At 40.4% G+C, this 72089-nt stretch overlaps 2 protein-coding genes across 14 annotated transcripts; one reads left to right on the top strand and one right to left on the bottom strand.

Moving 5' to 3' along the window:
- The first annotated feature begins 19515 nt into the window (after positions 1-19515).
- On the top strand, positions 19516-33993 carry rnf146 (ring finger protein 146). Of its 10 annotated transcripts, XM_080192494.1 has the most exons (5): positions 19626-19673; positions 24662-24732; positions 26624-26727; positions 26830-26918; positions 32198-33993. In XM_080192494.1, exon 5 carries the CDS (start codon positions 32199-32201, stop codon positions 33285-33287), a length of 1089 nt encoding a protein of 362 aa, XP_080048620.1. In that variant the 5' UTR covers positions 19626-19673; positions 24662-24732; positions 26624-26727; positions 26830-26918; position 32198; the 3' UTR covers positions 33288-33993. The 10 variants fall into 10 exon arrangements, with proteins under 10 accessions (XP_080048627.1, XP_080048623.1, XP_080048624.1 ...); XM_080192497.1 differs by lacking the exons at positions 19626-19673; positions 24662-24732 and adding an exon at positions 19517-19598; XM_080192498.1 differs by lacking the exons at positions 19626-19673; positions 24662-24732 and adding an exon at positions 19549-19587.
- Positions 33994-43849: 9856 nt separating this feature from the next.
- Positions 43850-62115, bottom strand: echdc1 (enoyl CoA hydratase domain containing 1). 4 transcript variants are annotated; one of them, XM_080192489.1, is made up of 6 exons: positions 61976-62112; positions 59742-59980; positions 57911-58053; positions 56475-56527; positions 52876-52956; positions 43850-44673 (listed from the first exon to the last, which is right to left on the bottom strand). In XM_080192489.1, the coding sequence occupies exons 2-6, from the start codon at positions 59962-59964 to the stop codon at positions 44268-44270; spliced, it is 906 nt and encodes a 301-aa protein (XP_080048615.1). In that variant the 5' UTR covers positions 59965-59980; positions 61976-62112; the 3' UTR covers positions 43850-44267. The 4 variants fall into 4 exon arrangements, with proteins under 4 accessions (XP_080048615.1, XP_080048616.1, XP_080048617.1 ...); XM_080192490.1 differs by having other exon boundaries at positions 61980-62111; XM_080192491.1 differs by lacking the exon at positions 61976-62112 and adding an exon at positions 61618-61677.
- Positions 62116-72089: the final 9974 nt, after the last annotated feature.

Here is a 72089-nt window from a genome sequence, read left to right as displayed (position 1 = left end):
TGGTGTTTTACTCAGGTTATAATGACACCCCAATCTCTGTGCAGCCAGATTCTGCCAGTATGTTGAGGCCTCCCTCGCAGTCTGATGGCATGAAACACGCTCCATTGATTTTTTTTTGGCAGAGTGTCATAAGATCTGGAGAGAAATCCTACCAGTTTCTCAGGAAAGAAATACACCACTTTTCTCTTGGGGAAACAGCACTGCCATATTTTGGTAAGATTCCTCTCAAAGAATTTGAATGAAGAGTCAGTCATTTCTGGAGGGACCAATTTTGATAAAAACTAAAAATGCAACCATTAATTGGCCCATTTGTTTATAGTCCTGCTTCCTATTTGAATGTTGACTGTCCCAAAGGTGACTGGCTCCCAGACCAGCCTATGGCCACTTCATCAACTACTTATCATAGTTTTTTATTTCAGATTTAATCAATTAAATTTAAATGTCCCAGCTGTCTTGTGGAAGTAGAACTCCTGCCTTTGGATCTTAAACACAATTCTACCAATATTTGTAGGCTTTGCCAGTAGTCAGCATTGTAATTTCCTAAATGAACAACTAAAATCGATCATAAAATTTTAAAAAATGAAAATGCTTAAAACAGTCAATCTAGCAGCTTCTGTGGACAGAAAATAGAATTACCGTTTCACTAAATCACCTTTTATTACTATTGAAAGAAGTTTAAAATTTAACAGTTCAGGAGTAAATGGGGAGCCATAGAAACGGATGACAGTTTTGAGAAGTGGGAACTGAGGTGCAGAATAGAACAAATGGAAAGGTCTGTGAGAAGATGGAAGGCAGAAGTAATTAAGCAATAAAAAGGAATCATGATTCAGAGCAAATGGTAATGGTAATGGGACAATAAAACAAAAGATGGATTCTGAGGAAGGCAACAGCGGAGTCATTATAAGAATTTGCTGTTTCCTGCTGCTCACCAACCCCTCCACTTGTAGCCCCTCTCAGTCTCTCCCTCTTGCCATCCCTCTGCCAAGCTCTCATTAGCGGCTAGGGCTTGACAGAGGAAAGCTGCAAGCAAAAGAGTCAGTGAGGCAAGCAATGAGCGAGAAGGATGGCACACAAAACAAGCAGCAAGTTGATGGGTTAGTGGGGAGTAGGTAAGTAAATACTTAGTGAGACACAAAAATAATGCATGAAGAAAGGTGCGGATTTGTTGGCAAGTCAACTAATTTCCATGGCAACACCTCAGCCGGAATCAACTTGCCAACAAATCAACACCCACTTTTGTCATAGTTTAAATTGAAACTTGGCATTCTTACATCTGTCGGGATAAATGCAACATGAAAAACTTCAGCAGCATCTCTTTTTCAGTAATAATTAATAAGCTGGTAGACACAATAGTTGTACACACGGCATAGTGTAGTTACTACTCATTTTGTTTTTTTATAATTGTCAGAGTTTGTGTTTTATTGTTGTTTGTGATCATGGTGTTCAAATGTGTAAGGTTATTGCTTCCTCATCACAAGTGGTTTGTTCCAATTTAGATAATCTTAGCAGCAAGTCCTCTGTGAATTTAAATGGTTATTGTAGTGACAATACATTACCATACACTTGCTCCAGAAGTTCAACATGACATCTCACATTCACTACCACTCACATAAAGATACAGATTAAGAAAAAGTAATATAATTACAATAGTTATTTTGGTCTCCTTCATTGTAAGGGTGCAGTTTCTTAGATGAATTAATACTTTGGCTGGAGCAAGGTTCTTGTAGACGATTCTCATTAAGCTGTGAAGCTTCATGTAGTTGAACGGCCAGGTAAACTTGAAGTCAGAACAGGTTGGATAAGAGTTCTTCTCCTGCTTTTACGGTATGGTTGTCTTATCGTGATGGTATGGCTGTGTTGAAGCTGGCTCAACAGCTTTTCAGATGGTATCTGTCATGGTCTCTAAGCAGGAAAGTTCCTTCTGTTATCTTTAACAAGAACTAACATGGCTGTCTGACCTACGAGTTCAAAGTCCTTCTTCTAAAAAAGATGATGGGTTGGGTTGATACACATCATATGTTGTAGCCATTCATACTTTGAGAGATTTGAGACAGCTAGGGTTTATGCAACTGAATGAACCATTCCATTTATTCTCCTGAATGTCTTTCAGAAAACGCTGAGTCTAGGTAACTCCATGATCCAGGGTGAAGGAGATATGGGATCATCTTGTTCTGTTGACCATTCATCCCCAAAAGGACTTGTGAATTTCATAAGTGGCTGTGATTGTCCATAATTTAATTAACAATTTGTTTTTTTCAGGTCTGTCTGGAGTGGATATTATCCAAATCACAGGATGTGTTGCCCACCCACTTCAAAGGTGTTGCATTCATCTTAAAATACTGTTTAAAAACTGTAATGTTTTCACACCTGTACTATATAACAATTTATGCTTTACATACCAAGATTTTTTTGAAGAAATAAAATGCAATGAATCTACAAGTATTTCCTAAATTCAACTTGCAGTTGAATTAAAATTTTCCATTATGTTCTCACTATTTTTCTAAGAAATATCAAGTCTGAAAAAAGGAGCTGAACCTTAAAGTTACACTGAGTTTCATGAGAACGTGAGGACAGAGGGAATAAAAATCCATTTTTCTTTCTATATTAATAGTATAGTAATAATGCTTCCTATTAACAAAATCTTATAAAGAATTTGCAATATGTTATTATAACATATTTTAGGTTTTCTAAAATGTAGACCCAACTTGCACTAATGTTTTAATTTCCTATACAATTATTTTTCAAAACTGATTGTGCCTTCCAAAGATCAAAAGACATAGGAGCAGAGGTAGGCTAAGCAGCCCATCGAGTCTATTCTGCTATTCACTGATACCATGACTGATCTGATAATCCATAATGCCAATTTCTTGCCTTATCTCTTTAACCTTTGATTCCCTTACTGATTAAAGAGGACTTATAGCATTTTAATTCTTTCCCATGGAGGGAAGTTATAAACCTATGAGCTAAGAGTTGGACAATAGTGTATGGCACCAGGTTAAATTAAAATTTCAATGTGGATAGGCGTATGTGGACATTGCTGGCTGGTTGCAAGACTGGGCCTGGCTATCCTGTTCTCATGGGAATGTACCTTGTTGGTACACACTGTTTAAATTCGCATGTGAAAAATAGCCACAAATGAGTAAAATATCAAAGAGTTGTCAGCTTCCTGGATTCCCTCCCCTGTAAGAGACTGCAGCTTAAAAACAAGACAACAAAGATGAAACCATTTTCAACTGGCTGATGCTGAGCACTGTGACTCACTAATAACACTGAGATAACTCAGTCCTTTTGCTGCAAACTCAGAATCACGTGCATCACTCTGGTTTTAAAGTATTAATTCTATATTGCTTCAGTATTTTCTTGAATAGCACTTAGGCCAATAGCCGCTTATTGTTGATGGAAAGAACCAAAAAATCTCGATGTATGTTAATGTGTAAAATAGCAAAACCCTAATTACTTATTTACCATAACTACTTTTTTGAGTTAAAATTCCACAGTCCCAGCTCATTGAATAGTTACTGATATGTAATCATGTGGGTTTTGCCAGTAATTAAATATATTTCCATCAACTTCTGAAAATAACACATTGTCAACAGTTTTATCTAATGCAAGTTCATTGTTATTGCTATTTTTACACATATTGCGTAAAGTGCCATTATGAACATATCTAGCATTCAGAAAAATGTAATTTAAACATAATACCACAGTTATTCAGTGCTGCAGTTATTTTGCAAACCTACTATTAAGTTATCATTTTAATAATAGGACACCATCAACTATCTGACCCTAAGTGAGCTGATTTCATGGAAACTGAAACCAATTTATTCCCAGAAAACTAGTGATTATATAGTTATTGTATTCTTGGCTTATCAGATCTTTGCTGACTACTTTCATATGAAATGTGGAGCAATTTATTTTGAAAGATATATTAAGTTGTATTATGAAAAATATGAATTCTATGTTGCTTTTGTGTTTTCTTGGTGGAGGCAGAAGGAATGTTACAAATTACTGTTAACTACCAAGTAATATAATTTAATCACATACAAGAATATAGTTCATATGAAACCTACTATCTTAGCCCAAGATGAAATGACATGAACAATATAGTGCTTTCATTATATTGTGATAAAGGAGGGATGTCCCCTTTCTTAAAAAAAAAGTTGATTTAAATAATAGGATGATTAGTGTCATCTGTTCCAGTTTGGTCATTTGCTGCCCGTATTTATTTTTAAAGGTCCAGATGTTAAAATAATTTGAAAGAATTGAACCAAAAATTAATAAACCTAAGATGTATTATTCTAAGAATATTGGAATTACATAGATCTATTTCTCATCCTTTTCTCTAACAATTTTTTTCATTCCCCTTTGCTGAAAGCATTGACTCTTTGCTGAGATAGGTTCCACAGATTGAAATGCAATCTTATTTCCCTTAAATTCCAATCAGGCCCTTGACTGAACTGGAATAAATCAATCAGGATGCACCAAAAACCTCATCAAAATCCAGTTCCCTTGGTATTGTGCTCAGCCTTTTAAGATCCATGAATGGATCTTCTTGCAACAAAGGAGTTCTTAGCCTTCATCAGGAATCCTGCCCTTGAGCTCTTCTTGTCCCTCAACGGATATCAGTGTTGATATATGAATGCTGTTATGGTCTCTAAACAGATGCAAAGCTAAATCTTTTCCAGGGAATGATGATCACACCTGGAGAGAACGTATTTCTATCCAATCTGATCAGGCTTCTTCTTCACTATCAGACCGGCATGATGCCAGTCTGACATTTCATCAACTATTCAAAATGTCCACCGCTGATGTCTCCCTGCAAGTGTGAGAAACTCACTCTGAGCATTATAGAGGCCTTGTTGCTGACATCTAGGAAGGGTCTGGAGCCAAGGGGTAAGGTCAGTGGAAAGTTCTCACATCACAGCATGAAAACAATCAGCTCCATAGTTTCTGCCTTCAGTCTCAGCTCAGAGTGTACTCTCATCTCTGTGGAGAGGTTCTGGGTTTAACTAAGATACTACAGTGCAGTACTAAGGGAGAACTGCACCATCAGAGGTGTCATCTTCTCGATGTACATTAAATGAATATAGGCAAATATAAACAGATCCCATTGGACTTTTCATCCTTTATTTATTCTTTAACCACCACCAACCTCAGCAAAATAGACAAGGTGGTCATTCTTGTTTGTGAGAGCTGGTGCAAACTGACTGCTATTTTTTCATAAATCACTAAAGGTAGCTAAGCAAGTTGATAAGAGCGGAAAAAAAAACAAGCACTTGGGTTCATTTCTGGAAAGATCAAATTGAAAAAGAGAGAGACTATGCTAAAATGATAATCAAACTGTACTGATCACCTTCACAATACTGCATGCAGTTCTTTCATTATTCATCCATGGCTTGCATACTAGGCTGGCAAGGTGAATATTTGCTTGCGAGCTTCTTGCATCTCTACAGTCTATGTGGTGTTGATATTCCCAAAGTGCTATAATGTAAGGAGCTTCAGAATTCTAAGCCACCAACCTGTTGATCCAGCAAGATATAGTAAAACAGATTTGGCTTGAGAGATCAATCATGACACACTGGAAACAAGGAGAAGCACAGTGGAAAGAAAAGCGACTAATACTGACTTTCATAATGTTTTTGTGAAAGTTGTCATGCATGCAGATCCTGGTCCAGATATTCTGCTTCTTTGCCCCCTACACCGCGATTTTCCACCCTTTCATTTTGATAGGCTAAGCAATGCAAACTGGGGTACTCAAGTGGAAAAGCTTCCAAAATTTGAAATTGACTTTGATGAGATGTGATTGGGAGCTGAGTTACGAACATAGCCATATGCCTGCAGATTATGATATTTATATGACAAAGAGAAAAATTGTACACAGACTATTCATGTAGTTGCCAGATGTGGTGCCAAAAATCATCACTCAGATTGGCAAGTCTCTTTATGCTGGCAACTTGGGATCTTCCATTCCCACTTCAATCTATTATTGTGAATGAGGCTGAACACAATGGACTAACAGCCCCATTTGATCTATAATAGATCAAAAGTCAATGAAGGTAGTTAAGCTGAAGATGCTTCTGAGGAATTCCAAAAGCAATGGCCTGCCTCTCTCAACCGTTTCACACTTAACGGTGCGTAGGTCAGACTTGTCTGTTTCTGGAGCGAATTACTCCTGGTACAGGTCACTAGTCTCGTCACCAGGGAATTGCAGCTCAAGGAATGCCGCATCAAACACAGCCTCACTCACACACACTGTCCTGGGATTGCATTAATAAACTTCTAACATCAACAATCACTTTAATGTCTTCAGCCACTGGAGGATAGCAACAATAGCAACCAAATGGAAACTTCACCACAATCTTGTAATTGTTACTTGATGATATGATGCAACTGTTTTGATTGGGTTATCTGAAACAGACATATTCAAAATGCCGACTGAGGTCAAGCAAGGCTGCATGATAGTCCCATATTATTTGCACACCACTGGATAGTGGTTATTCACCTCAGAGATCAACTGCCCTCTGGTGTCCATATTAAACACCACTTAGATAGAAAACTGACTTCAATTATCTTTGTGTCAAAACTAAACAGATCACAATAGATCACAGTTTGCAGATGACTATTGTATATTTATTTACTCTGCATCAGGTTTGCAAGCCATTCAATCTCTTTGGGTGAAATTTAGTGTTGTGGCGGCTGGATTCTGGGGCTTGTTTCCCACTTTGCATGGAGGAAAATCACACCCATTTTTCTGCTCAGAAACTCATCAAGTTTCACACCAAATTACTGCTGGGTTGGAAACTGATTTGTCCACCTTGTTGTTACTTATTGGGCCCAAAAGTCCGAGTGCTATACCTAAATGCCAAACTCACTCTCTCCAGCTCAGCTTTCATATTAAAATAGCTGCATCAAAGAAGAGAGCTGCTCTGAAGTCTAACAGTGATCCTCAGAGGTGCTCATCAATGAGGTGCGGCCACACCAGGAAATGCTTTACCCCAGTGGTGTCTTCAGGGAGTGCACCACGCTAACCTCACTGGTCTGGAAAGCCATTGTGAGGGCAGTCAGCTGCCTTCCAATGTAAGAATGATCTCATCTGCTACAGCAGGGTAAATCAACCTTCAACTCACTCCAATTTCACTTTTTCATAATAGCATCATGCACTCCAGGGTTACACTGCTCAGTGATCTCGCACAATATTAGCAAGGGGCACTTCATCACTGATTGTATCAACAACACTCTATCACCAGCATCACATCTCTCATGCTGCATAAACTCCCAGTCCTTATTGTGGAGGGCTCAGCACACACAGGAGGCATGTATGTTTTCCAAGCTCCCCTCCATCTCTTCTCATCACATTCCATCCACTTGTCTTCATTCAGGCCAAGCTTGCCCACAACAAGGAGGAGAGATCCCAGACCGCAGAAGGGAGACTGACATTGTGGAGCTAACCAGATTTGAGGAGGATGCCACTGAGTTGGTAGGGGAGGGCAGGGACCACTCCTGTGGGAAAGATGAGATTGGTCTCCCCCAGGAAGCCAGCATAGATAAGCTTGCCATGTTCAACACATTTTGATATTTTCAGTGAGTGCACGCAATGTTGTATCCAATCTGTTCCTGAACCAAATCTATCTGTTCTTTCTTACAGGCACCAGCAGGTGCAAACACGCCTATAGACCTAACATAAGCCCCAAACCCCAGGTCATTTCATTTCCATTATAAGACCAATCAATGCATTCACTTCACCCTCCACTGTCAGTCCCTTGAAACTGAGGATGACGGACATCATCACTGTCAAAGTGTCTTCATAAATTCATGACATAGGAGCAGAATTAGGCTATTAGGCCCATCGAGTCTGCTCCGTCATTCAATTATGGCTGATATGCTCCTTATCCCCATTTTCTTGCCTTCTACCTATAACCAATTAAAAATCTGTCTAACGCCTTCTTAAATTTCCCTACTGTTTCAGCATCCACTGCATTTTGGGGTAGGCAAATTCCATTGACTTGCAACCCTTTGGGAGAAGTAGCTTCTCCTCAATTCGGTTTTAAATTTCCTATCCCTTACCCCTTTAAGACTATGGCCTCTTATCCTAGAATGCCCACAAGACGAAGCATCCACTCCATGTCTACTTTATCCATAACTTTTATCATCTTGTATACCTCAATTTGAACTCTCCTCATTCTTCCAAATTCTAGAGAATATGGCCTAAACTGTACAATCTCTCTTCATATGGCTAACCTCTCATCTATGGAATCAATCTAGTAAACCTCCTCTGAATTACCTCTAATGCCACTACATTTTCCGCAAATAAGGGAACCAAAACTGTGCACCAATACTCCAGCTACAGCCTCATCAGTGCCTTGCATAATTGCAACAATACTTCCTTACCTTTAGCTATGAATGCCAATATTCCATTCTCTTTCTCTATTATCTGCTGTACCTGCATGCTAGTTTTCTGTGACTCATGAACATGAAAAAGTGACTCGGGAATCCAATTCTGGAGATACAAGTCCTTCTGTAGTGGGGTATGTTATTGCATGAGAGAGTGGAATTTGGAGCCCTGAGTTGGCCTCCCTCTCCTTTGCCACCATTCTGCCTCACTGTCAAGTCACTTAGCCTCGAAGTAGCTTGCACATGGATGGATTAGGTGGAGCCATGGTCTGCAGCCTTCTCCTCCCAGTCAGTGGTATTAATACCTCCATGCTTTGGGGCAGCCTTAACTGTATCCTTTTCTTTTGGCTGTCCTTAAATGTTGGCTAAGAGCTGGGAGAAGAGAACTTGTCCAGGGGAGTGGTTTCCTGGCATCTGGATGTAATGGCTCATCCATCACAGTTGATTTCACAGGAGCAGGGCTTCAATGCTGGTAGATGCAACTTCATGGAGGAAGCTTTCATTGGTCCAACTGTCCTCCCATTTCATCCAAGAACCACTGATGGAAGCTCTCAAGGTTCTTGATGTGACATTGATAGACTATCCAACTTTTGCTAGAGGAGGGTAAACAATGGCTTTATAAACCAGGACTATTGAATTCCAAACATCCTTGTTGGCAAAGACGTATTGGCACAACTTGAAAGCAGCAGCGCTAGCACAGCTGCATCAATACTGAACTTTCTCATTGATGAAAGTCCCTTGGGAAGTGCTGCACAAACTTCAGAGCCACTGTATCTGCATGGGTGGTGTGGGGATGTTCATCAGAACTCGGGAAGGTTGGTAAAGGACCTTTGTCTTGGTGATGTTTAAAGATAGGCCAAGTCTAAACAGGTTGAGTGTCCTTTGCATGTCCTGTACAGAGCAAATCACCTCAAAGCAATCATCCACAAACTGGACATCATGAATGTCCATGGTGGTCAATTTTGTTTTTCCTCCAGAAGTGACCAAAGATGCTGGATGTGAAATCATCTTGGATGAGGTGGATGATGACAGTCAGGTAAATGGTGAACAAGATAGTGGTGATCACACAACCTTGCTTAACCCAAGTCTGGATATGAAGGCTGTCAGTTTCAGATCCTCCACGCAGGATGGTGGTGGTCATACCACAAATCTCAGGATAGTGACAAACTTCAAAGTGTTGGATAACGATCCAAAAGGCTTCACAATTTAAAGAATCAAAATGCCTTGGTCAGGTCGACGGAGGAGAGAGGAACAATTCTTGGTTTTGATTTGGCCTTTTTCCTGGATCTGCGTAGCCACAAAGCACTCGCTTCTTCAGCACACTAAGGTGGTTGGAAGCCACATTGGGTTTCCAGGAGGATCTTCTCAGCAACAGGATGAAGGAGTTCAGGAGGCTGCGGGCCAGGATCTTATTTGGAATGGACAGGAGAGATCCATGTGCAGTTTTCACAATTAGATTTATCTCTCTTGTGAATAATAATAGTCATGTTCTTGAGATCTGAGGGGTAGTCCTCTTTGTCCTGGAGGTGGAGAATAAACTGGTGGAGTCATGAGGTAAGCTGATAGCCACCAGTATGGTAAATGTAGAAATTAGGAGGAGGCCATTCAGCCCTCCAAGCTTACTCCACGATTAATATGAGCATGGCTGATCCTCTATCTCAATACTATACTCCTAATTTCTCCCCATACCCCTTGATGCCATTAAAATCTCAAAATAAAATCAATCTCTGACTTGGTTTCCACAGCGTTTTGTAGAGAGTTCCAAATTCACTATCCTGAGTGAAAAACTTTTTCTTCAGTCTACGTCTCCTGAGACTGTATCCTGTCCCCAGTTCTAGATTCCTTAACCAGGGAAACATCCTGTTTGCATCCAGTCTATTGAATCTTGTTAAAATGTTGTATGTTTCAATCAGAACTCCTTAATCATGCTAAACTCTAGTGAATACAGGCCCAGTCAAAAAAATTTGTCCTCATAGGACAGTCCCACCAATCCTGGTATCAGTCTAGTGAACCTCTGCTGCACTCCCACTAAGGATATATGCTCCATTCTTAGGTAAGGAGACCAAACCTGCATACAATACTCCAGGTGTAGTCTCACCAAGGCCCTGTTTAACTGCAGTAAGATACCTCTACTTCTGAATTTAAATCCTCTTTCAATGAAGGCCATCATATCATTTGCACTCCTAATTGTTTTCTGCACCTGCCTTGCTACTTCATTAACTGGTATACAAGGACACTCAGATTCCTTTGTATATCCACACTTGCTAATATATCCCCATTTAGATAACACTCTTTCTTTCTATTTTTCCACACCAAAGTGGATAACTTCACAATAGACCTCTGTGGTTACAATGTCCAGCCCACACAGCTTTGTTGGATGACCTGCTTAAGCTCATCGAGGATTGCTGCATCATCAAGGCAATCCTCCACAGAGTGTTGTTGGATGGCTTGGATAGTCTCCTCCAATACGGTGGACTCTGGTTGAGAAGTAGTTTGAAGTGGTCCTTCCACTGCTGACAGATGGTATTGTTGTTCTTGAGAAGTCAGGCTTCCATGATCAGAGAGCATTTTGTCCAGTCGAGCAGGGACTGTAGACTGACTTAGTGGCCTGGAGGAAGTTGCACTTGTCACACTGGCTGGTATGGGCCTGAATCTCATGCGCCTTTTCTACCCATTAATTGTTCTTCATCTTGCAAATGCAACACTGGTCTTGAGCCTTCAGTTGGTGGTACACTGCTGTCTTTTGCCCAGTACATGGATGATAGTCTGTGCATACATGTCCGGGACTGCAAACTGGAGTTGCTCCCAGTACATCTGGATGGAGGGCATCAGTGCTGGGCACTTGCTCCAATGCACTGTGCAACTTGGCCTGGAACTCCTCACTATCACAGGTTCTTCAGTGCCACTAAATTCAGCTTTCTCCAGGCAGCTTTTTAGGTCTTCTGGTGTCTTGACACCTGGTAGATGTTCTTCACCGAATGTACAAATTGATGGTCCATCCAGCAATCAGACCCATTCATGGCCTTTATGACGAGCATATCCCTCAGGTCTATGCCCCAGACAAAGATGTGGTCCAGAAGGTGCTCTGACCTCAGGTGCCTCCAGGGTTGCTTCTTCTTGCTGAAAATTTTATTTGTCACAATCGGTTAGGGGAGATATAGCCTAGTGGGTTTACCGCTAGACTATTAATCCATGAACCATTGTCAATTATTGGAAAAACCTGTCCGGTTCACTAATGTCCTTTAGAGAAGGAAATATGCCATCCTTTCCTGGTCTGGCCTACATATGACTCCACAGCCACAACACGTGGTTGACTCTCAACTGATCTCTAAAATGGCCTAGCAAACAACTCAATTGTCAGCACCACCTTCTCAAGGGTAACTAGGGATGGGCAATAAATGCTGGCTAGCCAGCGGCACCCATGTCCCACAAATAAAAATGCATGCACCTGGTCAGGAATAGAATGCTACTGATATTTGCTTTCAGCACACTATTCTCGCCATTAGTTTCACTCCAGATTTTGTGGTCATGTCCAATCTGGGCACTAAAAAAAATCACCTTGGAAGATACTCTTATCAGTCCTGGGGATGGAAGCAAGGACGCCATTGAGATCAGAGTAGAACTCCTCCTTGACTTCACGATTAGAATCTAAAGGCACTGATGACAATGCGCATTGGTTATGGTTGAGATATAGGTGTAGGGTCATCAACCTCTCATTGACATACAAGGGGAGTTCAGACAGCAGCCATCTTGTTCTGACTAGTCTCCACTAGCCTCCCTCAGCTGTCCATCCCCAGTGAGCTGGGTTTCACTAAGAGCAGCAATATCAATGTTATAGCTTGTCGGCTCCCAAGTCATAATGGCAGTTCATCCCTCAGGGTGATCACTCTGTGTTGTCAATGAGCATTCTCACATTCCAGAATCCAAAGTTAAGCTTCTTGTTTTGACTGCAAGGATGGTGATCCCGCTGGATGCAATTTCCTCCTCCCTGTTTGGGATAAGCAGCGGGACATCCTGGTGAGGGCTGCTCCTGGGCCACAATGGCAGATGCTAATCAAAGGCGGCACCGGAGCGAGGCAACTTCTTGCGAGCAGCCCCCAGCATACCCTCTAATTTCATCTTTTACTCCCTATCTGTGCTTTTAAAACTAAACTCTGACTCTTCTAAACTTTCTAATAATGCTTTTTTGAAGTCTCTTACAGATTTGGCAATCCTCCAGACTCTGATAACTCATGTCCTGAAAGTGATGTGGAACAGCTGACCACGTGGGCCCGATGGCTGGCGCAGCAGTGGAACCAGAGCCTTCATCTCACTGAACTCCCACATGCCCAATCCACAGCATTATGACTTCCTCCACTCCCACATTTTACAATTGCCCCAAACTCTTAAAGCTCAATTCCCACTCTTTAACAATCACCAATACTGCTCTTTAAATCTACTTACAAGCCTAGAGACCTCTGGCAGAGAGCTGGAAAACCTGAACAGATTGATCTGGACATTGGCTCATCCGTAACATCAGAGACTCCATTCATTGACTGGCCTCTGATCCATTCACACTGGAGTATGGTCTGGACACCCTCTGACCTTGGAAGATGAGCCACAGCTCAAAAGCAACCTGGAAAGCCTAACTGTGCAGATCTGGCTGCTAACGCAAGATCCACAACCACGGCAACAAATTCTTTACCCACACACCGACCAAAGTGCAGACACCCATTGGATGCACCTATACTGTTGATATTGTAAATTACTCACAGGCAGCCACACATCCGGGAAATGTGCAAGATTGAAATAATGTGGTACCAAGGACCACCCTCCTGCGCCCCCTCCCCCCTGCCCCTCACCCATTCCCCTCCCTTCCTTAGTTTACTCCTGGCAAATATATCAATTTCTTGAAAACAAGCTGGATGAACTTAAAGCCAGTTTTAATTTTTCAAAGGGAATCGAGAGACTGCTGTGTGCTCTATTTTACAGAGAAGTTGCTCATTCCCACTTCATCAGACAGTACCCTACAACCGGGGGGTTTCTCAATTTACCGAATGGACTGCATAGCAGTCTCAGGCAAGGCAAGGGGTGGTGGGGTCTGTCTCCTAATCTTGGTGGCAATACTGGCAAGTTTCTGCTCCCTGCACCCAGAGTACCTGATGCTGCCCCTATTACCTGCTACGAGAGTTCACCTTTGTTATGCTGACAGCAGTTTACATCCTACCCTATGCAGACGTGGAGAATGCGCTTAAAGAAATATATACCACCACAGATAGCACTGAGATGAAATATCCCGAGGCCTTGTGTATCATGGCCAGTGACTTCAACTAGGCCAACTCAAGAATGTCTTACCAGGAGACCATCAACACATCTCCTATTCTAGAGACACAAACATCTTTGACCATTGCTACACACATCAAACATACCTACCGCTCTATGCCTTGTCCACAGTTTGGCAAATAAGTGTACTCATGAAGTTTCATCAGTAATGCTGCCATCTTCCAGATTCTGTGGGAAGAACATTGAACCAACATTCATGTCCTTCTTGAAGCCAACTCCATAAGCATTCAGGCAAAACTCCTGCAAAATCAACTTTGACAGGCGCGCCACTGTGACCAAATAACTGAAAACTGTACTCCCTCTCAAGTCCTGTTCTCTCAATTCTCAAATGGTCACCGTTCACATGAAGACAAAAGAAATACTAAAAAGACATTCTGAAACACTCCTGTTTTTCCTCCCTCTGGCAGGTGTTTGAGGTCTTCAAGCTTCTGGCCCCAGGTCTCTGATATCTGGGCCGCTCTCCCCCTAAGTAGCAGTTCTAGCTCCTGCGATTCATGCAAAAGTCTCCAGCAGTAGTAAAAAAAATGCTCTAAATACCAAAGCAGACATTATAATGATAGTAGAAAGCAGCTTCAGGAGCAGCAGTAACCAGCTCCCACAGCAAACTGTAGCAATTTGCAAGTGTGTCCATGGGGAGGTCTATTGATGATTCTCTGTCTCCTTCACAACAATCATGACATCCTTCCTCCCCCTTAGATCAGTTTCTTCCTCAAGACCCCCAGTGCAAAAAGGACTTTCCACAGCTTATCAGTTGTTCTGAGGTCTGTTGGAGGGGGGGCTGGATCAGGTGATATATATCAAATGGGGGACTTATGTATGAGTGCAGCATCGCAGGGAATTCTGATGAAGGGTCATCCTTATCCAAAACATTGGCTCTAACCTCTCTCCACAGATGCTGCTAGGTCTGCTTACATATTCCAGCTATTCATGTTGTTAAAACTCTGTTTCCTCATAAAGGATTTTAACTTCTCACTTTTGAACATGTAGTCTGGACTCTAAATTCCCCCAAAAGCCGCTCTGACTCAGACTGCTCACCTCCCCATGATTCAATCCCTTTTCCTGAGACTCCTTTTCATGGGATTCATAAAGCTGCATCCTGCTTCTAATTACTGAAACAATTCCAACTCTTTTGCAAATTACCAGCTTCACTCGTCAGACTCTGTTCCTGCGTTTCTTCAAACTCATCACCCAGGTGCATAAAGATAATAATGATTCTCAGAGATTCATCTGATTCCTAAATGGCTCCAGTGCAGAACCGGTGAGCTTCCACTATCTTCTCAGCTCCCCAGGACCTCACCTGAGCCCTGACTCCATCAAACAGCTCCAGGGCTTCTCTGTGAGCTGCAAACTATACAAGGTCCAAATTAAAACTCTCAGCTGGACCAAGTGGCTCCCAAGACTACTCAGAGCTCTAAACGCCTGATATCTGCTAAAAAATAGCACCTTTTTGGTATACTGGCTGCTCCAGACCACTCCTCTCCTAGCCAGCACATTGATAAATTTAAATCAGAGAACTTCCTTAAGCTCCACCCATCTTCACAATGATGCAGCCTTTCCAGGTTGATATGAATTCATTTAAACTAACTTAGCTCTAACTCTCCAAAGAAAACATCTCTCTGGACTGCACTTCTTTGCAACCACTGTAAACATCATATCTCCAGTTCTCCAGCTAAGTAAGCCCATCTGCTGTTTCATGACTCCATCTCTTCTGTTCCGACTCTATTGTACAAACATGGGTAAGCTTCTGAACTGCCATTTTCTTTTACATATTCTGGCAATCTCTAGAGTCCAGCATTTTAGTCACCTCACCTTCAGAATGATAGTCTTCCCAGAACTAAACATGACCACTAATATATTAACACGAAGCATGACTTTGTCAGACTACAAAGTCCACAGTGCAGGAGAGATTGATAACTAATAAAATTGTGTTACCATGTGCAACGTTTTTTGAGTTAGATCTATGATGATCCCAGTTGGTGTTACTACTGGGCAAGAAGATCCCAGAATGGAATCCTGGCTCAGAAGGCCATAACTCTTGCAAAACTACATTCTGCACTCTCTCCTTTCCTTCTTTACATACGATATGCTTTGTCTGTATAGCGCAAGAAAAATACTTTTCACTGCATACTAATACATGTGACAATAATAAATCAAATCATTTTACTTTTTTGTAGAAAATGTGGAGGAGTTGTTACAGGACTGCCAATTTAGCACTTACCAACCGGAAAAAAACATTTATTAAACATGAAAAATTTGACTATAATACACTATTGCTTCACTTCCCCCTTAACTTCACAAACGTACACAGATTTCAAGGAAAGCACAGTTTACGTAATATATCTTATGCTATTATGTTCCTGGAAAATACACAGTTCTTATAACCCAACAGAATAACTGATTAAATAACACTCAAGCTGAAACCAAATGGCAGATGCCATTCAATTGATTTTCTGTGGATTTATTCTCAAATTCCTTCTAAATGATTGTCACACAAGTGTTTCCAAACTCTCCTCTCAAAAAGGCATGCTTCCTTCAAATAAGGCTTTTCCTCAGCTGTTTTCATCAAGGATTCACCTTCAGGTTTTGCAATTCTTCTTCCAGTATTCCTTCATCTTCAATTGCCACAGACACCCAAACTTCCAAACAAATTCTCAGTTGCACAGTCTCAAAAGAATACCACTGTTTCAAACTGGAAATAAAGTCACTAAACCTTATGGCTGCATTGGATATGTGACTTCTCTCTAGCCAATCTCATGAGCCTTCCTGCTCCCAAATCCAAATTTAGCTTCAATGTCTTTGTCCCAATAGCAGTTCCTCCTTGTTCCTTCTTTACTTCAATCTTCCTGGAAACTTCTCTTCATTCATTAGTTTTTAGAACTAACTGTCCTTTAGTTTCTTTGGGGTTGCTTTCTTGCCATTACTACAGCAGCCCTGATTCTAACAGAACCGAGGCTGTTCACTCCCTAGCTTCCTAGCTCCAACTGCCTTCAGTTAAACACATAGAAAGCTATTTTCTTAAAAGGTGAACCTTGGTTGCTAGGCAACTGCTTCTTTCTCCAACCTTGCACTTACTTTTCTCATCGTAAATGCTCTCTCAGCACAACAGAAACACAGTTTGAACTGAAACAAAAACCCCCATACATGTAAACACCTTTGACTAACATGAATCTAATTAGAGTTGTACCCATTCTTACCTAAAAACACGAAATTAAACTTACTTACGATACCTTATTTTTAATATCCAACAATACATAGTTTACTTACAAGTGTGTCTGCTTCCTGACAGATCACACTGTTTTGGCTTTAAACAAGCATACCGAACAGTCCCCATTGGGCAATAGTGTCCTTAATCCTCCTTTGTGACAAGGAATTTTGGTAAAGCCAGATGATTGGAAGTATGTTGACTTGCTAAAACAAAAGTTTAGGATTTTTTCCAACATTCAGAGAAGGCAGGGAAAAAAGCCATGTTCCCCTTAAAAACAATATTTCTAACAGGACTCACTGCTTAAAAAGTCAGTCATGTTCACTAAACCTCTGATAGAATCACAGACTGGTTACAGTGCAGAAGGAGCGTGTTCTGCCCACTGCACCATGTTGGTCCTCTGGAGGAGGAATTCATCTTGTGCCACTCCCCCACCTCCTCTCCATATACCCCTGAGCATTCTTCCCCTTCAGAGAATAATCCAATTCCCTCATGAACAGGACAGGGAGTGTCTTAGGCCCAACCATCTCAGCTGCTTCATCAATGACCTTCCTTCAGAAGGTTGGAATTGTGAATGTTTCATGATGCTTTCACAATATTCAGCACCATTTTTGACTCCTCAGTGCTGAAGCAGTCTGTGTCCATATGGAGCTAACCTTGGACAATATTCAGGCTTGGACTGAGAAGTGGCAAATAACACTACACAAGTGCCAGGCAAGGATCATGTCTGAAAAGAGAGAATCTAACCATCTCCCCATGATATTTAATGGCATTACCATTGCTGAATTGCCCCCCCCACCTCCCCACGCACCCCCCCCCCCCCCCCCACCTCAGCAATATTAATTTGGGTTAATATTGACCAGAAGCTAAACTAGACTAAACATAATAATACAAGAGCAGGTCAGAAACTGGGAATTTTGCAGCAAATAACTAATCTCCTGGACCAAAGCCAGTCCACCATCAACAATGCACAAGTTAGGTGTGTGATTAAATGCTTTCCACTTGACTGGATGAATACAGCTCCAACTGCACTCAAGAAGCTCAACACCATCCAGGACAAAGCAGTCCAATTGAATGGCACCACATTAAACATTCAGTCCTTCCACCACCGACGCACAGTGGCAACTGTTTAGACCTTCTACAAAGTGTACTGCAGCAACTCACCAAGGATTCTTCAACAGCACCTTTCAAATCCATGGCCTTTGCCGCCTAGAACAATAAGGGTAGTGATCCCAAGTTCTCCTCTTAAGTCCCACATCATCTTGACCTAGAACTATATTGCCATTCCTTCATTGTTGCTAGATCAAAATTTTGGAACTTCCTCCCTAATGCACTCCTTATGCACCTGTACTACATGGCCTGCAGTTCAAGGCACCACACCAGCACTTTATCAAAGGGCAATTAAAGATGGGTGATACATGCTGGTCAAAGAAAAGCAAGTAATGCATACAATGCATGAATGAATAATATTTTTTAAAATGTCTCGATTTAACTTGCCACCAACACTCTGACAACGTATTCCAGATCCTAATTGCTTGTTGTATGAAAAAAAAGTTTCCACATATTACCATTTGTAATATAATTTGCCATTTTCTGCTCATTCCACCAAACTGTGTATATGTCTCTGTGAAGTTCTACATTATCATTCTCACAGTTCACAATACTTCCAAGTTTTGTGTTGTTCACAAATTTCCAAACTGCGTCCTGCACATCGAGACCAATAACATAGATCAGGAAGTGCAAGGGTCCTAACACCAACATCTGGGGAATTTCATCTACAGAGCATTCTCCTGTCACTCAATCATTTCACGTCCACATTACAGCTATTCTTGTTATTGCATGAGCTTCAACTTTGCTCACAAGTCTGTTGTCCTCATTATCAAGTGTATTTTGGAAGTGCACCTATATCATTCAAGAGTGTAGCCCTCATCAAACGTCTGTCACTTCTGGAGTGGGGGAGGGGGAACTCAAGCAAGTTAGTAAAACGGCATAATCCCTTAACTATACCTCGGTTCTGCCGTTCACACATTCTGATCACTTAATGAATATTCTTAGCACCTTTCCTATCCTCCATCATCATTATGTACATTCACTTTGTCCTATTACAGCACGCCCCCCCGCTTCCCAATATAACTTTGATCTGACTTTCTTTGCCCTGAGGAAGGGTCTCCAGACTCGAAGTGTTGGCCCTATTCTCTCTTCACAGATGCTGTCAGACGCGTTGAGATTTTCCAGTGTTTCCTGTTTTTGTTCGAGATTCCAGCACCCCTCAGTTTCCCTTATTTTAGTAAAACTGAGATCTGCCCCTTTTAAGAAAATAAGAGTACGAGTAGGCCGTTCGGCCCTTCCAGCCTGTACTACCATTCAAATATGAACATGGCCACGGGCATAACAATAGCATGTTCTGACCAGAACCCACCAGTACTGCCACTGCCACACAGTAACAGCTGCACACTGCCTCAGAGGCCGGGACTGTGTTGTCTGAGGGACAGAGGCAGGGGGCGGGCGGACGGGAGTGGCGTCAAGACGCTGCGCCGAACTGACGTGTGGAGCTTGCGCCGGCGGCAGGGTGCGCAGCGGCGGCGGCGGCGGCGGCTGGGCTGAGCTGTGAGGGAGGAGGAGGGACGGAGAGGCCGTGTTTGTTTTTGATGATGTCCGCTCTGTTTTGATCGGTGGGAGGGAGGTTTGTGTTTTTTTGAGGAGGAGGAGGGGGGAAATGAGTGAGTGAAGGCGGCGAGAGACGCATGTGTGCGCGCGGGTAAGTGGCGAACCTGGAGCCATTGTTTAGCTCATAAAGGAACAATCGGCCTCCTCCGGCCGCTATGGTGATGGCCGCGTTCCATCCCCGGTGTATCCGAGCGGCCGCGTTCCAGTGGAACACTCGGACGCGCTGTGCAGTGGGCGGGCAGCCGGCCGGTCAGCCACCCCAGGAGCCCTGGTTGCAGCGCGACAGCCTCCTCCCTCCCCCTCCCTCACTCACCTCTCTCTCCGCCCCCACCCCCACTTACTGTCATATTCCAGCTCGGACTGACCTGCTCCTTTCGCCGCCACAACCGATCATCTTCGATCAAAAAAATAATGCATCCCTGCTTTCTAAGCTGCGAGGCCCCTTTAATGTCAAGTGTTGCGCCACCGTATTTTGTTGTACTCGGCAGGTTGATTTATCAAACGTTTAGATTTGTTTTTCTTCTCTCTCCGAGCTTTGGTGGTGTGTAAACCTTCCTTGCATTTGATTTGTACTTTGGTGTTTTATTTAATATTGTGGACAACTTGATATGAATCCAATAACCGCCCTGCTCCTCACCCCCTCCAGTTCAATGAATTCGCAGGCTTTTAAAACTCTGCAACTCAACTGCCAGCCCACCACTATATTTAGCTCCCCTGCACTCGCACTTCAAGTTTCGATTTTGTTACTATTCACAGGCCCTGCCAGAAAAAAAAACTTATTTTTTATGCTGTATTTCGCATGTATTCCACAAAATCAGTCGAGCGATAAACTTTTTGAATGAAGGTCTTGGGGGTAAATCCTGCTTGCTTTTCCCCCATCCATTTCCTTAGTAAGTTTAAATAAAAACTGGAAAACAGTGGACAGCGATTAAAAATGGATTATGTTAAAAATATAATCCGTTAAAGATTAAAACCAGGGTTATAATGTAGAAACATGAGATGCTTTGAGATTAAGTCAAACTGAAAATACTTGATTGAAATTGGTCACTCTTAATCCTTTTGCGTGAAACTAAATATAGCTTCTTCCAGACTACTAATATTTAAACCCCTGCCCATTTCATCTCTCCCAACTGCTCCTATCACTTCTAGTTAAGGAATTTTGTGCCCCACATGAGATGACTCAGCATTATGATTGGTCATCTGCCATTCAAGATGACACAAAACCCCATTGCTTTCCCATCCCAAGATATGTCCTGAATTTAGCTGTATTTCTGGCCCCAGTGACGTTTATGTGTGGGGAGTCCTACCAGGATCAGGATGGAAATTGGTAGCAGTAAGCCACTGAAGCCCGTTGCAGTGTTGGGAGCTGATTTTAGTACTGTTTTTAGAAATAGTTTTCCTTGTTCCTGTTTGGAGAACCATAGTGCAAGACCTCATAGGAGGTCCCTCTGTGAACTTTTGGATGCTGAGCAAGGCAGTCTTTTTTTCCCCAGAATTGAGTCAGGCGAAATGATGGGAAATAATATTGAAAGCCATGTTTTCTTTGAGTTTTGATCTGCATATACCTGCCTGTGCCTGAGCTGTTGCACTTGAGGTCACCTGGCCAGCCCCCTGCAATATATGAAAGGACTAAGACACATCTCCAAGCATATATCTGGCCTAGCTCAACTGGAGAACCAGAAGATGGTTTAGGAATCTCTAAATTTGAGATTTTTTTTTACTGAAGTTATTTAGGACAGTTTGCATCCTTGGTCTTGGGAGATTGGTGTGTAGATCTTTTTCTCCCTTTGAATTTACTTTCATAATCTGAATGGAAGCACTGCAATAGATTTGTTTTTATTTTTTGATATTGGAACTAACATAGAAAATTTGCAACTTTTGAACGGCAACCAGAGGCTTGCACACGGTATACTGGGGGACCGCAGTATCTTCCAGTGACTTGGTCATCTTCCTTTTGTTGTTTGTGTCTTGCTCTTTTATCTCTGTTCTTTTGTGCTGGTAGCAAGGTATTGTTGGGGATGAGCTGCTCAGATGTGCATTTTTTGAGATGTACATTGGGAACAATGAGGCTTGAATTGGAGCAATGGATTGTCCAGGAATGCTCCTTACCGGGAGTTTTGTGCGCACAAATGATGGGAGTGCCAATATTGGCTATTTTCCCTCTCTCTATCTTAACATTCTTATCTACTCCTGTTAGAGGTCACACGAAATCATGTAAGCAAAATAATTTTTTGTTTCTTCTGGAAGTTCTTTTTAGAGGAGAATGATATTCCCTTGGGAATGGTATGCTTTGAGAATATAGGAGCAGGAGGGAATTAATGAGGCTGACGAGATTTTGGTTGGTTACAATGTTGTATCTAATGGATTTGCGTTAATGGAGATTCTCTTTAATAATGAAGTTTTTCTGATTTGGCAGCAGAGATATTTGTTTGCTCATGTTAAGATGTTAGGGCTGTTGTTTCTAGGATACATCGTTGTACAGTCTCTCTGCTGATTTTTGTGTAAGATGACTAAATCCACTCGTATCTATTATAGAAACAGTATGGTTCTTTCTTTTAATTGTTAAACATTGTATTCAATATTCTATGAACCACAGATCACTTCCTTTATGAATCAGATTGGTTGGTGTATATTATAGCTCATTCATATAGTAGATCTAAGGATATGTCCTGTTGCATGAATTTGTAGCGTTGCTTGGGTTTATTCAGGTGAGGTGATTTCAGTACTGCTTTCTGGAAGAGATTTCCATTGGCTTTGTATTGGAGGTAATATGTTAATTGTTTAGGTTTGACTTTGAAGCACAGGGACTTCTGTTTCCATTTCTTTACAAGTTCATAAATCATCTCTCGGCTCTCATTAGGTTCAAAGGGGTTTTCAAGAACTTTGGGTTTGTGACATGTTTATACTTGAAGTTGTTACTGTGGAAAAAGATAGCTAATTTCTCATCCAAATATCCTAATTCCTGCCTCAACCTCCACACCAAGTAATGTTTAACCTCCAGCTTCAGTCACTTTGCTCAGATTCCTGAGGGTAACCAGCTTCCCAGACCTCTCCCTCCATATAAACTTTGCTATCAATGTTAATAGCCATCTAGCCATCTCACTGTTTCTATTCCCATCTTTTCCCATCTCTGATAGTTTGCTTGTATTCCTGTACAGTTAGTTACATCCCCCTTTACAATCCCTCTTGGTATCTGTCTGTCTTCTCTGGGATAGGTGGGGGGGAAAGAGGAAGAACCCTCCTATTACTTACAAAGATGCAATTGTACAGCTAGCCTTAGATTTTTCATTTGGCAGGATAGTGCTTCAGATATTGGCCTGCTGACTCACACCCTAGAGCTCCACCATTGCCCCATCACCGGTAAAAATCTTGCTGTGCCTTTCACCCTGTTCGAGTTCCTGGTAAACTTCCATCTTCAGTGAAGAAATCCAGCCCTGGGAACAATCATAGCTTACAACAGATCATTCAACCCATCGTGTTTGGGATGCGTCCCTGCCAGATCAATCAAAACCAATTTCCAAGTTCTGATATCTCCCTATAGTTCCCTTTGTTCTTATTATTTATCGATTGTTGTAATAGATGTAATGGTCTCTGCCTCAACCTTTCCATGTATCAAATTATTCCATGCTCCAGCAATCACACTCCTGGCTACAATTTTAAACTGATGGCATGTTATCAACCATTCCACAATCAAAGGAAATAGACAATCTATTAAAAATAATTTCTTTAAAACTTTTCTTAAGTGCTTTAATGCTCTTTTTATAATAGGGTGGTTAAAGCTGCAACTATGACTTATAACTTCATAATTCTGTGTTCTGTTTTTGTTTATAAATTCCAACATGCATTTGGCCTCCTTTATGGCTTTTTTGTGTTTTGTAGTTTCCAGAAAATTTATTTTTTATACTAATTCAAAGGATGTCTGTATGACTGGCAGTCCAGCATTTATTGTCCATTCCTAAGTTTCAGTGAGGAGGTAATAGTAAGCCATCATCTTTTGCTGCAGCTGCACATCTGGTGTAGGTAGATAATGTTACTCAAAAGGAAGTCCTATGTTTTTGTGAAGGAATATTTGTAAAGAAATAGCAATATAGTTCCAAATCAGGATGTGTGACTTGGAGGGAAATTTGCAATACTGATGTTGCTATATGCCTTTGTCCTTCATGGTGGAAATTGTGGGCTTGAAAGGTTCTGTCAAAACAGGTTTGATAATTTGCTGTGGTGCATCTTGTAGATGGTATACGTTGTTGTCCCACTGCGCTGAAAGTGGAGGGAGTGAATGTTTAAAGAGCGGATGGGGTTTTGATGAAGCAGGCAGAGCTGTCCAGGAGGCTGTTGAGGTTTGTTAGAGGTACATTGTTCCAGGCAAGTGGAGAGTATGCTATCTTGTGTCTTGGAGTTGGTGGACAGGTGTTGGAGAGTCGTTGTAGAGTTCCCAGCTTCTGACTTACTCTGACAGTATTTAAATAGCTGGTCCAGTTAAGTTTCTGGTCAGCAATAACCTGTTAAATTTGAACTTCTTGATCATGAACATTTTCAGTTTTTTCATTCATTCCTTGTTTCTGTCCAGAAAATACAGTGATTCACATTTATCCCAAATTAAATCCCGTCTGTCTTCGGATTTTCTCTTTTTCCAGTCTCTGCAAATTTTGGGAATATAGCACCGATGCTCTAGTCTAAGTACTCTATAAATACGATGGACAGAACAAGACCTGTTATCCACCCCTGGAACACAACACACTGAAATAATTTTCTAGCCTGAACTACATCTGTTTACCTTTGTTTTGCTCTTTATCTGTCAGTGAACTTTCTAGCTCCACAAACATTTCTGTCTTTTACCCTATGCCTAAAATTCTACCCAACCTCTTGTGAAAAACTTTGCCAGAAAATCCAGCTGCACTAATCTTATCATACACTTCCATATCCAAAGAGGCATTTCTTTGAACAACCTAAACATGGTACGCCCTTAAAAAGTGTATTAATCTTCATTTATTTCTGTTACTAATTATATTGATCTATAATTTTGCTGATACTTCAGTGATAACAACGATTAATTGTTTACCCTATGGTCTGCCATCTCAGATATTTTGTGTGGAAGGCCAATTTCTGGTTTATAAGAAGTCTGGGGAAGCTATTAAGAAGTGGTACTAACTGTGAGTATAGCTGTTCTTTATACAGCAAATGCAAATAGAATGCTGAACTATGTTGCCAAAACAGTAGCTTACAAGGCAGAGGAAATTGTGCTTGAATTGTACTGTGCTTTACATTTTGAAATATTGTGTCCAATTCTGATAATCCGAGGCACAATGTGAGAACAGAGTTTAGAGAGGACGCACAAAGCTGATTCCTGGTATTAGATGACTGAGTGAGAGTGAGTTATGAGTAAAGGCTAGAGAAACTTTGGCTCTTCAGCTTTGAGAAGAATCAATTTAATATGATCTTTAATGGAAGTATATATGAAAGCAAACTGATCTAATTCTGTAGAGTTGCTTTAAAGTAAATAGAGTAGAATGAGGAGATGCACACTCAATCTAGTAATAGACAAATTTAGGGCTGATTTCAAAAAGTTTTTCAGACTGATCAACGCATTTGTTGGGTTTCCAGGTAGTTTTTCAAAATAAGACCCCAACATTACTTAGGGAACTATTGGAAGCTATGGTGTTAGGAGAGTGTAGTGGAGTGGGGGCGGGGGGGTGGGAAGGGGGGATGATGTGAATGGGGGAGAGGGTGTGGGTGAAAGAAGAGATGTACAGCATCTTCCTGGATGAATGAGAGAATTTTGGGCAAGTAGCCTTCCTCTTTCATATTTACCTTGTAATCTTGCAATACTGTCTTGTACAGGATAATTTACAGCCTTAATCCCAAGGTTACAGTTAACTTTACATATTAAATTGGTCACCAACATTTTTTTTAAACAATTGTGCCATTTTGCACCCAAAATCATCTTAAGGGCAATAAGGAATGGGCAACAAATGCTGGCCTTTCCAGCAATGCTTGCATCTCATGAGTGGATAATTTTAAAAGAATCAGTTGAATGCTTACTATTGATCAACATTTAATTTAACAGAGGTGATTGTAAAGTAGAAGCACTTGTGATTTTTTAAAATGGGATTTATGTATAAGACTTGCTTTCACCTTGTCCCAAAAAAAAATCAAGGGAGAATTGTATCTTATACCAGGCCTTGTAAAAAAATATTGAGATACTGGCATGGCTGTCGTAGAGATACACTGGGTGAAAATTCAGGGCCAACACTAGCTAAGAGTAATTTGTTGAATGATAATTAACTCAAATCTTATTTAATGGTTACAATAACCTGAAATCACTCGATTGCCTCCATATGAGAATGCCATGTCTTATTTCAGTTTTACTGCATATCTATCTGCTTCAAACAATACGCTGCATTTATGCAAATAAGATGTTTCACAGCCATGAAGAAAGGCCAGATGCTAAACTAAGGAAGCCGAAGGCACAGTTAAAGAGATTATGAAAAGAGGAAAAGGAAGTAGATGGGTTGAGAGAGGAAATTCCAGAGTGGGACCTGAGCAGCTAAAGGCATAGGTGGATGACAAAGGTCAATGCATACAAGTGCATAGGTGAATTTATAAAAAGTAGAAAGAAGGGATTGATAGTGGGAGAGAATATGGTTGTAGGGCTGAAGGAAGTTAGAGATAGGGAGGGTTTCTGAATTCTCTTCAGTGACCTTACTCGCTTGTGGTGTAACTGCCAGGTCATTGGGTTCAGCCTAATTTTCAGATGGTGGAAATCACTGATGATTAGTGAGGACAGGGTAATAAGTGAGGATGTAACTAAAACTGGAAGTATTAACCATACACAACGCTTGGCTTCTTTCTTGTAGTGTGGTTAACCCTTTGCCATTATGTTCTTGAGTTGACTGCGCAATCAGTTCTCATGCAGCTAGCTGTTCCAGGCATATGATAATGAAAAGTAGTAAAACAAGTACTTTTATAGGGACACATTTATAGGAAAAAATCCTACATGATGGAATATCTAATTTTTTTTGCCTCCCTTTTTTCAAATTTTAGAGGGTCCGTGGAATCAGGAATTTGGGGAAGTTTGACAAAATTTTTGGCACCAGCGATAACTGCAGGAACTCGCAGCAAGAATCAGTAACAGGATCCATAGTTCTGTTAGTATTCTTTAATATTTTTGAATGAGGATTTCTATTGACTTTGGTATTACAAATTCACATTTGATTCTGGGTGATAAATGTTCTTATCCCTGGTTCCAGGAATGAGGAACTTCAGTTACGTAGAAAGATTGGAGAAGTTGGGACTGTTCTTCTTGGAGAAGAGAAAGTTGAGTGGAGATTTGATAAAGGTATTTAAAATCATGACCAGTCTGGGCAAAGTAGGTGAGGAGAAAATGTTCCCATTGGTGAAAGGATTGAGAACCAGAGGGGGTAGATTTAAGATGATTGACAAAAGAAGCAACAAGGAGGATGAGGAAAATCTTTCTCATACAGTGAGTGGTTAGGTTCTGGAATTAAAGCCTTGAGTGTGTGGTGGAGGCAGAGTCAGTTGAGGCTTTCAAAAGTAAGTTGGATCATTATCTGGAATGAGGAAAAAATGCAGGGCTACAGCAGAAATGTAGGGAAGTAGCACAGAGGACCACTGCAGACCCGATGGGTCGAATGGTGTCTTGTGCTGTAACCGTTCTATGATTAGGTGCAAAAATCTACAAGATTGAAATGTGGGCTACAGCATTCCATCAAAAATGTGCTATATTCTACTTCATAATCCCCAGTTGTTTTCTTCTCGTAAAAAAGCAACTTGCTCTTGAATTTCCACATTTGTTCTGTCTATATCAAATTAATTAATTTGTCTATAATCTGCCCAATCAATTTGTTGTGGTAGTAGTCCCCACTTAAGTTTGTCACAAAATTGTCTTGAATGCAGAAGTTGTGGGAAAGAGATTTAAATTGTTGTATTCCCCAAGAAACATTAGAATGAATATGTTTCGATGTTATTTTATAAATGTCTTATTCAGTAAAATAAATTCTAGCCCCAGAACTTGTCATGGATACCATTTAAAGGATTGCCTAATGCACTCAACCTAAAATTTCACTTTGGTTACTTTGATGGTGATAATTAACTTGTTCAACTGTAATAGCAGAGAATAGTTTCTGATGACCTGGCTCAAAATTTTTACTTTGCAATCACAAACCATAATTTTGCGATTATAATGTACGCTGCATTTGTTGCATTTATTTTGGGCATTTTCTTTTTTAGAAATGATTTTTGTTTACATTTAATCAAAGCTTTAAGCAATGCTGTTAGTTAAATATTCTCTGAGCACTGCTTCACTCCTAGAAGCAAACCTCATGGACCTGGAGCACTTACAAGAAGAGCATAGATCTCTCTCCCATGTACCTGAATTCTCAGTATACCCTAAAATCACTTCTCCAGAAACATCCCCAACAGAATGCATTCATGTCCCACATTTAATTGGCCTTCCATGCTTTCAAAGGAAGTGTTAGGATGCCAGATCAGAAACTCCAGGGTATATTATGCAGCCAGACTAGACCCTAACTTTTTTTGGCCTAAATGTGAGGAAAGGATGCTTTACTCTCGAGCGTAATTCCATAAATTCCCTGAATAACTTTGACATAAAATTGAATAATTGATCTGATTGAGTTTCTGTGGGCAATCCATATCTAGTAAAATATTTAAGTAACTCCTCTACATCCTTTTAACTGCAATATTATGTAATGAAATGGCTTCTGGAAATCTAGTAGACACATCCATATGGTCAATAAATACTGATTTCCACTTTTTGTTTTGGGAGAGGTCCAACTCAACCGATTAGGACCCTTATAAAAGGTTCCTCAAATGCCAGTATGGGCATTAAGGATGCTGGTTTGATTACAGCTCGAGGTTTTCCTATTACCCGATTGTGAAATGTACGGCAAAATTCAACTCCATCTTTATGCAGTCAAGGCCAACAAGCGTTTTTGTATTTGAGTTTTCCTCACCTGTAGATGATCTCCTACAGGAAGCTTATGTGCTACCTGCAAAACCTGCTTTCTATAACCCACTGTCAAGACAATTTATTGAACCATTTTTCATCCTCCTGAATATATAAAAGTCTACACTCCTCATTTAAGACATTATTTCTAATGTAATACCACTCCGTTATACACACAGATTCTTTTTCCATCTCTGCATCTTTCTGTTATTCTGCCAGCTTTCCTGAACTAAAGATCTCTGCTTTATCCTGTTTTTGTTCTTTATAAACCATCTGGTCAATGATTGTTTCTGATAACTGAACCTCAACCTCTTTACCTTTACCCTTGATTTCTTCTCCTCCTGTCTCTGTGATCTTGTTACCACATGTTCAGAAAACATGCCAGGACATGCTTTCTGATTTTCCACTGGCTTTTCAAGCAGAGTAGGCACCACTCCTATCTGTGATCCAGCTATATCATTATTTAGGATAAACTGTGCCCCTGAGAAAGAGAATTTCTACCACCAGTTTTCACCAGACACTTTGTCATCAGGAGATTCCTGAAGAGTTTCTGGAGAAGCCAGCTTTACCCTTCATAATGTAATACTAGTTTCACATATTACCATCTTTTCTGGCAGTACCCCACTTTTTGTGGTGCACTGCCCTTCATCTCCTCACCATTAAAGATTGACTTGTTTGTATATCTCTTAAGATCTTAACTTCCTTACCTAATCCTCCTTGTAAACTTGAGTAAACCTGAAGCCACACAAATAAATTCTTGAAAGAGACCTGGCACTTGCGTATTACCCAACCCCTGAACTGGCTTTACATTCTTTTGCACCTCTTTAGCTTCAACCATGGTTTCCTTTGCCACTTTAACAAACTCCATTGGCTCATCCTGTTTTATCATGTTTGTCTTCCCAGTACTTTTCTTAAATACCAACATTGCGACTTTGTACCCAACTTCATTACAATAAAAACATTTTAAGGTTTCTTATTTCTCTTTCACCCTCATATGTTTCCTTTATAACTTGAGGTAAATTAGCCTTATTATCTCCAACAAGACCTCTTTTGCCTTGACCGCATCCGGATTTCTCTTTTTCCCGGTTTCTATCCCTTGGATTTGAAATTTGATGTAGAAAACCAAGCCTTGATTTATGAACTAACTCTGCTATTTCTGCTGCCAAGCTCACAGTTTTAACCCTTTGCTTTGCAGCATGAGTTCTCGCTACTTTGGGAAGTGAAATTTTAAATACCTCCGAAATAATCATTTCTGGTCCATTTTCAATGCCCTTTTCCACCTGTCAAAGTTACTTGTTTGATTTTTTTTTCAAATTCTATATATATCTGATCTGGTTCCTTCCTTAGATTTAAAGTAAAGTTTGTTTATTAGTCACAAGTAGGCTTACATTCACTTTGTAATGAAGTTACTGTGAAAATCCCGTAATCGTCACACACCAGTGGCTGTTCGAGTACACTGAGGGAGAATTTGGCATGGAGAATTTAGCATGGCCAATTCACCTAACCAGCATGTCTTTGGACTGTGGGAGGAAACTGGAGCACCCGGAGGAAACTCACAGTGACCCAAGTCAGGAATTGAACCTGGGTCCCTGATGCTGTGAGGTGGCAGTGCTGACTACTGTGCCACTGTGCTGCCCCTGAACTTTCTAAACTTTGGCCTGTAGGCTTCTGGCACTAGTTCATATGCACTTAAGATGGCTTTTCTCACCTTGCCATAATCCCGCTACCTCCACTGATTGATGTAAATACCTCACCGCTTTATCTACCAACTTTGTTTGAACTAGCAATAACCACATGATCTGTGGCCATTCTAAACGTTTCTGTACCTTCTCAAATGAAATGAAAAAAGGCTTTTACATCCTTCTCGTTAAACATTGGCAGCGCTTTAATATATTTAAACATATCTCCACTACGATATTGACTCAAGTCAATTGTTCCTCACTTTGCTCAACTTTTGATTTTGCCACCACCATTGTAAGTTGATGTTCTCTTTACAGTTCTGGTTTCTGAAGTTCAAAAGCTCTCTCTTTCCCTTTCCTCTCTTGCTGTCTTTTTCCTTTTGTTCTGCCATTGCCTTTTTCTTTTGCCATTCCCTCTCTTTATTTTGCTTCTAATTCAAGCTGTCTCATTTTCTTGTTGCAACTGTTTCATTCGTAATTGAATCATTGGAACAAGCTAAAATTCAGATTGTGGGTCTGGCAATTTTAAATGCTGAGTTATTGCTGAAATTATCTTGTCCTCCCTTATGATTTCAGGAAAAGTCAAATTCAGCTGACTTGTCAAATCCAAAAGTTTTGTTTTAACCACCTTTTGTAAACCACTCCAGGTGACTTCTTTCACACCCAGGAAAACTTTAGCCACTGAAAGAGCTATTTTTCCACAAGGCACTCCCTAGTTAAACTAACTGAATACGCCACTTGAAAGATATTATCAATACTTCAACATCCAGTGTCTTTGACTTCAATAATTCCAAGCCAAACAAGAAATTATAGTTTTTAATCCCTGACCTCTCACAGTTTTTGTTCAGGTGCTAGATTAGAAACACCAGTTATATTATGAAGTTGGACTAGACCCCCAACAATTTTTTTTATTTTGGCATAAATGTGAGGAAAGGATGTTTAGCTGCAGGAGTGATTCCACTGGTAAATTAGGGATTTTTTTTAATGGAAACAAGTTTTATTCATACCACAGTTTAAGTATAACTAACATAATGAAATCGTTTAACTCTGAACCATTGAAAAATCTTTAAACATGAAAAGAAACGATAATTAACTTCTAACATATTACTATTCAGTCTCAATGAAGCAATATTTCTGTTATAGACTTAAATCCCACTTTAAAATTAGTTAGCAAATCTAGGCATACTTGTTTTAACCTTTGTTTAACAGTTTTGGAGCTTCTGGAGAGAGAGAGCTTCTTGTAGACTGAACAGTCTTCTCCAGCAACTGAACTCAAAGTTCTTTTTCTCAGTTACAAACCTAGCACCTGCCATTTCTGGTATCACATGATTATATGACCCTGAGTACCTAACCTAATTCACTTTTCCATTATTTCAGTTAACACCCCAAGAGTCCTTTCCTTTGGTAAATAAAATCTCATTAAGCCTTCTGCAAAATAAACACATATATGGCTAAAAGGAGTAATCCTACTTTCCAGCATCTGTGGTATTCCTTTCAGATAACCTGACTGCTTGTAACAAAGCACTGAATTTTAAAGCAGTCCCCCCTACCGCCACCCCTTTAAACTTCAGATCTATTAATGGCACAGTATCATCACAGAAGCATCTGGGCTTGACTTTCCCTTTGTACTTTCACTGTCCTAAATTATAACTTGCCTATCCTTGTATTTGAAGCCACTTCATAGTGACCAATTGTCTGGTTCAGCTGTCTATTCCTGCTCTTTGAACCTTTTTTATACTTCTATCAAATCATCTCAAAAGTTTTTTTTCCCTCCCCCAAAGTTTCCCATTGTATCTTCACAGTCGCCATTCACTGTGACCATTTTAGAAGGGCAAAATGTCTGGAGTTGTATTTACTCTAAGATTTTGTTTTATGTACCTGGCAAAGGAAGTTTTTTGTCTGTTTTGTAGTAACATCGAGTTGCTGATCCAAAATGTGTGTTCTGTTTCTTAGAATGGCTGGCTGTGGGGATGTCGATCATGCATCAAACATGATCCCAGGAGGAAGAAAGCTAAATGACTCTTGCTCAAACACAGCACCTACTCTGACGGTACCGGAATGTGCTATTTGTCTTCAGACTTGTGTTCATCCTGTTAAATTGCCATGCAAGCACATCTTCTGTTTCCTGTGTGTGAAAGGCGCATCTTGGCAAAGCAGGCGTTGTGCACTTTGTCGTCAGGAGATTCCTGAAGAGTTTCTGGACAAGCCAGCTTTGCTGTCCCCTGAAGAGCTCAAAGCAGCGAGCCGAGGAAATGGGGAGTATGCTTGGTACTACGAAGGCACAAATGGCTGGTGGCAATACGATGAACGTACGAGTATAGAACTAGAGGATGCTCACTTGAAGGGCAAAAAAACAATTGAAATGCTCATAGCTGGATACTTGTATGTTGCAGACCTGGAGAACATGATTCAGTTCAGACGTAATGAGCATGGTCGTCGCAGAAAGATGAAGCGAGACATTGCAGATATTCCCAAGAAGGGAGTGGCAGGTCTTCGGTTAGATTGCGATTCCAGTGGATTGACTACAGAACGAGAGAATTCTGCAGATGGAGCAGATAGCGTAGCTGGGGCTGGATCTGCATCTGTATCAATACAGTCTTCTGTTTCCATAATGAGACCCACAGTTAGACCAGCAACATCCTTGGTTGATCAGCCAATAAGCCCACTAACTCCTTCGCCAGATGCAAATATATTGCTTGTGAACTCCCTTGCTCAATTGCAGCTAAGTGGCCAAAACTTGACCAGGAGTCATAGAGGAGAAGGTGAAGAGCAATATGTAGCCTCTGTAAATAGAGTTTCAGCTGCGCAGAGTGCAGCCAGAATGTCTTACGATAACACGGAGTCTGCCACCAGCTCTGATACCGAGGATGAGAACACCAGTCAGCTTCCTGAATCTGCAACCATCACCAGCAGCAGGCAAAGACTTGTTTCTCTAAATAATGAGATACCAGGAGGCGAACCATCTCCAGAGGAAGGGCCTAGCAGCAGCATCAGAGCCAGGGAGCAGCAACCTGATGGACAATGCACTGTAACCGAGGTCTAGATCTTACAGTTGTCACTGCTAAAAAGAACAAGTTTTAACACTTATGAGATTAAGGGCAACTGAGGAAAGTAGAATTTCTCAGCCAGAATTGCACTCAAATAAAACTAGAACTAACCTTTAATTGCTTTCCTTCATTTTGGCACAACTGCCTCTCTTTTTGTCTATTTTTCAATTTGTAAGTTTCTTTAATGTAGGAATTGCATGATATTTATTGTGGGTAACATTAAACTTATTTTCAGTGCTTTAAAATATTTTAGTGTTGAATTTCAAAACTACTCACCCTTTGTGCATGTGTCATAAAATGTGAATTCTGAACTCATTGCAAGTGCCAATGGTGCGGAAGGCTTCTCGTTCTCCTTGGTAATGTATAGATGCCTCTTGTGAATTTTTAAAAATACTTTCATGTAGCGTTAACTGCTCTATCAGGCAAGTGTTTGAAAAGACCTTTCTCTTTGCATAGTCAAACTAAGAATCATTGTTTATCTTTTTCCCTCCTATTTTGTTTTATTAATTTAGTGAGAAAGTACATTACTGCAATACCCTATTGTATCATTGTAATTGAGGCTGGTAATAGCTGTACAAGTAACATTGCCTACATGGTTGACATTCAGTGAAGTGTTAGACTGGTAGAAACAATTAGTTGAGTTCTAATTTACATTATCCTAACTAGAGTAATGGTCAAAAATAAAGCTTAAAATTTTGTTAACCATTGCCTTCACACTGATTTTTTTTGTATTACAAGCCAGTTTAATACAAAAAGCAGCTTCTGGCAGAGAGTTTAGCAACTGGGAATAACGATCTCTGTTTAACAGACTGTGATGTAATTTGACTTGACATAAGCCTTTCTATTGATAAAACTGATCTTTGCTCTAGATTTGTTTTGTAATTTGTGACCATTCTTAAAGTCCCAACATGTTTTTGTCATTAAGCTTTTAACTGATTTAAATAGTCACTTTTTTTTTAAAGTATACTAAACTTCTACTTTGGTCCAAATAATTAAAAAAAAAATTGTCTCTATTCTGGAGTCCAATATAAATAGGCAACTTCATATATTGGAGGATTGGAATTAGTTCTTGATTTAATATCCATCAACATTGCATGATCTTGGATATATCTTTTTCAATTAGTAGTTCACAAATAATAACATTACTGATTTAACAGTACTGAAGTTCTTACCTACATATTGGAATTACAGTTTGCATGTTCTAATCTAACTTTGTTTTTCCCAATTTTTATTGAAATTAAATTAGAAATTGGCACAAATCTGCTAAATGCCATTGTATAAAGAAGCTGAGCACGATAGCTATGAAAATTGTCTTGGCACCAATTTCAATGCCGAATCAATACATACAGGAAATCAGATAATTTTGTCTGTTTGACAAAACTGTAGAAAGCAAGAATCAGCATAAATTGGGATTTTTTTTTAGACAAAGCAGCTGTTAATGCTGACGATGCCAATTTCTTTTCTGCTGACTAATGGTTCTTTACATTTCCCTTGAGTTTTGAGTCGAGATGCTAATGAGTACTTGATGTGGCTGATCATTTTCTAATTGCATTGAACGATGCTAGAATAATTTCCAAACACAGTTATTTTGAATGTCCGTAGTACTGCAGTGGTACTTGTTGCACCAAATCATATTCTCTTAAGGGTGAACTTCTGTTCAATCTACTTTTTTGTTTTGGTGCTATTTGCTCAATGTCAGCATACTTTGACTCCAATCAAGGAATTGTCAATGCCCAGCCTCAAAATTGGATGCACCATCAAAGTGAATAAAGTACCATTGGGACTTTCTGCCCATGGTGTGCTTGTTGGCAGAGGAAGCTTTAAATTAAGATGGACATTTTGAGTGTGAGGACACGTGTAAGTACAATTTGAAGAGATATGAGATTTATTTAAGTAACTCCTATATCCCACTAATCAGAGATTCATTTACTTTGGATTTTCAGTCATTTCACGTTTCTCAGATGGTGAATTAAGATAAAGTTGCCATAATCCCAGATGACCATAGGCTGCTCACCCCTTTAAGCGGGAGAGCTGACTTGTGGTGATTTATCTTGAGGGCCACCACATCTCAGGCCAGGGGCAAGTTTGAGAAGGCAGGCTGAATATCCTCAGCTGATACGAGAATTGAACCTATGCTGTTGGTGTTGCTCTGCCCAGCAACTGAGCTAACCAACACCACTACCACTCATTTAATATGCTTATTTTGCCATTTTCAAATATAAGCTTTTAAAAATTACCTCTCTTAACTGATCAAGAAATGCTTTTGTATTTTTAAAATTGCCCGCTTGTGCTGGTTAGTGGTAAAATAAATGTTCAGTAATATGCAAATAAGTTTGGGCAGAAACTTTGGATGGGGAGGGAAAAAGAGGGAGAATCTGGAGGGAACTTTTTTAAACTCACTATCCATATTTGCTGATTCTATAAAAGTGGCAAGTTTTCACACCTAACAGAACTGTTATTTTAAACTTAGTGAAGAAAGTTTTATCTGCTCTTTCCACCATTTCAAAATAATGGCCACTAAGATGCTGCATTTAGAATTTGAAGAACATTTCTCTCTGTGGAAAAGCAAAATAATGCAAATACTGGAAATAACAGGTTGGATAGCATCTGTAGAGTTAATATTTCAACTTGATAAATTAACATTCTTCTCAGATGCTTCCAGACTTGCTGCATATTTCCAGCATTTTCAATTTTTATTCTCAAATGTAGATTTGATGTTTTAATGCAATACTTAATGTTCTTTTTCATTCTCAATGTGGATATTGCAGGCAAAGGTCAAAGTTTATTGTTCAGTCTTAATTTCGATAAAATGGATTGTGTCCTCCTTGAACCACTGCAGTCTGTGATGGTGCTCTGCTGTCACTATTGCCCTTGTCCTTCGAGATAATAGTGTCATCAGTTGCTGCTCTGTAATCTATTACAAAGCAGCCAGTGTGTCGCGGGCAAACTAAAAATATCTCAAATTATGAATTCTTGTGTTCTAGCGTTTTCTTAAAACAGTTCATACTTCCATGATAAGGTCAATGCCCTCTTCCCTCGCTATTGCTTTTCTAAGGTGATAATGAGTGGACAGTAGGGCAGTGGGGGAAGAAACAAAAAACCTATCAATGCCCACTTCTGTTGGCATTCCAATTCATGCAGAATTGACCTATTACTAGTAATAACTACAGAGTAAGATTAAAAACAAATGGGAGAGGTATGAAAGGTTACTTCAGTTAAATGGAGGACTTCAAGCAATTAAATTGCGGGTCCCTTAGCAGAGATATTTGAATCATCGATATTCACAAGTGAGATGCCTGAAGATTGGAGGGTGGCAAATGTTATGCCCTTGTTTAAAAAGGGCTGCAGGGAAAAGCTTGGGAACTACAGGCCAGTGAGCCTCACATCTATGGTGGGTAAAATGTTGGAAGGTATTTTGAGAGACAGAATCAACAAGCATTTAGAGACACAAGGACTGATTAGGGACAGTCAGCAAGCTTTGTGAGTGGAAAATCATGCCCCACAAATTTGCTTGAGTTTTTTGAAGGGGTAACCAAGAAGGTTTCATTAAAGGGAAGTCGTGTCTGACAAATTTACTGGAGTTCTATGAGGATGTGTCTAGGGCAGTGGATAGAGGAGAGCTGGTGGATGTGGTCTTTCTGGATTTTCAGAAGGCGTTTGACAAGGTACCTCACAAGAGGTTATTGCAGAAGATCAGGGGACATGGAGTTGGGGGTAGGGTGTTAGCGTGGATAGAGGATTGGTTGTCAAATAGGAGGCAGAGAGTGGGGGTCAATGGGTGCTATTCGGATTGGCGGTTGGTGACTAGTGGGGTGCCCCAGGGGTCGGTGCTGGGGCCTCAGCTATTTACCATTTATATAGATGATCTGGAGGAGGGAACCGAGTGCAGGGTGTCGAAATTTGCTGATGACACCAAGATTGGGGGAAAGGCAAATTGTGTGGAGGGTGTGGAGAGTCTGCAGAAGGATCTAGATAGGCTGGGCGAATGGGCCAGGAAATGGCAAATGGAATTTAATGTTGGCAAGTGTGAGGTGGTCCACTTTGGTAGGAATAATGGTAGGAAGGACTATTACTTACGTGGCGAAAAACTGCAGCAGGTGACGGTGCAGAGGGACCTCGGGGTCCTTGTGCATGAGTCGCAAAAACCCAGCTTGCAGGTGCAGCAGGTGGTCAGGAAGGCGAATGGGATGCTGGCCTTCATAGCGAGGGGGATTGAATATAAAAGTAGGGAGGTCTTGCTGCAGCTGTATAGGGCATTGGTGAGGCCGCAGCTGGAGTACTGTGTGCAGTTTTGGGCGCCGCACCTGCGCAAGGATATTTTGGCCCTGGAGGGAGTGCAGAGGAGGTTTACTAGGCTGATACCGGAGTTGAGGGGATTGAGCTTTGAGGAGAGGCTGAATAAACTAGGCTTGTACTCGTTAGAGTTTAGAAGAATGAGGGGAGATCTCATTGAGACGTATAAGATGATGAATGGGATGGATAGAATAGAGGTGGAGAGACTCTTCCCGCTCAAAAAAGACAGTAGGACTAGGGGGCACAGCCTCAAGATAAAGGGGAGGCGGTTTAGAACGGAGTTGAGGAGGAACTTCTTCACTCAAAGGGTGGTGAATCTCTGGAATTCTCTGCCCGTTGAAGTGGTGGAGGCTGCCTCGCTAAATATTTTTAAGACGCGGGTTGATGGGTTCTTGATAAGAGAGGGGATTAAGGGTTATGGGGAGAGGGCGGGAAAGTGGAACTGAGCCACGACAGATCAGCCATGATCTTATTGAATGGCGGGGCAGGCTCGAAGGGCTAGATGGCCTACTCCTGCTCCTATTTCTTATGTTCTTAAGGTACATGAGGGCAGTGCAGTTGATGTTGTGTACATGGACTTTAGCAAGGCCTTTGACAAGGTACCGCACGGTAGGTTGTTGCATAAGGTTAAATCTCTCGGGATCCAGGGTGAGGTAGCTAAATGGATACAGAATTGACCTGATGAAAGAAGCCAGAGGGTAGTTGTAGAGAGTTGTTTTTCAAACTGGAGACCTGTGACCAGTGGTGTGCCTCAGGGATCAGTGCTGGGTCCACTGTTATTTGTCATTAATATTAATGATTTGGATGAGAATATAGGAGGGATGGTTAGTAAGTTTGCAGATGACACCAAGATTGTTGGCATAGTGGACAGTGAAGAAAGTTATCTTGGATTGCAACGGTATGTCATGTTAGCCTTTATAGGAAGGGGTATAGAATATAAGAGCTGGAGTCTAATGTTGCAGTTGTACAGAACGTTGGTTAGGCCACATTTGGAGTACTGTGTACAGTTCTGGTCGCCTTACTACCGGAAGGACGTGGAGACTCTGGAGAGAGTGCACAGGAGGTTTACCAGGATGTTGCCTGTAATGGAAGGACTGGGGTATGAGGAAAGATTGAAGAAATTGGGGCTCTTTTCCCTTGAAAGACACCGACTGAGGGGGGATCTAATAGAGGTATATAAGATTATGAAGGGTATAGATAGACTAAACAGAGGTAAGCTATTTCCTATAATAGAGACACGTAGGACAAGGGGCCATGGACTTAAGGTGAGGGGGGAGCAGTACAACACAGATATTAGAGGGAGGTTTTTCACACAGAGGGTAGTGGGGGTATGGAATGCTCTGCCAAGTAGGGTGGTGGAGGCAAACACGCTAAAGTCCTTTAAGAGTAACTTAGGCACATGACTGAGTTGGAGATGGGTGGATATAGGAGAACCTTTTAAATAAGGGTCATTAGCATTGGGGCGTCCCTGGTAATGTAAATGGGTATAGTATGATGATAATGTTTTTCCTCTTTTCATTCACAGGTTTTAAGTCGGTCCACCTCGTGTCCAATGAGGGGCATACACGCGATGCGTCGTACTGGGGCTGCTCTTGGTTGTTCGAGATTGGCCTAGTGCTTCATGTCGTTAGTGTGTGCCTAAACTGGACAAGATACTGGGCAAGACGACAGCTCAGTGACTATCGCTGATTGCTGTGCAGACACATGGATTTGGGCCGGTGTCTGTGGGAGTTTGCGCATTCTCCCCGTGCTTGCGTGGGTTTTCTCCGGGTGCTCCGGTTTCCTCCCACACCCCAAAGACGTGCTGTTAGGCTGATTGGCAGGAATAAATTGTCCCTAAATCAGTTTCCCTCAATCTGGATGGCCATAAAACATTAGATAGGGTCATGGGTAGAGAGGTGGACTGGTGGTGTTGAGATGGTGGCGCGGGCTCGTTGGGCCGAAGGGCCTGTTTCCCGGGCTGATTTTGTTCTTTGATCTTGATCAGTTGGGCCAGTGGGCTAATGAATGGCAGATGGAGTTTAATTTAGATAAATGCGAGGTATGCATTTTGGTAGATTGAACCAGGGCAGGTCTTATTCAGTTAATGGAAGGTCACTGGGGAGAGTTACAGAATAGAGAGATCTAGGGGTAAATGTTCATTGCTTCTTGAAAGTGGAGTCACGGGTGGACAGAGTGGTGAAGAAAGCATCCAGCATGCTTGGTTTCATTGGTCAGAACACTGAATACAGGAGTTGGAACAGGGTATTCCCTCCTCGAAGGAGACTAGTATTGAAATTGCAGGGGCCCTTGCAGATATATTTTAAATGTCAGTGTCCACAGGTGAGGTGTTGGATGATTGGAGGATAGCTCATGTTGTTCTATTGTTTAAAAAAGGCTCAAAAAGTAATCCGGGAAATTATAGGCTGGTAAATTTGATGTCAGTAGTAGGTAAATTATTGGAAGGAGTACTAAGAGATAGGATCAACAAATACTTGGATGAACAGGGATTTGTTAGGGAGAGACAACATGACTTTGTACATAGTAAGTCATGCTTGACCAGTCTATTGGAGTTTTTCGAGGAGGTTACCAGGAAAGTGGATGAAGGGAAGGCAGTGAATGTTGTCTACATGACTTCAGTAAGGCCTTTGACAAGGTCCCACATGGGAGGTTAGTTAGGAAGGTTCAGTCACTAGGTATACATGGAGAAGTAGTAAATCGGAAGAAGCCAGAGAGTGGTAGTGGAGGATTGCTTCTTTGAGTGGAGGCCTGTGACTAGTGGTTTTCATGATGTGGGTATGCTGGCGTTGGACTGGCGTAAACACAGTAAAAAGTCTGACAACACCAGGTTTTAGTCCAACCGATTTATTTGATAATCGACTCACAAGCTTTCGAGGTTTCCCTCTTTGTCAGGTGAATGGAGAGTTCTGGCCTCAGACAGAGCATATAAAGCACAGGCAGTTTAGAGATTACTGATTAGAGTGCGAATTCTTACATCTAACCTGCTGTTCAAGACCTGAAGTGGCTGACAATGTGAGTGGAAGGAGCACTGATCACAGATTACAGAGATGTGTATTGTCTCCAGACAGTACAGTAAGTGAGGTTTTGCAAACCCAGGCAAGTCACGGGGGTTCCAGATAGTGCGACATGAACCCAAGATCCCTGTTGAGACTGTCCTCATGTGTGCGGAACTTGGCTATCTGTTGGCGCAGAGTCACTGAACAGAGACTGATAGCCAAGTTCCGCACACATGAGGACAGTCTCAACAGGGATCTTGGGTTCATGTTGCACTATCTGGAACCCCCGTGACTTGCCTGGGTTTGCAAAACCTCACTTACTGTACTGTCTGGAGACAATACACATCTCTGTAATCTGTGATCAGTGCTCCTTCCACTCACATTGTCAGCCACTTCAGGTCTTGAACAGCAGGTTAGATGTAAGAATTCGCACTCTAATCAGTAATCTCTAAACTGCCTGTGCTTTATATGCTCTGTCTGAGGCCAGAACTCGCCATTCACCTGACGAAGAGGGAAACCTCGAAAGCTTGTGAGTCGATTATCAAATAAATCGGTTGGACTAAAGCCTGGTGTTGTCAGACTTTTTACTAGTGGTTTTCCACAGGGATCAGTGCTGGGTCCATTGTTGTTTGTCATCTATATCAATGATCTGGATGATAATGTGGTAAATTGGATCAGCAAATTTGCTGATGATACAAAGATTGGAGGTGTAGTGGACAGTGAGCAAGGTTTTCAAAGCTTGCAGAGGGTTTTGGACCAGCTAGAAAAATGGCAGATGGAGTTTAATGCAGACAAGTGAGCGGTATTGCACTTTGGAAGGACAAACCAAGATAGAACGTACAAGATAAATGGTAGGACACTGAAGAGTGTAGTAGAACAGAGGGATCTGGGAATACAGATACATAATTCCCTAAAAGTGGTGTCACAGGTAGATAGAGTTGTAAAAGGGGCTTTTGGTACATTGGCCTTTATAAATCAAAGTATTGAGTTTAAGAGTTGGAATGTTATGGTGAGGTTGTATAAGACATTGGTGAGGCAGAATTTAGAGTACTGTGTGCAGTTTTGGTCACCTAATTACAGGAAGGATATTAATAAGGTTGAAAGAGTGCAGAGAAAGTTTACAAGGATGTTGCCAGGACTTGAGAAACTGAGTTACAGAGAAAGATTGAATAGGTTAAGACTTTATTCTCTGGAGTGTAGAAGATGAGGGGAGATTTGATAGAGGTGTATAAAATTATGATGGGTACAGATAGAGTGAATGCAAGCAGGCTTTTTCCACCAAGGCTAGGGGAGAAAAAAACTAGAGGACATGGGTTAAGGTGAAGGGGAAAACTTTAAAGGGAATATTGGGGGGTGAGGGTCACAGGGTGGTGGGAGTATGGAATGAGTTGCCAGATGAAGTGATAAATGTGGGCTCACTTTTAACATTTAAGATAAACTTGGACAAGTACATGGATGAGGAGGGTGGGGAGGGATATGGTCCAGGTGCAGGTCAGTGGGAGTAGGCAGAAAAATGGTTCAGCAGAGCCAAGGAGGGCCAAAAGCCTTGTTTTTGTGCTGTAATGTTCTATGGTTATCTCTTGATTAAGTTGTACAAGACACTGGTATGGCTATGCTTGGAATACTATGTACAGTTCTGGTCACCCTATTATAAAAAGGATATTATTAAACTAAAAGAGTGCAGAAAAAATTTGCTAGGAGGCTATAGGGACTTTATTATGGTTTGAGTTATGGGGATAGACTGGAACCTTTTTCCTCTGGAAAGTAGGAGGCTGATGGGTGATCTTATAGAGGTCTACAAAATAATGAGCATAGATCAGCTCGATAATCAATATCTTTTCCCAAAGTTATGGGAGTCTAAAACTAGAGGGCATAGTTTAAGGTGAGGGGAAGAGATACAATTTTTTACACACAGAGGATGGTGAGTGTCTGGAACAAGCTGCCAGAGGCAGTAGTATAGGCAGGTACAATTTTCTCTTTTAAAAAGCATTTAGACGGTTACGTGGGTTTAGAGGGATATGGGCCAAATGTGGGCAATTGGGACTAGCTTTGGGGTTTAAAAGGGTGGCATTGACAAGTTGGGCCAAAGGGCCTGTTTCCCTGCCATAAACCTCTGACTCTAAATAAGCATTATATAATTAGGGTTACTCATAACACTGGAGATATTTAACTAGTCTTCCTTTCCCACTCACTAACTCCCAAAGGCTAGTCTGGGAAGTCAAACTCACTATCCAATTCCTAGCACTCAAATGTTATGAAGATCTCTGTGCACTCTCTGGTATGCAATGACTAATTTTAGTGTAGTTAGTTATAAAATTATAGTATTTACAGCACAAACTACTCCTGGCTTTTATGTCAGTGTCTACACTCCACATGACAGTTTAATCTAACCCTAGCAGCATAATCTATTTGTTATTCCTGCATGTTTGTCTTGCTGCTTAAATACATTGCTATTCACTTCATGTGGTAGGGAGTTCTGAATTCTTACTCTGGGTAAAGACATTTTCCCCCCACAAATTAGAACATCTTTATATCTACCCTGTCAAAACTCTCTGGTCACCCTTTACCTCTTTTCTGGAAAAGGGAGCTTCAGTATGTTGTCGTGATAGATTTACAAGGCTGATGGTCATCCTCTTCTTGCACTGTGCCCAAGCCCCTAAATTATATGGAAATCATTTTATAAAATGAACTCTACAAACCAGCAGTTTAAAAAATAAATTTTAGTATTTAAAATTCAATGGTTAATAAAATTAAGGGAAACATGACAAACAAGGCTACAGAACCCCACTGACCTGTTCTTATGTTCAATAAAATCAAACTCCACTTTCCCTATCTCTGCATTCATTAGTGTTAAAATATTTTGAGTTAACTTGAGCACCTAAAGCCCTCAGGCCTGGATAATTACAGATTCATAACCCTTGGAATGAAGAATTTTCTCTTTAGGTTCTAAACTGCTGACCTCTTATCCTTAGATTCCTAGTTCTAGAGTTTGTTAGGAGACCTCACAGCATCTACCCTATTAAGCCATCTCAATATTACATATTTCAGTGAGATCACCTCAAATGTCAATGGCCACTTATGGGAACCAGTCAGTGCTGGATTACCCATGTGTAACACATGATCCCACTCAAATATACAAGCAAAAAGTTTTGTACTTCACCTGCATATGTAGTTTAATTTAATGTAGGTTATGTATTGTCTTTTTTCATTTCTGTAGCTAGTCCTCCAGTTCCAAATGCAAGTTGGAGTCAATAACAGCAGACTTGCAATGTTATCAGTACTAGTTTATTACTGTGGAGATGGACTAACATTAGTAAAGATAACGTAATGAGAAATTAATTTAGGCCCACAAGGATACATTATACAATAGATTTTACAACATTGTAGAGGTTAGAATGAGCAACTAAACAAACAGCTTACATTTGTACAGTTTCTTTTACATTGAGTACATTTCAGAGCACACTACAGCCAAGAAATCATTTTGAACTGAAAGCATACTGTTGCATGTTCCAGAGAAAACTCTAAATTAAAATGCCATTCATTGTGTAGAAGTGGGAGAATAGTTAACATTTTGATTTATCAATTCAGATTTTGATAATACAAAGTGCTCCTTAAAAAAGGCCAATATGCAGCTATCTGCATGTTCTACTTAACATATTGGGTTGGCAACAGTTTGACTCAGTTGCACTAGTTATGTTTGATTTTTTGAGCCAAAGCTCTCAAATTGGCAGGAGAGCCCCACAGAGTACCAAAGATGCTTTTTTCATTCTTTAATGACTCTTCTTGTGACAGTTCTCTCCCTGAAGCCACAGCATTCTTAATAGCTCTAATAACTTGTGAAGATCCATTAGTGTATTGATTCAGCCAGTTTTCTGCCTCTTCAAGACAACTATCCCCATCAGTGGATGTTAATATTTCATCAACCAGACCAATCTTCAGTCCTGATACAGGATCCACATGCTGAGCGCTACTCAACAGTTTAAGAGCATTCCTGTATCCAATCAATTTGACCAGCCTGGTTGCTCCACCCCAGCCTGGTATCAATCCCATGTGTTTATGAACAAAGCGAATCTCACTTCCTGATGTCACAAGCCTAAAATACAAGCAAATGTGAGTCAATATCTGAGCTAATAGTACAGCATACACGCAAGTGATTTGTTACAGGAGAATATTAAAAGTTTAGAACCCACATTCCTAGTAATGCAGGTGGGGAAATAGCCTTAACTCAAGTACTGTCAGTAGGTTCAAAGAGTGTAACAGGCTTCGTAAATTCTCATCTCCCACCACCATCATTAAACAAAGTTATTCACCTAACAGTAACTTTATTCTGATGATGCATCATTAATACTGTAGGACTTGGGTTTGCTATTGATTTCCAGCTCCACAAAGATCCAACATCTCGCTATTGGTAGGCAGCATTAGTTTCATGGTGTGCCTTTCTACCAAGTATCAGAAATTTGATTCCGAATTAAATGCATCATCCCGGCCATTCTGTAACATACCAGCAACTGATGTTCACTTGCACTTCATTTTTTTTAATAAGGTATCGATAACAGCAAATATGCAAAATCTTGAGCTATTGTTGCAGAATATTGCCGATTCTGATGTTGTACGCATTTTGGTTCATCTACAGAATCCAGGTCTGCTCGTTGTTTAGGTTCACTTTCGTTTGGGAGAGAGAATTTTTTTTTGATCAAAGCCAGCCTGTCACAACTGCAAAATGACAATCATTCATCCATTTTTTTGTTTCAGCTCAGCATTACATCAGATATAACAAGGTAGGTGGAAAGGAAAGCTGCCTCTAATTAATGATTTTGAACTGGGGTCCATACGTTGACCAGATGTCTCTCCATCTGGGGGATAGCCATACCATCTGCCACCAGCTTGTATCTTGACAATTCTGTACTCTATTTTTGATATGTTACTGTAAGCTATTAAAAAGCTGTAATGATATGTTTTGAGTAGCTAATTCTGCCGTTCAGCAATTAGGACACAGGATCTTTATGAACCCCATCAATTCCAGATTGCCTTCACTATTGTGCTCCTCAGAAAAAAAGATGTTAAAAAAAATCACTCCGCAAAAGTGCTGTATCCTAATGTAAGCACCAACCATAGTAAAGCAAGACAGGGAACTTGGATTAAAAATCATACTATTTTTAAATACGATGCAACTCCTCGCATGAAAGTTTGAGTTGCTAAACTAAATCAAGAGAAGGTGACAATACTTCTTAGTGAAGTAATTACATTAGATTTTCAAACTCATTTGTGATACAATTTTAAATACAGTAATTATTAATCTGATCTTATTTTTGGTGGCATTTTCCTATTAATGAACAAGAAATGACACAGGAATACAGCATTTGGTGGTTATGGGGAAAAAATAGTTCTATTAAAAATGTTCCATTGTTTTTCCACGGAGAAACCAAGGTGAAATGCTAAGATCCATACAGCAGGTCATATCAAAGTTCAAAAAAAAAAGTAAGGAAGGTAAATCAGGGAGAATTTCAAACTTGAGAACCAGAATTCCAAAAGCATTAAAAACTGTTAAGAGGAAGGAAAAACTGGCAAGAGTAAAGATTCTATGGTTCTAAGATATTTAAACCAACGAGATGGAATTCAGAACTTCACAATGAATCCCATCTTTAACACAGCATTAATGAAGGGACGGGCTGGAGCATCTAGGTAGGCATATTTACGATTACGTTTAACTGAAATAAAACAAAGTCAAAGAAATTGTGTGGGAGAGAGAAGTACAAGGGAGAGAATGAATGCGTGACCCCCTGAATGATAAGGTTATATCTTGTATCTTGAACCTTTCCAGGTATCAGTGAAATTCATTGAATCATAGAATAACTTAGGCACTATCAAATATTAAGTATAAAATACTGGCAAAGAACAGGAATCAAAATTTTCCGAAAGCATTGTTTAAGGCGGCACCTAAGGGAGTCAGAATAGGTAATGGCAAGCATGTCAGTAGCAGAGGAACAATTAAAGGATGCAGCTGTTGGTTTAATTTTTGGGAAATAGTAAGAAATCACTTTTTTAAGCTTTCGTGGAACACATATTTGCAGTAAGACTTGACATGTCATGAAACAGTTAATGTTATGAATGCACAGGCAGCAACATTAACCGGATATTACAACCCTCTCTAGAAAGAATAAGAAAAACCGACTGCACTTTGATATATTTGGAACTGTTTTTACTCAGAAGGGTTATTTAAGAAGAATTACATGAACTTACGTTTATTCTTATTCTGGTCAAAAACTGTCACCCTGCCTATGACTTAATACTTCTGGCTTTCTGAACATATCTCAATTTAAAGGAGGTCACCAGGCTGATGAAACACATTTCCAAGCTACAAATTGAATTTGGACACAGCATTCAAGGTATCAATAAAATATATGCTATATATACAATGTTGTTTCCTTCTATCTGAGCAATCATTGGATAAAGATATTAATTTAGCTAAATAGTTTATAGAAGGAAGTCATCTGTAAATAACCAGAATTAATAAGAAACGGAATGCTTTTGAAGTCAAATTGCTTGGTATACCTGGCTGGTAAGATGATTACTATACAAATGAGGGTAGTAAGCTAGTTTAAAAAAAAATACACCTTTGAAATACAATTGAAAACCACCCAATCTTTCCAAACCATGCATACACAAATGAACAACAAACATCCCATCTTCAATTTGCTTTGTGTTCCTGCAAAAGCACCATATTGTTAGGCCAGTTAACATGATTAACAGTTATACAATTGTTTATTAAGTAACTTTGTTGAATTCCGTGGTTATACGAAGTTTCAAAATCCAGATTCAATACTGAACTAAGCATTTTCCAGGTGCAGCTACTCTTAAAAAAAAATTCATTTAATCACTGGTACAAACTCATCATTGTTACATTAACTTGCTTCCTATGGACAAGACTTCTATGCAATAAACTACTCACAGTTTTGCATGAACAACATTCCATTCTTTTGGTGAGTCTTTTCACTGACTGTTGTTATATAGTTAAGTTTTACAAAACAAGGAACTTGTCAAACAGTCAGGTCTTAGGCATTTTCTCTCATCTCTTCATCAAAAAACACAAACCTATCTGCACAACCTATATAAACTAGAAAATAGATGGTTTAAATAACTAAATGCTTTTACTGAGCACTTTTTGGCAATGCTAAATTTTCATCCAATTCTCCCCTTATCTTCATCTCAATTTCTTTAAAACTATTAAAAATTCTTGGGAAATGTAATAACTGAACACCGCAGCACCCAAAAAAGTAGTGACAAATTTGCTGCTCATTAGTTGAAATATTCCATTAGCTTAAAACACTGTACTTTGTCATCAGGCAGATGGCCCTATTGTGGTACTGTTCTTAGCCACAGAAGAGGGGCTATTTCATCTCATTCAACATTTTGCCTGGAGCGTCTGCCAGCTTCCCTACATGATAGTTCACTTTCAGAGAGGCAATCATTTTTTAAAGTGAGAATTTGTCAACTTGTAAATAGAACACAGAACACCACCCTTGAACACTAATCTACTGGATTAATGCTTTTAGTCTGAATAGTTGCCTACAGAAAAAACAATCATGGATGTAGCATTGCAAATACAATTTAAAATGAACAGATAGCAATTAATTCCACCAGTGCTCCACAGCAATGATATATATATGGAATGCATGGACAACAGAAACGCTGAAAGACCTATTACCATCTGTTATGTTAAATTGGTGACAATGTGCAGAATATAATTTTTTTTAAAAAATAGGTAATTTTAGAAGGTAAAGGATGATCCAATGATTAAAATGATGCAATGATTAAAATTGTACAAGAATTCAATATGATAGAGGCAGAGAAGCCATTATCTCTGGTGAGGAACCCAGGGCACAACCTTAAAATCAGATCAAAGCCATTTAGGAGTCAAATTAGGAAGTGTTTTTCACAAAAGAATGACAGAAATCTAAAATTCTCTCACATAAAATGTTACAGGCTGCTGGGACAACTGATATTTTCCATGTCTGAGATCAACATTTTCATTAGGTAAGGGGATCACAGATAAGTAAATGAGAGCAGCGGTACAGTTCAGTCATGATCTAGTTAAACAATTGAATAAGCTCAAAAGGATGAAAGACCTACTCCTAGCCTTCTCTTCCCCACGTTATATCTTAAGCTTTTCAAAATATACTCAGTCTATCTTCCTCTAATTTCTTCCTAATATAGTCTTCCTTCCCCTTTCAATGTATGCCACAAAGATGGTGTTCAGCTTTGTGAGCATCCCTTTCCCTTCTGCTAATCCTGAGAAATCCACTACTAAAGAGTGATTTGGAAAAACAATTCAAGTTTTTTTCCTCCCTGTGCTTGATCATCTCCTCTGGGCTATTGCAAGAACCACTTACTTACCATCTGCACTAATTATTTTGATCCTCTCATCCCTTCAAAAATCCCAATCTTAACCCACCTCCAAGCTCCCTTTTCTCACAAGTCCTTAAACATTTTGTAACATCTGAAGTAAATGCATGTCCATCTTCCCAGAAATTTAATGCTTGAATCTTTCTTGCTCCAATTCCACACTAGGCTTATTCAAAAGACACAAGTTAAATTTTCTGTAATTGGTGGTATTCTAAGCCTCCCAACCAATCTACAGTCTTTGACACAATTGGTCTCACCATTCAATAGCTCTCTTCTGTTATCCAGCTGTGTAAGGGGACTCTCAATTGGTTCAACTTTTTAAAATCCAATCACAGTCTAAGCATCTTCAGCCCTGGCTCCTCATCCCGTCCCAGTACCTCTAGAATTCCCCCAAAGATTTATATCCAATCTCCCTACTCCAATCCTCATCCTTAGTCACTCAAAGGCATCATGCAAAAAGACAGGACAGAGGTTCCACTTTTTTGCTGATGACATCCGACTCTACGTCTTCACCACATCTTTCTCAACCTCTCCACTACTTGTCAAAGTGCTTTACTGACATCCAGACAAGGGAAGACGCTGCAATTTTCAGCTGAACATTGAGAAGACAAGAGTCATTCTCTTGGGACACTTGTTACAAACTCTACAGCCTCACATTCTCACCATCCAATTCAATCCTGCGCAAGGCCAGCATTAACCGCATAGCCCTAACTGTCCAAAGACGTGGTGGTGTTCAGGGTTTAAACTTCCGAAGTCCACGTGGTGTTGGTGTATACGCAGTGTAGTTAGGAAGGGAGTTCCTGGATGTTAACCCAGCAACAGTGAAGGAACTGCGATATATTTCCAAGTAGAATGGAATATGGCTCAGAGAAGAACCTACAGGAAAGTGTTCTCATGTGTCTACTATCTCTATTCTTACAGACAGTAGAGGTCATGGCCACGATTCTCCCAACCTGATGCTTTAAAAAAATTAGCACAGTGGGCCAGGAGAAACCTGTGGCAGCCAATTCACAGGGTTTGCTTGAGTTTTGCTCCTCCACTTGCACCCCCACTTGTGATTCCCAGTGCTGGATTTCTGGCGGCATCCCTACAATTCAAATACGATTAGCAGACCTGGGACTGAAGTCTCCAGGCCTGCTACGTCTCCCAACCCGCCAGAGTGTTTTACTCCAGTGGGGATTGCACTAGTTCCCCACTCTTGGGGGACTAGTGGCCTGACCCCGCTGGAGTTAAGTGGCAGGCAATCACAGCCCCACAGGTGGTCGGGTGGCAGGGATGTACCCCCCCTGAGCATGGGCACCCTGGCACTGCCTACTCCTGAAATTTAATGATATTCGCGCAGGTGGCTTCTGCAGTGCACAGAGTGTGGGCGATTCTTCTCTGAACTCCTACTGAAAAAAACTAGCATGAATTATTCCACGCAAATTTGACAAAATTTTTTGGGGAGAATGCTGTACCATGGGTTTAGAAGGCGATGTCAGAGAAGCCTTGGAGAGTTGCTGATAGCTATGATTTCAGGCAGTGGAGAATTTTCTCCTCCATTCCTATTGATTTCAATTTTAGTAGGCCTCCTTAATGCCACACTTGATAGATTGACGTCAAGGGCAGTCACTCTGGAATTCACGAATCAATTCCAGCCTCCCAAACTCCTTGGATCCACTACAGTTTGCCTACCGCTGCAACAGGTCCACAGCAGATGCCATTTCCCTGACCCTGCACTCAACCCTGGAACACCTAGATAAAAAGGACACCTATGTCAGACTCCTATTTATTGACTACAGTTCAGCCTTCAACACTATTATTCCCATGAAACTCATCTCCAAACTCCGTGGCCTGGGCCTCAACACCTCCTTCTGCGACTGGATCCTGAACTTCCTAACTCAGAGACTACAATCAGTGAGGATAGGCAACAACATCTCCTCCACCATCATTCTCAACACCAGTGCTGCACATGGCTGTGTTCTCCGCCCCCCTACTATACTCCTTACACACCTATGACTGTGTGGCCAAATTCCCCTCCAGTTTTCAAGTTTGCTGTTGACACCACCATAGTGGGTTGGATCTCAAACAATGATGAACGAGACAGAGTACAGGAATGAGATAGAGAATCTGGTGAACTGGTGCAGCAACAATAATCTCTCCCTCAATGTCAACAAAACGAAGGAATTGTCATCAACTTCAGGAAGTGTAAAGAACATGCCCCTGTCTACATCAATGGGGACGAAGTAAAAAGGGTTGAGAGCTTCAAGTTTTTAGGTGTCCAGATCACCAACCTGTTCTGGTGCGCCCACCCCCCCAGCCCCTCCCCACCAGCACTATAGCTAAGAAAGCCCACCAATCTCTCTACTTTCTCAGAAGATTAAGGAAGTTTGGCATGTCAGCTATGCCACCAACTTTTACAGATGCACCATAGAAAGCATTCTTTTTGGTTGTATCATAGCTTGGTATGGTTCCTGCTCTGCCCAAGACTGCAAAGGAACTACAAAAGGTCGCGAATGTAGCCCAATCCATCACGCGAACCAGCCTCCCATCCATTGACTCTGTCTACACTTCCCGCTGCCTTGGCAAAGCAGCCAGCATAATTAAGGGCCCCACGCATATTCTCTCTTCCACCTTCTTCCTTCGGGAAAGAGATACAAAAGTCTGAGGTCACATACCAACTGACTCAAGAACAGCTTCTTCCTTGCTGCTGTCAGACTTTTGACTAGACTTACTTTGAATTAAGTTGATCTTTCTCTACACACTAGCTACGATTGTAACACTACATTCTGCAATCTCTCATTTCATTCTTTATGAATGGTATGTTTTGTTCGTGTAGCGCACAAGAAACAATACTTTTCACTGTATGTTAACACATGTGACAATAATAAATCAAATCAAATCTTCTATTCATGTTGGATCTAGTTTGCAATGAGGTCCAGAATCAAGTGGGCTTGGTGGGACTCAAATTGAGCATCGGTGAGCAAGTGTTACTCAACAGCACTGAAGAGGAGATGACATTTTCCATCACTTTTCTGATGACTGGGAATGAACTGATGGTGGGGGGGGGGGGGTATTAGTTAAACTGGATTTGTCTGCTTTTTGTGAACAGGGTAGTTCTGGGTTTTTCCTATTTCTCAGGTAAATGCCAGTTTGCAACAATACCCGTACAGCTGGACTGGAGGCTCAGCTAGGTCTGGAGCACTAGTTTCCACAATTTATGAATGAAAGAAGGATTACTGAGATGTCAGTGACCACCACGAACAGAAAATCAACTGAATTTTCAGCAGTTCATTATGAAGTATGCATCAAAAAAGATCTCAATGGAAAATCGGTGCCTGATGTAAAATGGGAGATTTTCTTTGGTATTTAAGTTTAAAATTTTAGGTGAAATCAGTATCTTCCATAAGCTCACTGTACCAAGCATTAATAAAATTACTCCTAAATATCCAGATTCCACACCATTGAAACAAGTTTCAAAATTAATATTTTGCATTTTTCCTACATTGCTAGCTGGATTATAGACATCAGCAAATGACAGTGTAAAACTGCTCACTGCTGGTTTGAATCCAAAAACAGCACAACAATTAAGAAAATTCATCGAATATATCTTTCATATCATTAAACAGAATGGTATTACTATTCATACTATGCTCTGATTCAAGAGAACAGCATCTAAAAGGATTTCAGTAAGTAGAAAAAAATCAACATTGAAATTAATTTTACTGCACAAATTGAAGAAACAGTTCTGGGAACCAAGTGTTCTTTGTATTTATAAGTTAAAGAAATAATTGCATTGTGATATCTAAATCAATTGGTTCTTCATGTTGTCTAAGCTAAAACAAAATTAATCAGGTGCTTTTTATATTTGCCTTATCTGCGACATTAATTAGTATTAAATGTTGCTGCTTACCTGAAATCACAGGCTGTAGTAATTTCTGCTCCTCCTCCTAGTGCCTTTCCCTGCACTAATGCTACACTGATCAGAGGTAGCCTGCACTAGGAATTTCAGAGATGTAAATACACGAATGATGCATTTAGTGTGCAAAAATCAATTCAACACTGATCAACATATACAATCACTTTTCACAGATTTAAAAACAAAATTATTGCACTTGAGTGTTTTTAACAATACATGATAGGTTCTTAATGAAATATTGTGCAACTCATATAATATCAACTTAAAGTAGGTCCCAATTACTTGTTAAAGAGCAAAATCGCACAAACTTGCTATGGTTTAAGGTCATTGTCCTTGCCCTCATATCCGTTTATAAAACTCTTCAAAACAACTTTACAAGTTACAAAGCAAATCACCAACTGTGTTCTGAAAAAATAAAAAACACACTTAATAAGTCATGGTAGTCAAGACTGGTTGGAAATACAGGCATTTAAGTCTGGTGGAACACCTGGATGGTGGCATAGGAATTCAGAAACTAAAAGGATTTGGCAATTTTATTTTCAGTCATAATCAGTGGCAGAAAGTTAACCACCGATCTACTGAAAAATTAGACATTAGCAAACAAAAGACAAAGAAAATAAAATTTCACAAATCTTGCACAATAGCCTCTAATAGTCAGTAGATGGCAGAAGTTGACTTACCAGGGACTGGTCACAGAACGTTTTGCAAATACTAAGCAACATCTGGTGATCTAATTTATTTCTGTACCCAATTTGAAGGAGGTCAATGAAGATCGGTTTGTTTTTTTAAAAAGACTTCGAGCGCACCAATGTATATTCCAAAGCACATATCTATTTAAATATCCCTAGAAAGGGAAATTCAAGATTCCAAATCAACTGTAAGGACAACAATTTATCTGTTAGTGGGTCCATAGCATAATTACTCAGGAGTTAGGTCTGTTTTAACCCTTATATTTTTTTCCTGGACAAGTCAGAACTCTCCAAATTTTGGAGGCTTCTAGCCACAGCGTAATTGCCCAACGGAAGTTGAAATTTCCTGTGTAGTCCTTGAGGGCTGACTTCCAAGTCCCCCAGCGCATATTCCAGGGTACATTGTGGGGACAACCCATCAAAGAACAGAACATCAGGGCCATAGGGAGATGAGCAGGGTTAATATGTGGTGTTACAGGGACAAGGCCTGGGTGAGATTGTGGTCAGTGCAGGCTTGATGGGCCAAATGGCCTTCTTCTGCACTGTAGGGATTCTATGATATGTTACTACTAAAACAGTAAGATGTCTAAGAGGTTTATTTGATAGCACAAGCCATTAGCTTTCGGAGCACTGCCTTTCATCAGGTGAGTGGGAGTTCTGTTCACAAACAGGGCATATAAAGACACAAACTCAATTGACAAAATAATGGTTGGAATGCAAGTCTTTACAGGTAATCAAGTTTTAGAGACAATGCGAATGAAGAGAGGGTTAAGCACAGGTTAAAGAGATGCACATTGTCTCCAAACAGGGCAGTTAGTGAGATGTTGCAAGCCCAGACAAGTCGTGGGATTTACAGATAGTGTGACATGAACCCAAGATCCTGGTTGAGGCTGCCCTCGTGTGCGGAACTTGGCTATCAGTCTCTGCTCTGCTTCATCCTGGATCACAATGTCTTCACCTTCAACAGCCAGTTCTTCATCCAGATACACGGAACAGCCATGGGAACCAAATTCACACCTCAAAATGCCAAAATCTTCATGCACAGGTTCAAACAAGACTTCTTCGCCGCATAGGACCTGCAACCGATGCTTTACACTAAATACATCAATGACATTATCTTCCTTTGGACTCATGGCAAACAATCACTGAAACAATTATATGATGAATCAACAAGTTCCATCCCACCAGACTACCATGGACTACTCTCCGGAATCAGCTGCATTCTTGGACACATGCATCTCCATCAAGGACAATCACCTCAGCACTTCACTGCACCGCAAGCCATGACTCTCCACTTTTCCAGCTTTCACCCTAAACACGTTAAAAAAGTCATCTGCTATGGACAAGCCCTCGTTATACACAGGATCTGCTCAGATGAGGAGGATCACAGCAGACACCTCCAAACGCTGAATGATGCCCTCATAAGAACAGGATATGGCGCTCAACTCAATCGACAATTCCAACGCGCCACAATGAAAAACCGCACCAACGTCCTCAGAAGACAAACATGACGGACAGAGTACCGTTCGTCATCCAGCACTTCCCTGGAGCCTTCAACGTGTCACTGATAAAGACAAACATCTCACCAAGGTCATCCCCACACCCCGACTTCTTGCCTTCAAACAACCGCAAAATCTCAAACAGACTATTGTCTACAGCGTACTACCCAGCCTTCAGGAGAACAGTGACCATGACACCACACAACCCTGCTACAGCAACCTCTAAGACATGCCGGATCATTGACACAGATACCATCATCTCACGTGAGAACGCCATCCACCAGGTAAATATACTTGCAACTCGGCCAACATTATCTACCTGATACGCTGCAGGAAAGACGTCCCGAGGCATGGTACATTCGGGAGACTATGCAGACGCTACGACAACAGATGAATGAACACCATTCGACAATCACCAAGCAAGTGTTGCTGTTGGGGAACACTTCAGCTGTCACAGGGATTTGGTCTCTGATCTTTGGGTAGGCGTTCTCCAAGGCAGCCTTCACGACACACAACAGCGCTGAATTGCCGAGCAGAGACTGATACTCAAGTTCTGCATACGAGGACGGCCTCAACCAGGATCTTGGGTCATGTCACACTATCTGTAATCCCCATGACTTGCCTGGCTTGCAAAAATCTCACTACTGTCCTGGCTGGAGACAATACACATCTCTTTAACTTGTGCTTAACCCTCTCTCCACTCACCTTTAAGACTTGATTACCCGTAAAGACTCACATTCCAATCATTATTTTGTAAATTGAGTTTGTGTCTTTATATGTCCTGTTTGTGAACAGAACTCCCACTCACTTGATGAAGGGGCAGCACTCCAAAAGCTAGTGGTGTGTGCTACCAAATAAACCTGTTGGACTTTAACCTGGCGTTGTGAGAATTCTTATTGTGTTTATCCCAGTCCAACACCAGCATCTCCACATCATGGCTATTAAAACTGAGCAGTCTGAATAGAACCAATAATTTAATGTTTCAGAAAATATAGCCCATAGTCAGAACTGATCAGCCCTGATGAATAATAGCATCCCTATGTCAGTACAAAATGAGGTCACTTGGCCCATCGAGTCTTCATTGACAACAATCCCATCCAGGCTCTATCCCTGTAACCTCACATATTTACCCTCCTAATCCCCCTGACACTAAGGGACAATTTAGCATGGCCAATCCACTTAACTTCCACATTTTTGGAGTGTAGGAGGAAACCCACGCAGACACAGAGAGAATGTGCAAGCTCCACACAGTTCACAAGGAGTGTATGCCTGAAATATTAATTTCATTTTTTACTCTTCAGGAATTGTGACTGATCTGTTGTGTGTTTCCACCATTTCATTTTCTCAATTGTTCCGATATCTATCAATTGCAGAACTGTTTTAATTTTTAATTATATATTTGTACCTCAGAAGCCTCGTCAGGGTATTCTGCATAAACATGCAAATCCTCAATCCATCCTAGAAGGAAAACGTAGAAGCTTTAATTTCTGATTGTTACTATCCTGCTATTGAACAGCAGGATTCTTGCTCATTCTATTGATATCAATTTAATTACACAGCTAAAAATTCCATCGTAGCTGTTTCATATTAATTTAGTGTGCTCAGGTTAAAAGGATAAAAGAAAGTAAGGTAATAGGCAGATACAATTATTGTTCTAATCTAAGTATAGATTTGAACTATGTACACCCCATTGTGATGTAAGTAGATTCAAATTGAATGGAAGTCTTTCTGCCCTAATCCTTTCTGGTCTCCTACATTATCACATCAACGATTATGGGATTAACAGATTACTAAAGAACAGGTTCATTGGTTGCTAAACTGAAAACAAAACCAACGTATTGTCCCATTAAAAACAAACCTATTGAAAATAAGCACATCAGGAATGATTATCCGAACAGAATTCCAGTATCAGTTGAAACTGCGCTAAAAGTTCAAGTCCACTTGCAACAGAAGGCGGCAAGAAATAAGAAGATCAGGCCATTCAGCCTACAAGCCCACTCCACCATTCAAGGAGTTCATAGCTGATCTTCTACCTGAACATCATTTTCCTGCGCTATGTACCTGATGATTGATCTCAGTCTTGAACATAGTCAACAACAGAGCCGTTTTAGTCCTCTGGGGCAGGGAACACCGAAGATTCACTACCCTTTGAGTTAAGAAATTCATCCTCATCTGAGTCCTAAATGGCCTGTGCCTTAATCAGAGGTTGTGTCCCAGTTCTAACCCTTCATCCATGGGAAACATCCTTCTTATATTTATCCTGTCAAGCTGTGAGAGAATCTTGTACATTTAATTATCTTTCATTCTTATTCTTTACTCCACAGAATAAAGGGTCAGTCTATAAAATTTTCATCATAGGATAATCCTTCCATCCAAAGAATTGATATAGTGGACCTTTCTTGCACTCTCCCTATGTTACTATAGCTTTCCTCAGGTAAGGAGACCAAAACTGCACACGATACTCCCAGATGCAGACGTACTAAAGCTCTATAACTGCAGTAAGACATTTCACTCCTATACTTAAATCTCTTGCAACCAAAGCTGGCATACAATTTGGCTTCTTAATTGCTTGCTGTACCTGCATATTAGCTTTCAGTGACTCATGAACAAAGGATACCAAGTCCGTCTGAAGTACAACACTTCCCAGCCTCACCCATTGTATTTCTGTTTTTCCTACCAAAGTGAATAACCTCACATTTCTCAATGTTGTAATTCATCTACCAAATGTTTGCTCACTGGAATGGAGAAGGAGATTGATATACTTGGTTAGGCAATGGTTCTCTCATCCCACCCAAGTTACCCGAAGTGAAGAAATAAGTCTTTGAGCATTTGCTTACTTACCTCAGGATTTGACATTACTTTAACTGCTTTTAGATCAGAACCAGAACAGAATGTGTCATCTGCACCTCTCAGGATAAGACCTTTGCCATTAGTCCAATGCTCCAGTTCCTCCACCCTATCCCGTAAATCTAACATCATTGTTCCTTGAAAAGGAAACAAAGTGACATTTTTAAAAAGGGGAAAATATAGTTGCGTCAAATATCTTAACAAGAGAGGGTTGCAGTAATTAATACATCTCCCCACTGCTTATTATCTGCCCTTATTTAAAGTGCCAAACAGAGGCAGCCAGAAAGACAATATTATACACAAGTACCTACTGCAAAGATTATGTCTTGTATTCCAGTTTGCCAGTTAGCATAATTTAGTGCATGTGTTCTTATAATTAACTACATTCATCAAATCAGGAGTGTGCCTTGTGGAATAAATATTAATTGCGGTGTATGACATGAATCCTAAAAAGTACAGTAAAAGCTCTTCATTTTCCAGGGAAAGGGGGGGGGGAGACTATACAAGCCTAAACATTTACATTCTAGTCACTTTCAAAAACTTTAATTTTGCATTAATTTCATTTCTTTCCTATACTAAAGTAACTGTTCTCAACGTCTTCCTATGTTAGAGTGAACAATTTCTAAACAAATGAACACTCATGTAGTTAAAACTGACACAAAGCCAAATATATTGACCTATAAGGCTTCAAAAAAAAGCTCACTAATAACTTATTTTACAAATTATCATAAGAAGATTTAGGATTGGAAAATTGAGCTCTGCATTGGCATGGTTGCAGAGATACTGAGAGCTCCATTTGCCTGAATCAAATTGCTACTTAGATTTTAATGTTAACAGAGTTTGCTATCCTACTGGGGTCATGGCCTATAATCATGCATATAATATCATCTAAACATAGATCACACACAGACTGTGTTTTAAACTAAAAGTTTAAAAAAAGCTGGAATAACTCAGCAGGCCAGAAACAGAGTTAATGTTTCAGGTTGAGTGACCTTTCATAAGAATGCTGTACATTTTGTTTCAATGCAAAGCAATTTTGGCTTTTAATCTACACAAACTACGCAGTATAACCAAGTCAATTAAATCTTAAATATCAGTTAAATGTTTTGAAATTCTAAGCAAAATGTATTCTTTCTTGATGGTTTTTTTGTCAATATTGTTCAGTATTAACAGCTAAATAAGCAAATATCTGTTATTTAAGTTATCAAAGCTGACAACTGATAAACCTCTAAGTGGTTTGATTTTTCACAGGTCAACGAGTTTACACAATTCAATACTTAACTAAAAAGGTGGAGTAAAATTGTGAAATGATATCACTTAAATGAAAAAAATTAGATACATCAAGGTCTTGTTCAGCTGCAAACTTGGAATGTTATTGGCAGGAGAGTATTGCCATGGCCTTCTTAATAATGCAAGCTTTATACAAAGCTTAAGCCATTTTTTAAATGAAACAAAATGGAGAGAAAAGTAAATTATAGAATCATGATGTGAATTCCAGATGGGTGTGTGTCAGAGGTTTGCATTGTGCATTTGTGTTAAGTCCACAAATGACATGGAAGCCAATGCATATATGTGCCCTTAATTCATCTAACCACCTATTAGCATCTCTCTCATTGAGCTACTGGATTTTGACTTTTCATTTTCTACTTAATATCGATCATTCAATGTAAGGATGCTCTTCATATAATAAACAAAATTTTAACTCACAAGAACTGCTCCCTCACCAGAAAATAAGCAGCAGGAACTATTTGTTTAAAAAAAAGAGCAGATGCAAGGGACAGCTTTTTCAGTCTGTGCTCTTCATCAAGAGGAACTTGTATCATACCAGAAAATGCATTCTTCCGCTCAGGGTGATTTATCATCAGGGTTGCTATTCCATTTTGATCTTTCTGCAAATCAATGGATCCACCAGGAAGCTGCTGAAGTTTTGACTTTATGTCATCTTCATTCATTCTGTAAACAGATGTGTAAACAGACAGGCTTCTCTGTTGCAATACTCGACTCCTTAGGCCACAAAGCAAACATTTATGGATGCAGAACATGGCCATCTCCACTTATTCAACACTGAAAATAAATTTAAAAAATACAAGTCAACTTTATTTAAAAAACTGTTGTCTTTTTGCTCCCCATTCCTGCTCTCTGTATTATCACATATACACTTAATCAATTTACTTAATATAAATTTTCCCTTTTGTATGCATCAGTTGGGTCTAACAGTTCTACAATCTAACATTAATTCTACATGATGTACAGCAGTAGTTAGGCTATACATATTTTTATTATTTTATTCAAATTAGTTATATTAAACATTCTAAAACAATGGGAATTTTAAAGTTCTTGTAGCCCAATCCTCCAAATGATTTATAATGCTTTCCAAACTGAAACACAAACATGCACTTTGGGAATGTCATGCCATGGTATTACAAAATAACCAGCTCCAAAATGTTGCAATGTGGACTGGCTGCAACAACTTCACACACAAATTACCTGCACAGAATCTCTACAGTGCAAGAAAGAGGTCATTCAACCCATTGAGCTTGCACCAACAACAATCCCACCCAGGCCCCACGCCCATAACCCCACATATTACCCCTGCTCATTACCCTGACACTAAATGGGCAATTTATCATGCCCAATCAACTTAACCTGCACATCTCTGGACTGTGAGAGGAAGTCAAAGCACCCAGCGGAAACCCATGCAGACACAGGGAGAATATGCAAACACCACATAGACGGTTATCTGAGGCCAGAATTGAACCCAGTTCCCTGGTGCTGTGAGGTAGCAGCGCTAACCACTGATGGGATGGTGCTGTTATTTTTGCTATTTTGGGGATTATTATATTTTATTCATTTATAGGATGTAGGTGTCACTGGCAAGGCCAGCACTGATCTCTAAATTTCCTAAAAATAATGGCAGAAGGTGGTGCTAGTAGTGGCATATAGGCAAGATATCAGAATGTGTTCATGGGAGAATAAAGGTTAGTGCTCAATAAAAGCAACATTAAAAAACAGGTGACAGATAGGGAGGGGATTTCACTGCCAAAAAAAAAGTGTGGGATATAAAAGTCAAGATTGAGGAGAAAGGTCACAGGCTAAAACTGTTCAACTCGATGTTAAGTCCTGAAGGCTGTAGTGTGCCTAATTGGAAGAGGAGCTGCTACTTCTCCAGTTTGAACTGGGATTCATTGGAACGTTGCAACAGGCCAAGAGTGGGCATGTGAGCATGACAGCAAGATGCTAAGTTGAAATGGCAAGCCACAGGAAGGTTGAGATCATGCTTGCTGGCTGAGCAAATACATTCCACAAATTGGTCACCCAGTCAGCACTTACTCTTCTCAATGTAGAGGAGACCACATTGGGAGCAATGAATACAATGGACAAAATTGAAGGAGTTGTAAGGGAAATACTGCTTCATCTGAAAGATGTGTTTGGGACCATGGACAGTGAGCAGGGAGGAGATAAAGGGGCAGGTGTTGCATGTTCTGTAATTGTAAGACGATGAGTTAGGAATGGACCAGGACATCACAGAGGTGCCATACCAACCACAATACATATTTTAGGAATGTGTTGTGCTTAAAATGCTTAATTTTTTTTTGATAAACGTAATTAAGTACATCAAGTTTAGTTAGAATGTAAACACTGGCATTTGCATCCTGAAAACATTCAGAGTGTGACTGCTGGTAGAGAAGCTATGAATTTACATTGTTGCAGAACTCGTTTCTTGGCACATGGTGTTAGAAATCCAGCCAAACAATGTACATAGGCTGATTGCAAAGTGAATGCAACATTAAACACGCAAAGATCACGAGCTTGCAGCCGGTATGGGAACGTTTTAAAGGCCCATGAAACACAAACAATCCTTTAAAACGTGCAGCGCGAACCGTTACCCAACAGTGTATTCTCTCTTCTGTTCAGCACATACAGGGAGGTTCAAACAAAAAACATCAGCGGCCCACACTTTTCCCCAGCCATCCGGATGCGGTGCTCCATTATACTGGCAGGACTGTGAGCAAAGAGTCAAACTGGGTTGGTCAAACATAACTTAAGTATAAACATCACCTGCCTCCGGTCCAAGTGCCGGGCTGTAAACAAGTAAGAATGCACTGTAGACCCTTCCTTAACTTTGATATTTGTATTTGAAGAGCAGCTACAGTCTCGCCTCAATAGCAGCCCGGGAGGAGCACGCGCACTGACCGAACGTTCCGCGCGATAAACGTTCCGAGCTTTGGAATCCTGGGACCAATGGATCATTATGACGCCACGGTAACACCTGTCCCTGGACACGTTCCATTATCAAATCTTCTCATTCAGCACTACCAGCAGCGCCACACTGGGGTGAAACCATGATCAGGCAGAGGACGACGCTAGCTCATTGCACCTGGGTTGTGCTGATGGTGATTTGCCCAGGCTAGGGTAGAGTAAAGGATCGTACTACCTAATGAGGTTAAACCAAGGCGTTACCTGATGCAATTTTTCGAAGCCACCTGAGCCTTTTGGCTAAGATGAAGCATTAGATCAAGCTTGAGGGCTGCAATGCCCCACCCTATGAGCTTGGATCTTGTTTGATCCAACCTAAAATGTTTAGTCAATTTATTCGTGTCACAAGTGGGCTTACATTAACATTGCACTGAGGTTACTGTGAAAATCCCCGAGGGGATGTGAAGTCTTATCAGCTTGGATCTGGTTTGTCCCTCATGTGGGAACTGTGATTGGACTTAATTTGAATTGACTTTTTAAAATAGAATTAAATTACTGACAAAAGAAAGACTCTGTCTTTCCAATATTTAATTGGAGGAAATTTCTACCCACCCAGTGTTGAATGTGGGTAAATAGTCTGAGATTGTAGCAAAAGTGGAGAGCCTGGAGATGGCATGGTGAGGTGGAGCTGGGTGTCCTCAGCGGACATGTTATCTTAAAGCATTTCTCCCAGATAATCTTGCTGAGGAGCAGCAAATAGATGAGAATAGGAAGCATCCAAAAGCAGCTCCTTGGAGGACACGAGAGGTAATGATGCAGGTGAAGGGCAAGAAGCAATTGCTAGCTATGATCAGGTAGGAATAAAAATAGAACCAGATGAGAGCAGTCCCATCCAGCACAGAGAAGGTAGATAGCGTGGTCAACAGTGCCAAAGCCTGTAGACAAGTTGAGAGGGTTAATCATACTTGTGAAATCTTATCTTACAGATGATGTACCAGACACCACCAGAAATATGTATATATCTTGTCCAATTAGCAACAACACATTCAAGGACTTTGGTTAGTAAAGGGAGGATAATTTGGCAAGGATGGGGGGAGGGGTCAGGGGTTGATTTTTAAGCAGAAGGATAATGGCAGATTTTAGAAATATACAGGATATCACCGTGAGAGAAAGAATACAATATTGGCTAAGAGGAAAGAAAGTTAGTTGATCAGCAGTTAAATGATTAAGAGAAAAATGACGTTGGTCCACAGACAAGATGAGCATAAAGAGGGTATGAGGGAAGGAGATAGGAGAGAAAATAGAAAGATGTGAGTTCAGGACTAGGGCAGCTGAGAGCATTAAAAAAAAGTTTGGGTAGGTGTGCTAGGGGAAGAGATGTATAGGACAAGTGTAAATTATGGGTTCAGTAACACAGATTATTGTACTAGAATTGTAAAATACAAATTAGTATTCCCAAGCATTACAGACACATTCTGCTGCATTGCATTTATTTAAGAATATTGTTTTCAAAGACACTCAAATAGGTTTCAGAAATATTATGCTTTTATTCTTGCATGCTTACATTTACAATTCCATTAGATGATACAAGTTAAATGCTAAACACAATTTTCCTAGTTTTCCCATGTTACAAACAATGACATAGTTAATGGAATAAGCTCAGCTGTGTATGAGAGTGGTGGTATCCTCTCCTTTTAATGGAAGAAGAGCTTAGACTTCTCATGACATTTCAAAACTTGAAAGCTCACAGCATATAGATACAATAACAAACAGACACAAATAATGAAGCCTAACTTATTTCAAAAGCATATCCGCACATCTAGGAACCATTCGTACCCAGAAAAGTGGAGTTTCGTTGCTCTAAGAGCTAAAACCTAGGAATGGGTGTTCGAAGATTAATTCATATATTGCCACAAGTTCCTTTTCACAACTAAAGAACTACAGGAGTCCATGTCTATGCTGTTCCTGCTGTCTTTTCTGTCCCATATGGGTGCATTTTCCATTGCTAGAGTCAATTAAGGTTGGTGTTAGAAGGGATAGTGAGAAAGCAATGATTGATGTCAACTTTGGTATTCTTCTTCTTGAGCATGTTGTTGCCTCCCAAATCAATGCCCATATTTCCCACAGCTTCATGTTTTGGCGTCTCCAATCAAGATTCTGACCCACTACAGCACAGAAATTGTACTGATCAAAGTCACAAATGACAACTTCTGTTGCCACAAACATGGTACCCTATTCCACCTCGTCCTTTTTATGGTTAACCATATTATACTTCCCCAGTACCTCTACTCCATTGTCCAGCTAATGGAACTGCTGTTCCATTATCCATTTTATCCATTCAGTCATAGCTAAAAAAATTTCTCTAGTGACTTATGTTCATGTGGTTTCATCATTATTTCTAGAGTTCCCCAAGAGTCAATAGTTGACCTTCTGGTAATTCTCATCTACATTTCATTCCTCAGTGACAGCATCAGAGCACATAACATCAGGTTTCACATCTCAGAGTTATAGAGTTTTACAGCAGAGAACAAGGCCCTTTGGTTCATCGTGTCTGTGCCAGCTGTCAAGGACCTATCCTAATCCCATTTTCCAGCATTTGGTCCGTAACCTTGTTTGCTATGGCATTTCAAGTGCTCACCTAAATGCTTTTTAAATATTATGAGGTTCATCCCTCTACCGCCCTTTCAGGCAATGGGTTCCAGATTCCTACTACTTTCTGGGTGAAAAAGCTTTTCTTCAAATCCATTCTAGATTCCCAGCTCCTTAATCTATTGACTCCTGTACAAAGAGGAAAACCTTCTGCTTATTTACCCTATCTATGTCCCTCATAATTTTGTACACCTCCATCAGGTGTTCCCTCCACCTCCACCCTCTCAACTTTCTCTGCTCTAAGGAAAACAACCCTAGCCTAACCAACCCTCTTCACAGCTAAGATACTCCAGCCCAGGCAACATTCTGGTGAATCTCCTCTTGTACTCTTTCTTGTGCAATCACATCCTTCCTATAGTGTGGCAACCAGAACTACATACAGTACTCTAGCTATTGCCTAACAAGTAATTTATACAGCTCCATTATAACCTCTCTACTCTTATATTCTGTGTCCAGGTTACTAAAGGCAAGAATCCCATATGCCTTCTTAATTATCTTATCGAGCTGTCCTACTACCTTCAGGACAGGTAAATAAGATAGTAATCTTGGGATTTTCCTTTACTTTGCCCGCCAGTGTTGTTCATATCCTCCCTTTGCTCTCCTAATTCTTGTTTAAGTGCCCCTGGCACTTACTATACTCCTCTAGGGCATACAGCGTTTTGAGCTCCCCCCTGTATCTGCCATAAGCCTCCTTTTTTTTAATCCAATCTTGCATATCCCATATTCCTTGATATCCTGGACCTTTTGGTCCCATTCTTTACCTTTACAGGAACATGTTGGCCTTCTATTCTCTCTGCTTTGTTTTTGAATGACTCTTGCAGATCTGATGCGGATTTTCCTACAAGTAGCTGTTCGCAGGCCACTTTGGCCAGATCCTGTCTTATCCTGGTAAAATCGGCCTTCCCTCAATTTAGAACCTTTATTTCCAGTCTATCTTTGTCCTTTTCTTTAACTACCTTTAATCTTACCGAGTTATGATCGCTATCACCAAAATGCTCTCCAATTGACAATTCTACTACCTGCTGGCATCATTCCCTAAAATTAGGTCAAATACTGCACCCTCTCCTGTAGGATGCAATTTAAGAATCCTGCCCCCTATAATCCTTTTATACTTTTACCATCCTAATTAATGTTAGAGAAGTTGAAATCCCTTACTATTATTACCCTATTATTTTTACACGATTCTGAGATTTATCTCCGTATCTGCTCTTCCAGCTCTCCCTAACTATATGGGTGCCTATAGTAAACTCCCAACGAAGTGATTGCCTCCTCCTTGTTTTTAAGTTCCACCCATATGGCCTCATTTGAGGAGTTTGTTAAGATATTATCCCTTCTCACTTCAGTAATTGGCTCCTGGATCAATATTGCGACACATCTCTTTTTACCATCCCATCTCACCTGAAGATTCTATACCCTGGAATATTGAACTGACAGTCCTGCCCCTCCTTTAACCGTGTCTCTGCAATAGCAATAATATCATAACTCCCATGTGTTAATTAATGCCCTTGGGGGGAAACTAGAACACCAGGAGGACAAAGGGAAAATAGTGACAACCATCCAAAGCTGAAATTGAACTGAGGTTCCTGGTGCTATGCGACAGTAGTGCTAACCACCATGCCACTGTGCCTCCTGCGCTCTTCTGCTGCTGAAACCCTCAACAATGTATGTGTTAACTCCAGATTTAACTATTCCAATGATTCTTGTCAAAAAGTTTCTGTTCCTAGGTCCCTCTGTCATTTTGTTTGTTGCCCTGCTTTCAAACACCTCAGAATTATCTGTTTTCTTATTTTCCATGTGGTCTTGTGTTCACTTTTCTTGCTCTGCAATTTTAATCATTTTGAGATATTTCCTATGAGTTGCATTGTAGAAATACAAGTCATTGCTATAATAATTACCTGTGGTTGCTATACACATCTTTGAGAAGTGGGAAATACTGGGGACAGGGACAGACAACGCGAAAGGCTGAAGCTAGCATTTTACCTCATTTTTGTGCCTCTTTGTAAATGAAGTTTGTTGCATTATTGTTGTAAAGCAGTGTCATTTGGAAAAGTTATCAGTGGCTCTGTGCAGTAAATAGAACATTGTGCCATACTTTCCTGAAATTGCTATTTGTCAGCTCCAGAGCATATAACCAAGGCATAACATTTTTTTAAAAATCAACTACAAAGATGCAGCTCTTCTTAAATAGATCATACATGACCATGAACACCAGAGGGAGTAATTCACATATAAACGGCAGTATCTTCTGAGCACACAGAATCATGAAAAAAAACACCTAATTGGAAACATTTATAGTTTTAATTTACTTAAAACTTGGCAAAATTCCATATTAGCAAAGTTACATGCAATCTCTGTGTGAACAGCTATTAGCATTCTTTTCCCCTGGTTTCTATGATCATGACTCATCTTTCATTCCCTCCCCCTGCAGTATAAATATCCCCCACTTTCTATGCCTTTTAGCTTTGACGAAGTGTCATCTGGACTCAGAACATCAGCTCTTTTCTGTCTTTACAGATGCTGAGATTTTCCAGCATTTTCTGTTTTGGTAACATGCAGAACCTGCCTGATTCATGGCTCAATAACCAAAATACCACAAATAAGATACTCGATTTAATGGCTTTGCTCAACCCAAGACTGGAAAATCCCACCGAGGTCAACAGACCTTCCCATTGTCTGCCCCTCGCCCTCTCCGATTCCTGTGGTGGGCAGGCCTGTACAATTCCAGCTATTAAATCAAAATTATATTTGATTGTTCCCTGTGATGCAGGTGGACATGAAAAATCCCATGGCCCCAAGGCATTATTCAAAGAACAGAGTGTTCTCTTGGTTTTTCATTCAACCTCTAACACCAAGAATGGAGCAACATTCAAATTCAACTGACAAGAGACATATAAAGATGCAACTCGATTGGAACAAATTTAAAGAAGAACACTAGAGGGAGCAATCCACTTATTAATAGCAGTATCCTCTGAAAAGAATAACTGCTATTTGGTCCCTATTAAGAACATAAGAAACATGCAAAATAGGAGCTGGATTGGGGTACTTGCCCCTTAAGCCTGCTCCACTGCTAAACAAGATCAAAGCTGGTCTTTTATCTCAACAGCATCCATCAGCACAATTCCTTAATTTCTACAATACTCAAGAATCTATAAATTTCTGTCTAGAAAATATGAACAACTGAACACCCATTGTTCTCTGGGACAGAGTATTCAATAGATTCACAAATCCATAAGACAAGAAATCTGTTCTTAGCTCCATCCTAAATGGCCCACCACTTATTCTGAGACTGTGAACCATGTTATAGAAGGTGGAGGCTGAGGCCTCTGGGGCTAGTCAATCAGGTGAGAGGAGTTGGTGAGAATGAGGGCATCCATTGCCACTGAGTGTTCATATGAGGGATAGCTCCTGCCCCAGCTCTCCACACAGCAGAGGAATCATCTACCGCTGGTGAAATGCCAACAGTGGTGGAAGAGGACCCTAATTGGCCACTGACGTGGATCAGTTGGCCTTTGGACAGGAGGGTAATCCTCTATCTTCCCTACTGCTGATAAAGTGCCATAGTGGCGGGAAGGGTATGAACATTCAATACGCCACCTTCTCTTACCATTTTATGCATACTATCCCCAAGCCTCTCAGCCTGTCCCTAAAATACAGCCAGTTCATCCAGGTCTTAGCAATGCCGGATGTAATTATAATGGGACTTCTTTATTCTTACACTCAATCCCTATGTAACAAAATCTAACAAACAAACAATCATCCTTCCCAATTGCTTGCTGTACCAAATGTTAACTTTTTGTGATTCATGTAAAAGGAAACAGGTTCCCCAATGTTGTAAAGCAAAAGGTGAGTAAATGTACCTTGACTAGTTTGCAATAACCCTTTTTTAACTCAGTGGTGTTGTGGTGAGATAGACAAAGGGGAAAAGAGTCAAGTGAAGATTCAACACAACTTGAACATGTTATCAAGGAAAAATAATATTTACTTCACTGCTATACTTCAACTAAATTCTATCAAACTCTGTCAATCTCAACCACTTCCAAGGATTTGCTACACCCTGTTGACACATCCCTATTATTATATTTAAACTGTTTGTCTGAAAAGACTGATAACACCCATTCAACAAGGCTGGGACAGACTGTTCTTTGATCTTTGAAGATTGGTTGATGTTTCAGGATCTGCATTTGTTGATTTGGGCTTCTCCTCTCATTTAGGGCTGGTTCTAATCTTGGGCCTTGTTATTCTGACGATGCTTGCCATAAAGTACAAGGAGCTTGAGATGCTGTGCTGTTTGGCTGTCAGTCAAAGGTGTTCTAATGGGTCACCTGACTACAACTGAATGAAAATATTTCCTAGTCTTGCGCCATTCAAAAATATTCTGCTTTTTTATTAATGTTTCCCCCCAAAGTGGATAGCTTCACACTCTCCCACATTGTATTCCATCTGTTATGTTCCAGCCCATTCACCCAGGCTGCCCACATCTTTTGGAATCCCATTACACCTATGTCATCAATTAATTTCCAACCCAACTTTGCATCATCAGCAAACTTTGACATGTTATCCTATGATCCCTTATCTAAGCCATTAAAATGGATTATAAATAATTAAGTCCCAAATATTGATTCTTGCACTGGCCCACCAGTTACAGCCTGCTAACCTGAAAATGTCCTGGTTTACTTTCTGTTTCTCTCCATTTGGCCATTTGGAAAGTTGAAAACTTGAGCCCACTATTTAAGAAAGAAGGAAAAGAGAAAACATGGAACTATAGAGTAGTGCACGTAACAGCATCAGGAAAAATGCTAGAATCTATTTAAGCAAACTTGATAACAGGGCAGCTCAAAAACCATAAAATATTTAAGCAAAATCAACATGGATTTATGAAACTGACATCTAACAAATAGGCCATTTGGTCCCTCAAACTTGTTTTACCATTCAATAAGATGGTGGCTAATTTGATTGTGGCCTTACCTTCACTTTCTTGCCCACCTCTCATTACCAATTCTCAATCCTTGCTAATATATCACTCTCAATCCCGAGGTCTACTTTTGCATTATAACCTCATGGGTGCACCTAAGCAGATGCTTTTGAAAATCCAAACACCTCCACTGTTTACGTTTCTCTACCTACATCACCAAAAAAGACTTTCAGTTTTGTTAGATGTCAGTTTCATAAATCCATGTTGATTTTGCTTAAATATTTTATGGTTTTTGAGCTGCCCTGTTATCAAGTTTGCTTAAATAGATTCTAGCATTTTTCCTAATGCTGTTACGTGCACTGCTCTACAGTTTCATGTTTTCTCTTTTCCTTCTTTCTTAAATAGTGGGCTCAAGTTTTCAACTTTCCAATCCTTGGGAACTGTCCAGAATCTAAGGAATTCTGGAAGATCAAAACCAATGCATCCAATATCTTTGCAGACACCCATTTTAAAATTGTACAATGCAGATAATTAAGGATTTGGTGCTGCCTAGTCCCATTGATTTCTCTGATGCAATTTCTTTATTTATACTGATTATTTGAGCCCTTCATTCTCAACAGACCCTCGGATTCCCATTATTTCTAGTATGTTCTTTGCCTCTCCTACTGTTAAGGAAGCTAAAAATTATTTTTTAATGTTTCTGCTAATTCCTTGTTCTCCATAATAATTTCACCAACCCTTGCCTTAAACATGCTAATGTTTACTTTCATTAATGTTTTCCTATTTACTTATCTTTAGAAATGCTTAGTTTATTTTTAATGTCTCCTGCTAATCTACTCTCATATTTTCTTTTCATATTTTGGTCTTTTCATTACCAAAGTTCTTGGTCTTTCATTACCAACTTCTAAAATCCCCCCAGACTTACAACTCTTTTTGGTAGCATTACAGCCCCTTCCTTTGCTCTGTGATGCTATATGTCTTTAAGAAAGGTATTCTAATCATGTTGTTCTTCAGTTCTTTTAAGAAAGCCTTTTTGAATTGTTGATTTACGATTGTTTGGCAGGTCAGGTGCTTTGGACAGTTTTTTTTCTACAGAGGGAAATCCAGTGTTACTTTCAGTTTTAGTTAGAAACCATCGGATTCCAGACTGTAAAGAATGTTTTTGTCTCTCTCCTTGATATTGGAAATTCTGCTGCCTAGTTGAAAGCAGTCTTTCTTGCCTCACTGGAGTGAAAATATTGCTGTCAGTGGTTTTCTGACTGAAAACTAGAGGCCAGCAGTGGCTCTATCTTTACCTCGAGGTGTGCTGGGAGCTCCAGGATGGGAAAGTCAGATTTTCAATTCTCCATCCAAAGGAGTAAATTACAGAGGGGATTGGAAAGCTGCAAGATTCAGCATCATGTAAGAATTCTTATTTTCTGTGCTAAACCTGGGATGGGTGTATGTTTTTAAGAAGGTTTGTTTGATTGGAACAGTACATTGAGCTATTAAGGTTTATATAATATCATGATTTTTTTTCCCTTGTTTGCAATTGGTAAAAGCTCTTGCTAATTTTCTTTCAATGTGTTAACTGTCTTAAATAAACTTTGTTTGGTAAATGCTCCTTACTGGGTCATTTGAATCATACCTGGAGTGAAACATCTTGTGCTTACCTGTACCAAAATTCAAAGTGCAAAACTTAAGATCTAGGCTAACTTCATAAAACTTTTTGGAGTCTCTGACCTGGATTATAGCAGGTCGACCTATGTTGGACGCGGAGGGCTCGAGGAGGAGTTCTTGGAATGCTGCCGGGATAGTTTCCTCGAACAGTGTGTGTTGGAGCCGACGAGGGAGCGAGCTATCTTGGATCTGGTGTTATGTAATGAGGCGGGTAGAATTAGGGACCTTGCGGTGAAGGATCCTCTTGGGGAGAGTGATCATTGTGTGGTGGAGTTTCTGGTGCAGATGGAGGAGGAGAAAGTGGGTTCCCAGACATGCGTCCTTTGTTTGAACAGAGGGGAGTACGGTAGGATGAGAGAGGAATTGGCAAATGTGGACTGGGGGAGCGCGTTGGAAGGTAGGTCTGCTGAGGAGCAGTGGAGGATCTTTAAGGAGATCTTTCTTGGTGCTCGGCAGAAATTTATTCCGATAGTCAAAAAGGACCGTAGGAGGAGAGGTAATAAGCCGTGGATAACGAAGGAGGTGAAGGAAAGTGTTAAATTAAAGCGGAGGCATTTAGAGTAGCTAAGAGTAGTGGGCGAGAAGAGGATTGGGAGAGGTATAAATGTCAACAAAGATTGACAAAGAAATTGATAAAGAAGGGTAGGATAAACTATGAAGCTGGGCTAGCGCTTAATATAAAAAAGGATAGCAAGAGTTTTAATAAGTATATAAAAAGGAAGAGGCTGGCTAGGGTGAACGTTGGTCCCTTAGAGG

Source organism: Carcharhinus amblyrhynchos, chromosome 7 (assembly GCF_965287045.1).
Source record: "Carcharhinus amblyrhynchos chromosome 7, sCarAmb.v2.hapA, whole genome shotgun sequence".
Taxonomy (NCBI): domain Eukaryota; kingdom Metazoa; phylum Chordata; class Chondrichthyes; order Carcharhiniformes; family Carcharhinidae; genus Carcharhinus; species Carcharhinus amblyrhynchos.
Note: the sequence above shows the minus strand (reverse complement) of the source record. Positions and strands in the feature narration are given on the sequence as shown.

Bases quoted from the DNA above. Each gene is read 5' to 3' on its own strand.
- echdc1 (XM_080192489.1), bottom strand. From the start codon at position 59,964: ATGGCCATGTTCTGCATCCATAAATGTTTGCTTTGTGGCCTAAGGAGT. The intron at 52,957-56,474 runs GTACAAATATAT...TTCCTAGTGCAG, and splicing joins ACCCTGACGAGGCTTCTGAG to GCTACCTCTGATCAGTGTAG. The intron at 44,674-52,875 runs GTAAGCAGCAAC...CTTGTATTTTAG, and splicing joins ACTACAGCCTGTGATTTCAG to GCTTGTGACATCAGGAAGTG.